The sequence below is a fragment of the Tursiops truncatus genome, chromosome 8, assembly GCF_011762595.2.
Source record: "Tursiops truncatus isolate mTurTru1 chromosome 8, mTurTru1.mat.Y, whole genome shotgun sequence".
Taxonomy (NCBI): Eukaryota; Metazoa; Chordata; class Mammalia; order Artiodactyla; family Delphinidae; genus Tursiops; species Tursiops truncatus.
In genome coordinates this window covers 107,676,594-107,737,541 of record NC_047041.1, presented here as the reverse complement: position 1 = coordinate 107,737,541, position 60,948 = coordinate 107,676,594, and the positions used below count along the sequence as shown (strand labels likewise).

Here is a 60,948-nt window from a genome sequence, read left to right as displayed (position 1 = left end):
CTTCAGTAGTTGTGGCTCGCGGGCTCTAGAGCACAGGCTCAGTAGTTGTGGCGCATGGGCTTAGTTGCTCCGCGACATGTGGGATCTTCCCAGACCAGGGATCAAACCTGTGTCCCCTGCATTGGCAGGCGGATTCTTAACCACTGAACCACCAGGGAAGCCCCAGAAGGAATATTTTCAACTCTTTCTATGTGGCCAGTATTACCCTGATGCCAAAACCACACAAAAACACCCCACGGGGGAAAAAAACTGTAGAGCATCTCCCCCATGAACATAGAGTCTAAACAAAATTTTAGCAAATCAAATCCAGCAACATATGAAAATCATGACTAAATTTTTTTCCCCCAGGAATACAGGGTGGGCTTACCATTCATGAATCACTATAATTCACAATATTACCAGACTAAAGAAGAAAAATTATAGGATCATCTCAATAGATGCAGAAAAAGGCATTTAACAGATTTCAACACCACTTCCAGATAAAATCTGTCAGCAAACTAAAAATAGAAGAGAACTTCCTCAACCTGATAAAGAGCATATCTACAAAAAGCCTACAGCTGGAGTCATACTTACAGACTTAACGCTGTTCCCTGGAATCAGAAACAAGATCAGGATATCTGCTCTTATCATAATCAACATTGTGCTGGGAATCATTACCAGTACAACCAGGAAGAGAAAGAAAAAAAAAAGAACTAGACTGGAAAGGAAGAAGTTTAGTTACAGGTAACATGATCTTCTATGTAGAAAACCTGAAATATACAAAAAAAGCTACTATAATTAGTGGGTGAGTTTATCAAGGTTGTAGGTACCACAAAAATCAACTGTATTTTTATATATTAGGAACAATCAGAGATTGACATAAAAAGACCATTTACCATATGATAAAAAACATGAAATGCTTAGACAAAAATCTGACAAAAGAAATGAAAGACCCGTACATTGAAAACTATAAAACACTGCTGATAGAAATGAAAGATCTAAATAAATGGAGAGATATACCTTGCTCATGGGTTGGAGGACCCAGTATTACTAAGATTTAATTCTTCCCAAACTGGTCTATATATTCAATGCAATCTCAGTCAAACTACTAGCAGACTTTTTCTTGGTAGAAATTGACAAATTGATTCTAAAATTCAGATGGAAATGTGGAGGACAGAGAATAGCTAAACAAAACAAAACAAAACAAAACCCACAATTCTGGAAAAGAAAAACAAAATCGGAGGGTGAGCATTAGGTGATATTAGAATTATTGCAAAGCTACAGTGATCAGAACAGTGTGATATTAACACAAAGATAGACAAATAGACCAATGTGACAGAAGAGAGAGTCCAGAAATAAATTCACAAGTATAAAAAACTAAATTTTTACACAGGAGCAACACAGGGAAGCAAGGATAGCCTTGTCCAGAAGGAGGTGGAACAATTGGGAAAGGAAAGGAAACTTCAGGCCATGCCTCACACCATATGCAAAAATAGTCTCAGAATGCATTGTGTAAAACCTAAAGGTATAATACTTCTAGAGGAAAATGCAGGAGAAAATATTTGTGACCTTGGGTTGGGCAAAGCCTTCTTACCTATACCCTATCATCCGGAAGGCACCATCCATAAAAGAGTAAATGGATGAACTGGGCCTCATCAAAATGAAAACCTTCTACTCTTCCAAAGACGCTGTTAAGAGACTGAACAAAACAAGCCACAGAGAGGAAGAATATTTGCAAAGAGTATCTCTAGTACCGAACTGCTATCTCGAATAGATAAACCACTCTTAGATCTCAGTTAAAAGTACCACCCAAATAACCCAATAAGTAATTGGCAAAAGATCTGAGCAGACACTTCAGCAAAGAAGATAGGTAGGTGGCAGATAAGCACACGGAAGTGTTCTCAACGTCATTAGTGAATAGAAATGCAAACTCGAACCAGGATGAGACACCACCATGCACCTATTAGAACAGCCAAAATGGAAAAGGCCAAAGGCATGGCTGGGACGGGGTCGGGGAGGTCTCATCCACCGATGAGGGGATGTGATGCACAACCCCTCTGGAAACAGCCTGGCCGTTTCAGAGAAATTGGAACACGCACATGCCGTGCGGTCCAGACACTCCGCTCCCAGGTCAGTGCAAAGACACCTGTGCACACGCTCATGGCAGTGTGATCTGTGATGGTCCCAAACTGGAAACAGCCCAAAGGCCATCAGCAGCTGAAGAAATAAACACTTTTATTTCCACCCAAAAGAAAGCCACTCAGTCATAAAAAAGAATGACCCATTCCTGCAAGCAACATGGTGGATGCATCTCAAAATAATTATGCTGATTCTGTGAAGAGCCAGCGGCAATAATGGCAAACAGAGGAAGTGGCCAGAGACCAGAAGCTGGAAAATCAGAATAAAAACCACTTGATGGGGACTTCCCTGGCGGTGCAGTGGTTAGGACTCCGCGCTTCAACTGCAGGGGGCCCGGGTTTGATTCCTGGTCGGGCAACTAAAATCCAGCAAGCCGTGCAGCGCGGCCAAAAAATAGGAAGAAAAAAAACCAGTTGATGATCCCCTGAGAAACTGACCACCCATGTCCAGAAAGCAGATCCCCACAAAGTAAGCTTTCTCTTCCCCCCCAACGTGTGTGAGGAATACGGGCTGACCCAGTGAGCAGAAATAAGAGGGAAAAATTCAAAGTTTAGACGAAAGTACAGAAGAGACCTCAGAATTTATAATAGTCAAAAGATATGGATATATCTGGAAAATAGGCCAGGGTTTCAAAGGCTTTTGCTCCACTGATTTGGAAGTGGTGCTTTCCTAAGGGTTGTCTGCTTCGATAATCTCTCCAAAATAAAAGTCACCTTTTTTTGGAAAAAAAAAATTATGCTGAGTGAAAGAAGCCAAACCAAAAACCAGTACCTGTGTATGGATCTATTTACATAAAATTCTAGAAAATGCAAGCTAACCCTTGGGGCCAGGAAGCGGTACGTGGGGAAGGGGTATGAGATTTCCTGGGCGACTGCTGTACACACGTTGACCGTCCTGATGGTGGCGATGGCTTCAGGTGTGTATTTATGTCAACACTGATCAAATCAACACTTTATTGTATATCAATTTCACCTCTGTAAAACTTCGAAAAAATATTTCAGATTGGTTCTGTTAGACAAAATTTTGTCCTGAGTTTTCCAGACCAGTGAATCCTAAGTGTTTTCCTTCTTGCAACAGAATATCATAGCCATAATTTATAATGGCTGCATGACGTTCTAGAATTAATTTAGCAGTTAGAGATCTAAAATTAATCATAAAAATATATTCAAGCCAAAACTATAGCGATGGTGGAAAAGATCAGTGCTTGCTGGGGTTTTGGTGGGGAGGGTTGAGGAGGTGAAAGGAGATTTGATACATAATGGGGGTGCATGACACTATGTATTTGTCAAAACCCATAGAACGTTGCAGCACAAATAGTGAACCTTAATGCATGCAAAATACAAGAGCTAATTAGGAGGTTGAGGGATCCCAGGATGGCGTGCAGAAATGTGACAAAGCAATCTAACTGTATTGCAAATGGATGAATCAGCTTCACTGGTGGGGGGGTGCAGGAAAAGCGGGGGATGGGGGGAGGTGCTCTGTCCTTGGGGAACCACTCCAGGAAGGCAGGAGAAGCAGATTCCTCCCCTGGGGCTATGACACCACCCAGGAACCTGATTTTCTGTTACTCATACTGGTTTCCGCAAAGAGCAACAGTCAACCTTCTTGAAAAATGGTCACACAATTGCCAAGTGGTGGACAGCGTGGGCTGGGGGCAGAGAGGACCACTGTGAGTGGCCTCTGGCTGGGCGAGCTCAGGGAGCTCTTTCACTTTCTCCGATCATTGGTTTCCTTGTCTCTAGAATGAAGTAGTGTGAGCACTTGCCTCCCAAGGTTGTGGAGGACTTTAATGATAAGGGGGGGTGATTGAGTACCTGGCCATCGCCCAAACACAATGAACCCTCATGAGGTGGGAGCCCTGTGGAGCTACTACAAAAGGCACACCCCACCCCTCCTAGAGATTTTGTTTGTTTGTCCACTCATTCACCCATCGATCTAGCCATCCATCCATCCATGCACCCATCCACTCATCCATCCATCCATCTACCCATCCACCCACCCATCCATCCATCTACCCATCCACCCACCCATCCACCCATCTACCCACCCATCCATCCATCCATCCACCCATCCATCCATCCACCCATCCATCCACTCACCCATCCATCCATCCGTCCATCCATCCATCCATCCATCCATCCATCCACCCATCCATCCATCCATCCATCCATCCACCCATCTACCCATCCACCCACCCATCCACCCATCTACTCACCCATCCATCCATCCACCCATCCACCCATCCATCCATCCATCCATCCACCCACCCATCCATCCATCCATCCATCCATCCATCCATCTATCCATCATCCATCCATCATTTACCCACCTATGCATCCACTCATTCACCCATCTACCCACCCATCCATCCACCCACCCATCCATCCATCCACCCACCCATCCATCCACCCATCTACCCATCCACCCACCCATCCACCCATCTACTCACCCATCCATCCATCCACCCATCCATCCCTCCATCCACCCATCCATCCACCCACCCATCCATCCATCCATCCATCCATCCATCCATCCATCCATCTACCCATCCACCCACCCATCCACCCATATACCCATCCATCCACTCACCCATCCATCCATCCACCCATCCATCCATCTACCCATCCACCCACCCATCCATCCACTCACCCATCCATCCATCCATCCATCCACCCATCCACCCATCCACACACCCATCCATCCATCCATCCATCCACCCACCCATCTACCCATCCACCCACCCATCCACCCATCTACCCACCCATCCATCCATCCATCCACGCATCCATCCATCTACCCATCCATCCACTCACCCATCCATCCATCCATCCATCCATCCATCCATCCATCCACCCATCTACCTATCCACCCACCCACCCACCCACCCATCTACTCACCCATCCATCCATCCACCCATCCACCCATCCATCCATCCATCCATCCATCCACCCATCTACCTATCCACCCACCCACCCACCCACCCATCTACTCACCCATCCATCCATCCACCCATCCACCCATCCATCCATCCATCCATCCATCCATCTATCCATCATCCATCCATCATTTACCCACCTATGCATCCACTCATTCACCCATCTACCCACCCATCCGTCCACCCACCCATCCATCCATCCACCCATCCATCATTTACCCACAGATGCATCCACTCATTCACTCATCTAGTCACCCATCCACCTAGCCACATACCTACCCAGAAGCAAAGTTATTGAGTGACTACTGTGACGCTAGCCCACAGAGGAGCCCACATAGGCTGCTGCCCTCAAGGTGCTCACAGCCTGAAGGCCACAGGGGTCACACAGTGCAGCCAGGTTGGTGAGGAAAATGGTCAGTGTAAGGACCAGGTCTCGAGGCGGGGATGACTGCTGGAAGGTGACCGGTCTCCTGAGGTGCAGTGGCCCTTTACCCCCAAGGAGGCCGGGCCTGTGCCTGCCTGCCCTGCGGAGCAGAGCCCGCTGACCTGGCCCCGCCCCACTTGCTCGGGAGCAAACACCTTTGTGTGTTAACCCACCTACTCTTCAAGCATGGCAGGGGCAGATACGTCATGTCCTACTGTAAACCCTTGCAGGCCAGGGGAGGTGGTATGAGGCCTGGGCCTGCACACCCCCAGGTCTTTCAGATCCTCTGAGGGTGCCGGCCAGGTCTGAGTTACCCTTTCCACTGCCTCAGGGAGCACATGGGGAGGCGGTGGGCATGGCTGGTGTTCTCTTTGCCTGCCTCCGAGTCCTCAGACACTTACCTACCGGGGACTCTGTCCGGTGTCTGGCTGGGGCTGTGGGCTCCCTTGGGTGTCCCGAGGGCTAGGAACCCACGGCTTCCCTGGGCACACCCTCCATCTGCCCACCGAGGCCGGACCACCGGAGCCGTCGGCCTGGGATTGGGCCCAGGGTCTGAGAAGGGTCTACACATATGGATCCTTGTTCTTTTACAGACCCCCTCCGCCCTTCCTCCCTCCCACTGCCTGATGAGTCGCCCTCCCCCGCTGCCCCCGTTCCCCGCCCTCCCACTTCCTGATGAGGCAGGGTTTGTGGACAGATCGCCGTGGCCAGTTGTTTTAGGCTGCGTTTCGTGACGTCTCTGTGGCCTCCTCCCTGTGGTCAAGACTGTGATTTCCGAGACTGTAGTCCTGGGAACAGTGTCCTGTTGGGGTAAACACTGCTGGGTGTGGGCCCTGGCGGGGGGAGGCCCGGGGCTGCCCAGGCCGGTGTGCGTGTGTGTGTGTGGGTCTGTGCCCCGGGGGGGTCCACCTGACTGGTGGGCAGGCAGTCAGCCCCCTCAGCAGCCCCCGACTGTGGCTGGCCAGAGTGGTGTCCTGGTGGCCTTTGGGCGTCACAGCCTTGTCACAGAGGGACGCTGGGCAGTTTCCTCAACTCTGCCTCAGTGAAGGGTGGGGGTCCCGGTAGGGCGGGAACGGGGCTCCAGCGCACTGAGTGGAGTGTCACAGGCCGAGGGGCCTCCTCCTGCATCCACAAGAATTAAAGTGATGGATGGATGGACATGTCTAAGAACCCAGGTGTCCTAGTCAGGTACTTTCCAGGGACTTACCTGCTAGGGACCCGCCATGACTGAGTTTGCCCAGCGGCCGGGAGACTGACCAGAGGTCGCATGGGGGCCCCAAGCCCTCCCCATCTCCTCCCGCCAGCCCCATCCCTCCTGCCCTCTCGTGCCCACCCCAGTCTGAGCGCCTAATGGCACTGCTCACGAGTCCCACCCGAGAACCTGCGTCTGTGCCAAGAGGGGTGTGGGCCTTGGGACACTGGCTTCCCCACCCAGAGGGTCCATGGGGCTGACCTTCTCAGACCCAGGGGGGACCCAACCCCACCTTCTCAGACCCCAGGGAGGACCCCACCTTCTTAGACTCGGGGCTGTGCTGCGCGTCCTGTCTTTGGCCAGGAATCTCTGATTCCCACCAGGGCAGAGGGAGCCTGGCATGGAAAATCACTGCCCCTGGGGGCCGCAGAGGGGGCCCTGTCCTTGGGTTTCCCCAGGGCGCAGTGCCAGCCCATGCAAGCCCCACGGGAAGTGGCACGATGGGCCTGCTGGGCCAGCTGCTCTGGTTGCCTGATCCCTGCTCCTCCTGGCTCGAGCCGAACGCTGTCCCCCACGTGCCTGGGTCCCTGGGCCCCTGGGCCTGGGGCTGGCAGCACAGCAGGACAGGATGAGGGGCTTTACCTCAGGCCCCCAGGAGGGTCAGGCCTGGGGACCATGGCTCCCAGTCACTCTCTTTGACCCTGGGGGTACCCGTCCTTTGATGTCTTGGCTCCGCGGGGACCCCGGGAATCGTCAGGTGCTGTGAGCAGAGCTCGTGGCCCTGGGTGCTGTTGCAGTGGTGTGGAGGGCCTGTCTGCAGAGGAAGGGCCCCCGGGAGGTGCCAGGCCAAGGCCCCAGCTTCTGGTCACTGCCTCTGCAGGGGCGCCGGACTCAGGGTCCCATGGCCCCCACCACTGGGCAGCCCCCTTGTCCAGAGTAACAGTTGAGATGAACCTCTCCCACTTGCCCCTGAAACTCAGGGGCCCCGAGGTTGGAGACCGAGGCCCCCCGACCATCAGAGCTGTTCTCCACAATTGCGCTGGCCAAAGTCAAAAGTCGAATTCAAGATGCACGTTTGTTTTCAGAAGGGAGGAATGCAGGGAGGGGAGGCCCCGACCTCGGTTTACCCACCAGCGACATGGGTGCCCACCCAGAGGTTGCTAAGGCTTGGGGCCAGCGCAGCTCAAATGCCACGTCCTCAAGGCATGTCCAGACATGCTCGGGCTCACTTGGAGGGTCTGAGATGCCCTGGAGGCCATAGTTCCTCTCTGGGGCAGGACCCTCTTCCCACCAGAGGCCCGGCCCGGGAGCACCTGCGTGGCTGCCCCACCCTCTTCCCTGGTTCTCCCCACCGTCCTGGGGAGGCTGCAGGGCCGGGCCTGTGCCTGCCAGGCCGTGCTCGTGTCCGGCCCCGGCCCCACTCCCCTTGGGGACGGCTACTCTCAGCCTCAAGCCTGGTGCCCTGTGTCCCAGAGGATGTGATTCTGTTACAGCATCCCCTGGCTGGGCTCCCCAAGTCCCAATTACATGTAATTCCAGAGGCTGGCTTGGCCTGGGAAAGGAGGGGATTAGAGGGTGGGCCGGAGCCGGGGGCCCCTGACCGAGCTCAACGAGGTATGGGAAGGAATTGGTGTGGAAATGGGGCACCCCCTGGACCCCACAGGAGCCCATGCCCTCCCTGCCTCGGCAGCGGGGTTCAGGGAGAGCAGGGGCCCCCTTACCCTGACCCGGAGCTCGGGCCCCTGGCTGGGGAGGCTGAGGTCCAGGAGGTCTCCGACAGGCCCCCAGAGTGGGAGCCCACACCAGGCAGTAGTTCGTCGGGGCCCCTTGGGAGGCACCCCATTTGACGTTCGCCGTGCCAGAGATGCTGAATGGGTGGGGTGGGGTTCGGGGAGCCTGTTGGCTGCCAGGACGTGCTTCCGGACGGCCCTCGTGGCGCAGTGGTTGAGAGTCCGCCTGCCAATGCAGGGGACACGGGTTCGAGCCCTGGTCTGGGAAGATCCCACATGACGCGGAGCAATTAAGCCCGCGCGCCACAACTACTGAGCCTGCGCCCTAGAGCCCGTGAGCCACAACTACTGAAGCCTGCGCGCCTAGAGCCCGTGCTCCGCAACGAGAGAGGCCACAGCAATGAGAAACTTGAGCACCACAACCAAGAGCAGCCTCCGCTCATCGCAATTAGAGAAAGCCCGCGTGCAGGAACAAAGACCCAACGCGGCCAAAAAAAAAAAAAAAAATTAGATTCCACATTAAAAAAATGGGGGGCCAGGTCCTCCCTGTCCCGGGCCTGGTTCCGCTAGTGGCTGGGAGGGACGGAGGTCCGCCTTGGGTGTGTGTTGGAATCGGGTAATTGGGGCTGCCACATTCTGGGCAGAGCCAGCTCTAACCCGGGAGCAATAAAAAATAAACCTCAGATAACCTGAATCAATATTTCCCCACCAGGGCCCTTGGAGCCCCCGCAGCTGCTTTCCTGACAATCTGGCAGTGCCCCACCCACACCTCGCCCCTCCCCTGCCCTCCCCACCCTCCGACTGCTCTGCGGGGCCATATAAGGCCCAGACCCCTGCCCCGGTCGCTCTCCCACACCAGGTTTCTGGCCACCATGGGGCTGCCACTAGCCCTCCTGGTGGCCCTCTGCCTGACTCTGACCTGGGCTGGGGGCTCAGAACTCCGGAGAGGTGAGAGGGTGCGGGCAGGAAGACCGGGCGGCCCAGGGCACATGGTCCTGCCTGGGGTAGAGGTGTTTCCCTCGGCCCGGGCTTTGGGGTGGACAGCGTGGGCCAGGCCTCCTGCAGCCCCACCCCTGCTGACTTTGGGTGGAGGGATGGAAGGAAGGAAGGAAGGAAGGAAGGGAGGGAGGAAAGAAGGAAGGAAGGGAGGGAGGGAGGGAGGGATGGAGGGAGGGAGGAAGGGGGTCTTGGGTTCCCACCATGCTTCTGAAGGTGATTGCCTGGCCAGAGTGTGTATCCAGGGGACAGTCCCAGGCGGACGCACCGGTCTGGGTGGCTGCCTGTGGGCCTAGGGGAGGCAGGGGCCTGCCAGGAGGGGCCGGGCCAGGGGAGGCCCCCAGTCCCGGTATCAGTACCGGGACTGGGGGTCAAGACCAAGCTGGGCCCTTCAGCAGAGCCAGCTGTTTGGGTCTCTGCTCAAGGGGTGGCTTCAGCCAGAGAAGACCATGCAGATGTAGGATGGGGACATCTCTGTCCCAGCAGGGCACTTGGGGACAGGGTGGTGGCGGGGCTGGGGGAAGGGGGAGCTGGCCCCATACGGATGAACATGACGCAGGTTCCCTCTGAGGGGTCTGGCACAGATCTTCTGCGGGATGAGGGGCGGCTGGAGCGGGGCTGGGGTGCTGGCTGGGGTGTCGATGGACGGAGTGTGGTGGAGACCGGGGTGGGGAGCTGGGCCAGGCTGACAGGGCGCCAGGGAGCCCGACAGCCCCTCTGGCCCTGCTCCCCGCTCAGCACACAGCCGCATCCCCCGCAGGGTCAGGGTGGGAGGGCGCGGCGGCTGGAGACGCCCTTTCAGGGGGCTGAGACTGCGTGGATGGGGTGGCCAGTGTCCAGCAGAGGACCCCCGCAGGACGACCCTCCCTGGGGCCTGGGCCGAGACCCCGACGGGCTCTGAGCTGCTGCGGGGCGCCTCTGGAGGGTCCTCAGAGGGCCGCTGCCAGGCCAGAGCCTCGGACGGACGGGCTTCCTGGCGACATGGGCTGCTCACGTGCCCACCCGCTGCGCCCCAGCAGGCAGGACCCGGAACCACGGCCAGAGCGTCTGCAGCACGTGGGGCAACTCCCACTACAAGACCTTCGACGGAGACGTCTTCCGCTTCCCCGGGCTGTGCGACTACAACTTCGCCTCTGACTGCCGGGACACCTACCAGGAGTTCGCTGTGCACCTGAAACGGGCCCCCGGCCACAGTGGGGGCCACCCCCAGGTCAAGTACATCCTGCTGACCGTCAAGGGTGATGCCATCTACCTCACCAGCCAGCTCGCTGTGGTGAACGGCGCCGTGTGAGTGGCCAGGCAGTGTCCCTTCCCACGTCCTGTGAGCCAGTGCCCCCGCTTGCCCTCCCTTCCCCCCACCTCCCCCCACTGCCCCGCCGGCTAAGAAGGAGAGTGTTGGGGAGAGAGCTTTATTACCAGTGAGTCTCCTCCAGCCCCGCTGCTGGCAGCCCACCAGGCTCTGGGCTGGACCGTGCTGGGCAGGGTGGCCTGGCAGCCCAAGCTAGGGTTACAGGAGCCCACGGGAGGCCCGTTCCTCCTTCCCCCACGTTGTCCCGCGTTGTCTCAGGAACAAAGGGGCCCTGAGCTCATTCCTGCCCCGGGTGGGCGGGGGTTGGGGTGCAGGGGGCGTCCCCACCTGCAGGGTTTGCCCTTCCCCTGCTGCAAGGGATTTCGATTCCCCGAAGCCCAGGCTCAGAGCAGGGGGTGGGAACAGGGCCCACAGGGGCAGCGTGGGGTGGGTGCGGCGCCTGCCCTGGGCGATGGGGTGGGTGGGGCTTCTCCAGCCTGGCCCCCCTCCTCCCAGGGCTTTACGGGCTCCCTGGGGGCCCTGCCCAGAGCAGAGCCCAGGGAGGGGGTGTGGAGAGGGCGTTGGGCCGGCGGGTGTGGCTCGGCCCGGAGGACCTAGCCAGGCAGGTGGACAGGGGCTGGGCCACGGCTCGAGTGCCCCCAGAGGGTGGCCACACTGCTTGTGGCTCCGGATGGGAGCCGGCCACCCCACCCACGCCCCCAGCCTCAGCCCCTCTGCCACGTGGGTGCTGCGTGGGCCGGCGTGACCCCGGTGCCCATCCCCCAGGGTCAGCAGCCCGCACTACAGCCCGGGGCTGCTCATCGAGCAGAATGACGCCTACACCAAGGTCTATTCCCGTGCCGGCCTCATGCTCATGTGGAACCGGGAGGACTCGGTCATGGTGTGTCACGGGCCTCGGGGACCCCAGGGGACCAAGAGGGGGTCTGGGCGGGCTGGGGCGCTGTGTGGCCTTTGGGCGGGTGGAGAGGCTGGAGGCAGAGCGGGGGTCAGGCGGCCCACCCCGTGAGGGGACCCTCTGGCCCGGGGTGGTGCTGGCCCTGCCCCTTCCCCCGCCCCCTCCCCCCAGCTAACCCCAGCTCTCCCACCACGGCTGACACCCGTTCAGGCAGGGTTCTGAGGCTGACCTGGCTGCCCCACGGCCTGCTCACTTGTCTCCCTTCCCCGGACAGCTGGAGCTGGACAGTAAGTTCCGGAACCACACGTGCGGCCTCTGCGGTGACTACAACGGCCTGCAGACCTACTCTGAGTTCCTCTCCGATGGTGAGGGCCTCCTCGGGCCTTGGCGGCTGGGCTGCGGGCAGGCTCCCCGCCCGGCCCCGCTGAACGGCTGTGCCCCCCAGGCGTGCTCTTCAGTCCCGTCGAATTTGGGAACATGCAGAAGGTGAACAAGCCTGAGGAGGTGTGCGAGGGCCCCCAGGAGGTGCCGACCCCCGCGTCCTGCTCTGAGCATGTGAGTCGCTGGCCATTCGGGGGGGAGGGGGCCGTGGGAGCAGAGCCTGCACCTCCCCCCAGAGCCGTGCCTGCTGGCCTCTGTTGGGGACCCCGCGCCCGCCCCGGTGGCGCGGAGGGGAGAGGAGGCCATGAGCAGCCCCACCCACTGCCCGCCAGCGCGCCGAGTGCGAGAGGCTGCTGACAAACACGGTCTTCGAGGACTGCCGGAACCTGGTGCCGCTGGAGCTGTACGTGCAGGCCTGCGTGCAGGACCGCTGCCAGTGCCCGCATGGCACCTCCTGCGTCTGCAGCACCATCGCCGAGTTCTCCCGCCAGTGCTCGCACGCTGGTGGCAGGCCGCGGAACTGGAGGACCGCCTCGCTCTGCCGTAAGTGCCGCGCGGGCAGGAACCGGGGGCACGTGGGGCATGATCCGCGGGGAGCGCGGTGCCCTTTGCGCCCTGGACTGGGAGCCATGCTGTGCCCAGCTCAGCCGGGGCGCGAGGCCGGCACGGACCCTTCGTGGCACCCGCTGCGCCCTGCCCTCGGCTCAGGGGCCTGCCTCTGCCTGTCCAGCTAAGAGCTGCCCCAGGACCATGGTTTACCTGGAGAGCGGCTCGCCCTGCATGGACACCTGCTCACACCTGGAGGTCAGCAGCCTGTGTGAGGAACATCGCATGGACGGCTGTTTCTGCCCGGAAGGTGAGTGCTGGGGACGCACGCAGGCAGCGGAGTGGAGAGCGTTGCCCTGAAGCACCGCCCGCCGCCTGTGCCTGGCGGGACGGCCGCCTCGCTGCCTGGGCCTCGGCTCTCAGCCATGCTGAGGGAGAGCGACAGCTCGGGGCCCTGCAGGGACATTGGGGACAAGGTCCAGATAGAAGGGCTACAAGGGCTGCAGACCCCCCAACATACACACAGCAGTGTCACCTTCCTGCTCATCACACCCGTGGACAGACCTCCTCCTGCCTGGCCTGTGGCTCTGAGCCTGGAAGCAGGTCCCTCTGATACAGTGTGGGGACCACAGTTGTCCCCAAAGGACCATAGGTGTCTGTGGCTGGGAGGCCTGGCTGGCAGCACCCCTTCAGGGAGGCCGGCCCTGGCTGTGGCCCTGGAAGCGGCAGCCCCGCCAGGGGGGACGCTGGCGCTGTTCGGGCCGGCTGAATGGAACATGTCCCGCGCTGTCCCAGGCACTGTGTACGATGACATCAAGGGTGACGGCTGCATCCCTGTGAACCAGTGTCACTGCAAGCTGCATGGACACCTGTACGCGCCTGGCCAACAGATCACCAACAGCTGCGAGCAGTGGTGGGTCCCGGAGCTGGGGTCCCGAAGGGCTGGGGTCCAGCGGGAGGGGAGTCCAGCGGGAGGGGAGTCCAGGTGGGCTGGTGTCCCGACGGGCTGGGGTCCAGGTGGGCTGGCATCCCGACGGGCTGGGGTCCAGGTGGGCTGGTGTCCCGACGGGCTGGGGTCCCAATGGGCTGGGGTCCCAACGGGCTGGGGTCCAGGTGGGCTGGGGTCCCGACGGGCTGGGGTCCTGACGGTTTGGGGTCCAGGTGGGCTGGCGTCGCGATGGGCTGGGGTCGCGATGGGCTGGGGCCCAGGTGGGCTGGGGTCCCGACGGGCTGGGTCCGGGTGGGCTGGGGTCCCGACGGGCTGGGGTTCAGGGGTCCAGATGGGCTGGGGTCCCGACGGGCTGGGGTCCCGATGGGCTGGGGCCCAGGCGGGCTGGGGTCCCGACGGGCTGGGGTCCAGGTGGTCTGGGGTCCCGACGGGCTGGGGTCCCAACGGGCTGGGGTCCGGGTGGGCTGGCGTCCCGATGGGCTGGGGTCTCGATGGGCTGGGGTCCAGGTGGGCTGGGGTCCTGATGGGCTGGGGCCCAGGTGGGCTGGGGTCCCGACGGGCTGGGGTCCCAACGGGCTGGGGTCCAGGTGGGCTGGCGTCCCGATGGGCTGGGGTCCAGCGGGAGGGGAGTCCAGCGGGAGGGGAGTCCAGGTGGGCTGAGGGTCCCAGCGGGAGGGTTTCCAGGTGGGCTGGGGGTCCCGAGGGCAGGGGTGGCGGTCGAGCCTGACCCTGGCCCTGTTGCCCTGCAGTGTTTGCAACGCCGGCCGCTGGGTGTGCCAGGACCTGCAGTGTCCCGGGACATGCGCCCTGGAGGGCGGCGCCCATATCACCACCTTCGACGAGAGGAAGTACACGTTCCACGGGGACTGCTACTACGTGCTGACCAAGGTGGCTGGCACCCGGGTGGGCATGTGGGTGGAGCTGGACCCCTGCCCCACCCGCTGCGTGGCTGCAACGCCCTCTGCCCTCCCCGCAGGACACCCATGACTCCTACGCCGTCCTGGGCGAGCTGACCCCCTGTGGCTCCACCGACAAGCAGACCTGCCTGAAGACGGTGGTGCTGCTGGCTGACAACAAGAAGAATGTGGGTGCCCCTGCCCCCTGCCCTCCCAGCACCCCCGGGGGCCCCAAGACCCTTCTCAGCCCCCGTGTACACTCGGCCTTGCCCACAGGTGGTGGCCTTCAAGTTGGACGGCAGCGTCCTGCTGAATGAGCTTAAGGTGAACCTGCCCCACGTGACGGGTGAGTCCAGCTCCAGGGCGCCCATGCCGGGGAGGGGGCGGGGCAGGGGGAGGGAGACGGGGGAGGGGGATGGGAAAGGAGGGGAGCCCTCCCCACGAGCCCTCCACGGCCCTTCCCCTCCCCTGCCTTGCAGCGAGCTTCTCCATCCTTCAACCGTCCTCCTACCACATCGTCGTGACCACCGCCTTCGGCCTCAGGCTGCAGGTCCAGCTGGTGCCGGTCATGCAGCTCTTCCTGACGCTGGACCATGCCGCCCAGGGGCTGGTGCAGGGTGAGCGGCCCCACCCAGCGCCCCCCACGCAGGCCACCCTCGGGCCTGCGCACTCTGACCCCCGACCCTTCCCAACCCTGTCCTGGCCCCTCAGGCCTCTGCGGGAACTTCAACGGCCTTGAAGGTGACGACTTCAGGACGCCCGGTGGGCTGGTGGAGGCCACGGGCGCCGGCTTCGCCAACTCCTGGAAGGCCCAGTCGAGCTGCCGCAACAAGCTGGACTGGCTGGATGACCCCTGCTCCCTCAGCATCGAGAGCGGTGAGGCCTGGCCGCTGGGGAGCTGGCCCGGCGCACACAGGGCTCCTGGTGGGACGCGGCGGGCGGGTGTCGTGTGGAGACAACAGAACCAGCCGTCCACCTGCTGCCGTCTGCCTTGCGGCTGGTTTATGGTGGCCCACGGTGGCAGCCTGCCCAGTGACATGGCAGAGGGGCCGGGGCTACTAATCGCAGGCTGGTGGCCCTCATCTGGGGGCTGGCCTGGTGCCTTGACAGGACACCCTAACACCTGCCAGGTCACCTGCCACGTCCACGAGGTGGAGAGAGGAGAGGGGTGGGAGCCCTTGCCCTACAAAGGGGCACCGTCCTGTGCTGACCTGCCCTGAAGGGAGGGGCCTGGGCTCGGTCCACCGAGGGGACAGTGTCTGCTCCAGCCTGGGCGGCTGGGCAGCCTGACCTGGGGGCTTGCTGGAGGGCCGTCCGCACTGACGGGCTGAACCCTCTCCAGCCAACTACGCCGAGCATTGGTGCTCCCTGCTGAAGAAGACAGAGAGCCCGTTCAGCAAGTGCCACTCTGCCGTGGACCCAGCCGAGTACTACAAGGTGGGGGCCCCCGGCACTGCCCTCCCCGCTGCCTGCGCGGCTCCTGTGCGAAACGGCTGGGTGTGAGCACAGCACATGTGTATAGCTGGGTGTGTGTGTGCACGTGCGTAAATGCTGCGTGTCTGTGTGCTCACACGGGTGTGATGTCCCCCAGCCAGCTCTCCCCGTTCACTGCCCTGTTTGCCCCCACAGAGGTGCAAATACGACACGTGCAACTGTCAGAGCATGGAGGACTGCATGTGCGCGGCCCTGTCCTCCTACGCCCGCGCCTGCACCATCAAGGGCGTCACGCTGTGGGGCTGGCGGGAGCGCGTCTGCAGTGAGTGCCAGGTGTCCTGGGCCCGGGCCGGCCTCCAGGCCCTGCTGTCCCAGGTGGCAGCTCACCCTGGCCGTCGAGGGTTGAGGGTGCAGGGGGCCGACCTCACTCCCAGCTTCCCCGGCTAGGAAGCAGCAGGAAACCAGCCCTGGGCCCCTCTGCTTGCAGGGAGGGGCCTGGAACTGTGGCCACGATGCCTTAGCTCAGAGGGGAGGTGCGTGCGGGGGGCTGGGGCACCTGTGTGGCCAGGGGTCCCGGGGTGACTGCCCTCGTTGGCCCCCTGGCTGGGTGGGTGTCCTGGCCAGATGTGGGGCTCAGGGCTGGCTTTCGGGGAAGGGAGCTGCGGGCTGTCCTCCCGCCCCTCAGGCCGGCCCCTCCCCTCTGCAGACAAGGACGTGGGCTCCTGCCCCAGGTCGCAGGTCTTCCTGTACAACCTGACCACCTGCCAGCCGACCTGCCGCTCGCTGTCTGAGCCTGACACCCACTGTGTCAAGGGCTTCGCACCCGTGGACGGCTGCGGCTGCCCCGACCACACCTTCCTGGACGAGAAGGGCCGCTGCGTGGTCCTGGCCAAGTGTTCCTGCTACCACGATGGCCTCTACCTGGAGGCAGGGAAGACCATCCTGAGGCAGGAGAAGCGATGGTGTGTGGCCTGGGGTCAGGGAGGGAGGGCCGGCTCTGCTGGGGGCGCCCACACCCCCGCCCAGTCCCACAGAGCCACTGGGCCCGCCCCCGAAGGGCCCCATTCACCCCCCACCTCTCCCTCACAGCGTTTGCCAGAACGGGAGGCTGCACTGCCTGCAGGTCAAGCAGCCCTACCAGCGTAAGTGGCTGCTGCCCTGTGCATGGCCTGCCGCCCCCCAACCTGCTCCCCCTCCATCGCCTGCGCGAGCCCCGCACCCAACTTCACCTGAGCTGATGTGGCCCCTTCCGTCCCGCAGGCTGCCCGGCCCCGAAGATCCATGTCGACTGCAACAACCGGACGGCGCTGGCCACCCGGAACCCCAGGCCCGTCAGCTGCCAGACGCTGGCTGCCGGCTATGTGCGTGCTGGGCGGGGGCGCTGTGGACGGGGGTGCAGGCGGGCTCCCGTACGGCCGGTCCTGCGGCTCTGGGCCCTAGGTCCTCTGGACACATGCGCTTCGCCGGCCCTCCCCGTTCCTCGTGGGAGGTGACCACCTGTGGGTCCCCACCCAGACCGCTGAGGGCACAGGGACCAGTGTAGGGGCCCCTGGCAGGCTGCTCTCCCCCATCTCCCAGCCCAGTGGTGAGCCCGGGGGCAGGGCTCCAGAGGCTGGACCAGGGAGAGGCGTCAAGCGTCAGAGGGTGGGGGGGCGGGGCAAGAGGGGTGTCTGCAGCAACAGAAGAGGGGTCAGCCACCCTGGGCCCGGCACCTGATCCCCGAACCCCGCTCTCCAACCGCCCGCCAGTACCAGATGGAGTGCAGCAGCGGCTGCGTGTGCCCTGAGGGGCTGATTGACGATGGCCGGGGTGGCTGCGTGGTGGAGGAGGCGTGCCCGTGTGTGCACAACAAGGACCTGTACTCCCCCGGGGACAAGATCAGGGTGGACTGCAACACCTGGTAAGCACCCTGGCCCCCGACCCCCAAGCACTCCGTGGGGAGCCGGCCCTGGACCACAGGCCTCCTCCACGGGGGTCTCCTCCGCGGGGCTGGCCGGGGTCTGCAGGGCCCTGGCCTGGGTGGGCGCTGGGATAGGAGGGCCTGGAGGTGTGCTCTGTGAGCTGCTGGAGGGCTTTCCGCACAGCGCCAGGGTACACGCTGAGCAGGGGTGGGGGACCTGGGCCCCTGCAGCCCCTCCAGGCCCCCCATCTCGCTCTCCTCAGCACCTGCCAGAAAGGGCGCTGGGCATGCACCCAGTCCGTGTGCCACGGCACCTGTGCCATCTATGGGAACAGCCACTACATCACCTTCGATGGGAAGTACTATGACTTTGATGGACGCTGCTCCTACGTGGCCGTTCAGGTGAGGCCGAGGGCATGGCCAGAGCCTGCCGCTGCTTCGTGGCCCCTGCGCTGCTGGCCCTGGGCTGCTCCAGACCAGTGAGGAGGCTCCGAGTGGAGGGGTCTGGGGCGGGACGGGAGCCCTTCCGTGGCCCTCCCATTCCATGACCCTCCCGTGGGTTCCGGGGGTGTGGGGTGCAGAGGGGCGTGTGTGTTTGGGGGGTTAAGGCCCCTCTCAACAGATGAGGGGCTGAGGCTCGACCAGGTCCAGCTGGGGGGAGGTGCCCAGGACCCTCATGGCCGGGCTGGCCTGGCTCACGTGCCCGTGGGCCCCCAGGACTACTGTGGCCAGAACTCCTCACTGGGCTCCTTCAGTGTCATCACCGAGAATGTCCCCTGTGGCACCACGGGTGTCACCTGCTCCAAGGCCATCAAGATCTTCCTGGGGGTGAGTGCTGCCTTCCCCTGGGCACGCATGGTCCCTTGGGGACCCTCAGACCCGGCCAGTGACGGGGCCTCTCCCCTGGGCACAGAGGACGGAGCTAAAGCTGGAGGACAAACACTGCATGGTGATACAGCGTGACGTGGGCCACCATGTGGCCTACACCACGCGGGAAGTGGGCCAGTACCTGGTGGTGGAGGCTAGCGTCGGCATCCTCGTCATCTGGGACAAGAGGACCAGCGTCTTCATCAAGCTCGCCCCCTCCTACAAGGTGCGCAGCCGCCTGCCCGTCAGCCAGTCCGTGCCTGTGCTCCCCCCGGGCCCCCCAGGCTTGTGAGCGGCCAGCCCCTCCCGCCTGCGAGCCCCCGGCAAAGCCCCCGGCCGGCTTGTCTCTGCAGGGCACTGTGTGTGGCCTGTGTGGGAACTTTGACCAGCGATCCAGCAACGACTTCACCACGCGGGACCACATGGTGGTGGAGAGTGAGCTGGACTTCGGGAACAGCTGGAAGGAGGCCCCCACCTGTCCGGACGTGAGCGCCACCCCCGAGCCGTGCGTCCTGAGGCCGCACCGCCGCTCCTGGGCCGAGAAGCAGTGCAGCATCATCAAGGGCCCGGTCTTCGGGGTCTGCCACAGCAAGGTGGGTGGGGAGTGGGCGAGGGCGGGGCCGAGGGCGGGGCTGCGTCAGCCTGTGCCATCTGTTCTCCAGCTTCAGCTCCATCTTCTGTGTCCTTTGGACACGTGACCAGAGGTCCAGCCTTCCCTCTGAGACCCCTGGTTGGACCCCCGGCCTCTGGACCTTCCAGGGAGGGAGAAAGGACACAAGCCCCTGAGGCCCAGATGGCCCTTAGCTCCCGGCAGTGGTGGGGGGAGGTGGGCAGGGTTGGGCAACTGTTGCTGGACCTCCCCTGCCAGCCCCACTGGGGGGCTAGGGCTGGGTGACCACACCCTGTCCCGGGCGCAGAGTCGGCCTTGGGGTCCCGAGCTTCCTGGGCCACAGGGGAAGGCCTGTCCGCATGAGGGCGGTGTAGACACCGGGCACATGGAGGCTCCTCCCCTAGGTGGACCCCAAGCCCTTCTACGAAGCCTGTGTCCACGACTCGTGCTCCTGCGACACGGGCGGGGACTGTGAGTGTTTCTGCTCTGCTGTGGCCGCCTACGCCCAGGAGTGCACCAAGGAGGGGGCCTGCGTGTTCTGGAGGACGCCCGAGCTGTGCCGTGAGTGCCCGCCTGTCCTGGGCCTGGGGTGCCAGTGTGGCGGGCCGGAGGCTGCTGCGCCGGGGGATGGGGTGTTTGTGACCCCCCCCCGCCTCCCCCGCCCGGCCTCGGCCCTCCCCGAGCCTGACCCCCCTCCCCCCTCCCCCAGCCATATTCTGTGACTACTACAACCCCCCGAACGAGTGTCAGTGGCACTACGAACCCTGCGGGACCCACAGCTTTGAGACGTGCAGGACGATCAGCGGCGTTCACTCCAACATCTCCATGTCCCACCTGGAGGGTGAGGCGCCCTGTGGGGCCCGGGACCCTGCGTGCCAGGGTGGGCCAGGCTCGCCGCGCTGACAGGGGGCTGGGAGCCTGAGTCGAGACCCCGCCCTAGAGGAGAGAGGCAGAAAAGGGGCAGCTTAACACGCCACGTAAGGTCAGGAGACCGTGTGAGGTCGGGGGCGAAGCTGCTGTGGGGAAAGAGCAGAAGAGGGCGAGGTGGGGGCTAGGGAGTCCTCTGCAGCGTCTGTGAGCTGAGAACACGGAGATCTGGGGAGGGAGCAGTGGGCGTGCCCCCCAGGAGGCTGGGCGGGGCCTGGCTGTCCCTTTGGCCACAGGGCCGTGTCAGGGCCCCAGGAAGGGGGCGGTGTCCAGGCCCCTGCCTTCCCAGAGGACATCTGGAGAAGAGGACCTGCCAGGGTGGGGAAGATGGGTAGGGTCTGTGGATGTGGGGTCCTCTGTGCCGGTCCAAGCCCAGTGCCCTGTGCCCACCAGGCTGCTACCCCCGGTGCCCTAAGGACAGTCCCCTCTACGACGAGGACCTGAAGAAGTGTGTCACACGGGACCAATGCGGCTGCTATGTCAACGGCACTCACTACGCACCCGGAGAGCCTGTGCCCACGGAGCAGATCTGCCACTCTTGGTATCTAAGCTCACGCCGCAGGGGCCCCGGGGGAGATCAGTGCACACGCACACACGCACCCACATCCACGCACACACACCGGCACACAGTGCTGTTCATGTACACACATGTGGACACATGGCCGCTCGCACACAGGAAACACGGGGAGGGGAGAAGTGGGCCCTCCTTCCTTCTGCTCCCCTTGCCTTGTCCCCTCTCTGCCCACAGTGGGAACCCAGGCGGGGGCTCCTGGACTCAGCCTTTGGGGTAGCGCCCTGAGGCTTTGGGCCAGCGGCAGAGGCGGCTGGGAGAGGCCAGTGTTTCCTCGGGCCTGCAGCCTTGCTCTTGCTTTTCAGTGTGTGTGACAACTCCTCGCAAGTTGTCTGCTGGCCAGAAGTAGGTAAGCTGCCCGCCCCTGGACGGTCCTCCTGGCCCTCCCCCTCCCCCTTTTCTTCCGTGTGGCTTCCCTGGGGCTCCCAGCTCAGATGTGCCTCTGATTCACAGCAGCCCCTCGGGCTCACCTGCAATGTTTGTATTTCTCCTGATGGGGAGCAGATGCCCCATCTGTGGTGTAGCTTCTGTGTCCTGATGGGCACCGCTTAGGATTCTGGGAATGGGGTCCTGATGGGCACTGGTTTGCCAGTGGTTGGAGGTGGGGGAAACCAGTCTTCCCCTTATTGGGACAGACTGAGGGAGGCCTTGTGTGTCTCTGTCTTGTTCCTGACGTGTTGACGTCGGCCTCCCCCCAGGGAAGAATGTCACCTCTAAGAAGGACAGCCCCTTCTGCTACTGGGAGACCTGTGGCCCCAACGGGACGGTGGAGGAGCACTTCAGCATATGCGAGCCCACCCCACCACCCTCGTCCCCCTCAACACCCGCCACCACCACCTCTGTCTCCCTCATCACCCCCTCCACCACCACGAGCACCACTCTGACCGCCAGTACAGGTAAGGTCTTCCCCTGATCCCAGCAGGGCGGCCTTTCTAGGTAGATGGGTGTGATGCCGACATGCCTCTCAACTCAGGGAGTGTCCCCCGCCTCCCAGCATCTTGACCACACCCCTGAGCCCAGATTGCAGTGATGGCGACTCGGGGCCGTCTCCCCAGACCCGCAGGAAACTACCCCTAAGGGTTAGAGGAGGCAGAGAGACACCCTCTAGTCCCTGTGCATTTGCTCGGGCTGAAATTGCAGCTACTGCTGAACGAGCCGCCAGCCGCCAGCCACTGGGAAAAGAAACTGGTAAAATTAAAAGGTTTGAAAAACCTCAGAGCTATAGAATGACATTCTCTTTCCCCCCCATTTTACTGCAGTGCCATCTCCCTCTTCAACAACTCAGAGTAAGTCACGTTGACGGCGTTCCCAATGATACAGGGCGAGGACCTGCAGAAAACTGCTGGGCGCCTCCCTCGAGACCCAGACACGGGGCTGGGCTGGGTGGGCTGGACCAGCGGCTCGCGGACCGAAGATGCTGTATTTTGGTGACTTGATTCCCGATTTGCTGAGCCCAGGGACACGTGCAGGGGACCTGACCAGCTCAGGGTGAAAACATTGGTCAAGAGTCCAGACCAAGTCCCTGCCGGCGCGCTTCTTCGCTGGACTGGGTGGCCCTTTCCTTATTTATTGGTTTGACATAAGGATTTGAAGGTAGCTGAGGAATGGGTGCTAGGCTGGCACTCTGAGGCCTGGGTCCGTCACTGGCATGGCATTGGGGTCTTGGGTTTTTAGCTGCAGAAGGAGGGGAGAAGTGGAGGGTGGAAGTTAGGGCTCAGCTTAGAGCCTCAGAGCCAACACTGCGCCCTTTGGTGATGATGGGGACAGCTGGTCCCAGGGGTCTCGGTTCTCCGAGTCCCACAGATCTCCCGAAAGGCACACCCCAGCCTGGCTAACCAGCGCTGCGTCTTGCTCGCCTAGGGCTATGCTGCTCCTGGTCCGACTGGATCAACGATGACCATCCCAGAATCGGCAGTGATGGTGGAGACCGAGAGACATTCAACCATGTCTGCAGGGCCCCCAAGGATATCGAGTGCAGGGTGGCCATATCGCCGAACCTCAGATGGGAGGAGCTGGGCCAGGAGGCTCAGTGCAATGTCTCCTTCGGGTTCATCTGCAAGAACGAAGATCAGTTTGGAAAAGGACCTTTTGAAGTCTGCTATGACTACGAGATACGCGTCTATTGTTGCCTGGTGACGGATGAGTGTCGCATGGAAACGGTCACGACGCCCACCACAACTTCACCTGGGACTCCAACTCCGACCCCCAGCACCACCTCAACAGAGACTCCAATTCCGACCACTACAGAGACCACAACCGCAACACTCACTACCACCTCAACTGCGACTCCAACTCCGACCCCCACCACAACTGCAACAGAGACTCCAACTCCGACCACTACAGAGACCCCAACTACAACACCCACCACCACTTCCACCGGGACTCCAACTGCGACCCCCAGCACAACCACAACAGAGACTCCAACTCCGACCACTACAGGGACCCCGACCACAACACCCACCATCACTTCCACAGGGACTCCAACTCCAACCCCCACCACAACCTCAACAGAGACTCCAACTGCGACCACTCCAGAGACCCCAACCACAACACCCACCACCACTTCAACTGGGACTCCAACTCCAACCCTCACCACAACCACAATGGGGACTCCAAGCACTACAGAGACCCCAACCACAACACCCACCACCACTTCACCTGGGAGTGCAACTCCAACTCCCACCACAACCACAATAGGAACTCCAACTCCAACCACTAGTGAGACCCCAACCACAGCACCTACCACCACTTCAACTGGGACTCCAACTGCGACCCCCACTACAACCACAACAGAGACTCCAAGCACTACAGAGACCCGAACCACAACACCCACCACCACTTCACCTGGGACTCCGAGTCCAACCCCCACCACAACCACAACAGAGATTCCAACTCCAACCACAACAGAGATTCCAACTCCGACCACTACAGAGACCCCAACCACAACACCCACCACCACTTCAACTGGGACTCCAGCTCCGACCCCCACAACAGCCACAACAGAGATTCCAACTCCGACCACTACAGAGAGCCCAACCACAACACCCACCACCACTTCAGCTGGGACTCCAAGTCCGACCCCCATCACAACCACAATAGGGACTCCAACTGCAACCACTACAGAGAGCCCAACCACAACACCCACCACCACTTCAACTGGGACTCCAACTCCGACTCCCACCACAACCACAACAGAGATTCCAACTCCAACCACAACAGAGATTCCAACTCCGACCACTACAGAGACCCCAACCACAACACCCACCACCAGTTCAACTGGGACTCCAGCTCCGACCCCCACAACAGCCACAACAGAGATTCCAACTCCGACCACTACAGAGAGCCCAACCACAACACCCACCACCACTTCAACTGGGACTCCAACTCCGACCCTCAGCACAACCACAACAGAGACTCCAAGCACTACAGAGACCCTAACCACAACACCCACCACCACTTCAACTGGGACTGCAACTCCAACTCCCACCACAACCACAATAGGGACTCCAACTCCAACCACTAGTGAGACCCCAACCACAACACCCACCACCACTTCAACTGGGACTCCAACTCCGACTCCCACCACAACCACAACAGAGATTCCAACTCTGACCACTACAGAGACCCCAACTGGGACACCCACCACCACTTCAACTGGGACTCCAACTGCGACCCCCACCACAACCTTAACAGAGACTCCAACTCCGACCACTACAGAGATCCCACACACAACACCCACCACCACTTCAACTGGACCTCCAACTCCGACCCTCAGCACAACCACAACAGAGACTCCAAGCACTACAGAGACCCTAACCACAACACCCACCACCACTTCAACTGGGACTGCAACTCCAACTCCCATCACAACCACAATAGGGACTCCAACTCCAGCCACTAGTGAGACCCCAACCACAGCACCTACCACCACTTCAACTGGGATTCCAACTCCGACACCCAGCACAACCACAACAGAGATTCCAACCCCGACCACTACAGGGACCCTGACCACAGCACCCACCACTACTTCAACTGGGACTCCAACCACGACCCACAGAACAACCACAACAGAGATTCCAACCCCGACCACTACAGGGACCCTGACCACAGCACCCACCACTACTTCAACTGGGACTCCAACCACGACCCACAGCACAACCACAACAGAGATTCCAACTCCAACCACTACGGAGACCGCAACCACAACACCCACCACCACTTCAACTGGGACTCCAACTCCGACCCCCACGACAACCACAACAGAGATTCCAACCCCAACCAGTACGGAGACCCCAACCACAACACCCACCACCACTTCAACTGGGACTCCAACTCTGACACCCAGCACAACATCAACAGAGATTCCAACTCCACCCACTACAGAGACCGCAACCACAACACCCACCACCACTTCAACTGGGACTCCAACTCCAACCCCCATCACAACCACAACAGAGATTCCAACTCCGATCACTACAGAGACCCCAGCCACAACATCCATCACCACTTCAACTGGGACTCCAACTGCGACCCCCACCACAACCTTAACAGAGACTCCAACTCCGACCACTACAGAGATCCCACACACAACACCCACCACCACTTCAACTGGGACTCCAACTCCGACCCTCAGCACAACCACAACAGAGACTCCAAGCACTACAGAGACCCTAACCACAACACCCACCACCACTTCAATTGGGACTGCAACTCCAACTCCCACCATAACTACAATAGGGACTCCAACTCCAACCACTAGTGAGACCCCAACCACAGCACCTACCACCACTTCAACTGGGACTCCAACTGCGACCCCCACGACAACCACAACAGAGACTCCAAGCACTACAGAGACCCGAACCACAACACCCACCACCACTTCACCTGGGACTCCGAGTCCAACCCCCACCACAACCACAACAGAGATTCCAACTCCGACCACTACAGAGACCCCAACCACAACACCCACCACCAGTTCAACTGGGACTCCAGCTCCGACCCCCTCAACAGCCACAACAGAGATTCCAACTCCGACCACTACAGAGAGCCCAACCACAACACCCACCACCACTTCAGCTGGGACTCCAAGTCCGACCCCCAGCACAACCACAACAGTGACTCCAAGCACTACAGAGACCCCAACCACAACACCCACCACCACTTCAACTGGGACTGCAACTCCAACTCCCACCACAACCACAATAGGGACTCCAACTCCAACCACTAGTGAGACCCCAACCACAACACCCACCACCACTTCAACTGGGACTCCAACTACGACTCCCACCACAACCACAATAGGGACTCCAACTCCAACCACTAGTGAGACCCCAACCACAGCACCCACCACCAGTTCAACTGGGACTCCAGCTCCGACCCCCACAACAGCCACAACAGAGATTCCAACTCCAACTACTACAGAGACCCCAACCACAACACCCACCACCACTTCAGCTGGGACTCCAAGTCCGACCCCCAGCACAACCACAATAGGGACTCCAACTGCAACCACTACAGAAAGCCCAACCACAACACCCACCACCACTTCAACTGGGACTGCAACTCCAACTCCCATCACAACCACAATAGGGACTCCAACTCCAGCCACTAGTGAGACCCCAACCACAGCACCTACCACCACTTCAACTGGGACTCCAACTCCGACACCCAGCACAACCACAACAGAGATTCCAACCCCGACCACTACAGGGACCCTGACCACAGCACCCACCACTACTTCAACTGGGACTCCAACCACGACCCACAGCACAACCACAACAGAGATTCCAACTCCGACCACTACGGAGACCGCAACCACAACACCCACCACCACTTCAACTGGGACTCCAACTCCGACCCCCACGACAACCACAACAGAGATTCCAACCCCAACCAGTAGGGAGACCCCAACCACAACACCCACCACCACTTCAACTGGGTCTCCAACTCCGACACCCAGCACAACCACAACAGAGATTCCAACCCCGACCACTACAGGGACCCTGACCACAGCACCCACCACTACTTCAACTGGGACTCCAACCACGACCCACAGCACAACCACAACAGAGATTCTAACTCCGACCACTACGGAGACCGCAACCACAACACCCACCACCACTTCAACTGGGACTCCAACTCCGACCCCCACGACAACCACAACAGAGATTCCAACCCCAACCAGTACGGAGACCGCAACCACAACACCCACCACCACTTCAACTGGGACTCCAACTCCAACCCCCATCACAACCACAACAGAGATTCCAACTCCAATCACTACAGAGACCCCAGCCACAACATCCATCACCACTTCAACTGGGACTCCAACTGCGACCCCCACCACAACCTTAACAGAGACTCCAACTCCAACCACTACAGAGATCCCACACACAACACCCACCACCACTTCAACTGGACCTCCAACTCCGACCCTCAGCACAACCACAACAGAGACTCCAAGCACTACAGAGACCCTAACCACAACACCCACCACCACTTCAATTGGGACTGCAACTCCAACTCCCACCACAACTACAATAGGGACTCCAACTCCAACCACTAGTGAGACCCCAACCACAGCACCCACCACCACTTCAACTGGGACTCCAACTGCGACCCCTACCACAACCACAACAGAGACTCCAAGCACTACAGAGACCCGAACCACAACACCCACCACCACTTCACCTGGGACTCCGAGTCCAACCCCCATCACAACCACAACAGAGATTCCAACTCCGACCACTACAGAGACCCCAGCCACAACACCCACCACCAGTTCAACTGGGACTCCAGCTCCGACCCCCACAACAGCCACAACAGAGATTCCAACTCCGACCACTACAGAGAGCCCAACCACAACACCCACCACCACTTCAGCTGGGACTCCAAGTCCGACCCCCAGCACAACCACAACAGAGACTCCAAGCACTACAGAGAGCCCAACCACAACACCCACCACCACTTCAACTGGGACTGCAACTCCAACTCCCACCACAACCACAATAGGGACTCCAACTCCAACCACTAGTGAGACCCCAACCACAACACCCACCACCACTTCAACTGGGACTCCAACTCCGACTCCCACCACAACCACAATAGGGACTCCAACTCCAACCACTAGTGAGACCCCAACCACAGCACCCACCACCACTTCAACTGGGACTCCAACTCTGACCCCCAGCACCACCTCAACAGTGACTCCAACTCCAACCACTACGGAGACCGCAACCACAACACCCACCACCACAACAACAGGGACTCCAACTCCGACCCCCACCACAACTACAAGAGAGACTCCAACTCTGACCACTACAGAGACCCCAACCACAACACCGACCACCACTTCAACTGGGACTCCAACTCCCACCACAACCACTACAGAGATTCCAACTCTGACCACTACAGAGACCCCAACTGGGACACCCACCACCACTTCAACTGGGACTCCAACTCCGACTCCCACCACAACCACAACAGAGATTCCAACCCCGACCACTACAGGGACCCTGACCACAGCACCCACCACTACTTCAACTGGGACTCCAACCACGACCCACAGCACAACCACAACAGAGATTCCAACTCCGACCACTACGGAGACTGCAACCACAACACCCACCACCACTTCAACTGGGACTCCAACTCCGACCCCCACGACAACCACAACAGAGATTCCAACCCCAACCAGTACGGAGACCCCAACCACAACACCCACCACCACTTCAACTGGGTCTCCAACTCCGACACCCAGCACAACATCAACAGAGATTCCAACTCCACCCATTACAGAGACCGCAACCACAACACCCACCACCACTTCAACTGGGACTCCAACTGCGACCCCAACCACAACCTTAACAGAGACTCCAACTCCGACCACTACAGAGATCCCACCCATAACACCCACCACCACTTCAACTGGGACTCCAACTCCGACCCTCAGCACAACCACAACAGAGACTCCAAGCACTACAGAGACCCTAACCACAACACCCACCACCACTTCAACTGGGACTGCAACTCCAACTCCCACCACAACCACAATAGGGACTCCATCTCCAACCACTAGTGAGACCCCAACCACAGCACCTACCACCACTTCAACTGGGACTCCAACTCCGACCCCCAGCACAACCACAACAGAGATTCCAACTCCGACCACTACAGAGACCCCAAGCACAACACCCACCACCACTGCAACTGGGACTCCAACTCAGACTCCCAGCACCACCTCAACAGGGACTCCAACTCCAACCACTACAGAGATCCCAACCACAGCACCCACCACCACTTCAACTGGGACTCCAACTCCGACCACCACCACTACAGAGACAATCCCCACCACTATCACAACCACTGAGACCCCAACACCAATAACCACCACGACAGTGACCCCAACACCACCACTGACCACCAGGTCCACGGTGACTCCCACTCCGACCCTCACCATTAGCACCACCTCCACCGGGACTCCAACATCTACACCCACCATAACAGAGGCCCCAACTCCAGCATCCACCACCACAGAAATCCCCTCCCCGACCACTGCCACATCCACAGAGACTCCAACCCCACCTCCCAACATTAGCACTACCAGCAGCACATCAAAATCTCTTCCTACGTCTTCCCCTCCAACCTCCCAGTCCACCTATCCCTCTTCCATGGAATCTACCACGCTTGTGACCACTGCCCCAACAACTGTGGAGACATATAGCACACCACAGACCCCAGCGTCGACAGAATCAGCCATCACTACAACAGGAGGAACCACGCCCTCTCCATCTACACCTGGCCCCACCCCTCCAGGTACACAGAGACCATGGAACTTGTGTGGTTATTGGTGATGCGCTTACCGTTCCTTCTCCCGCCAGGGGAGCTTTACAACTCTTGGGACTTGAGACAGGTGCCCCCCACCCTACCCAGTGAGAGCGGTCCCCAAGAAGGCTCCAGGAGGGCTCGCCTGCCTCTCCTACCCCCCAAGTCCCGATGCTGAGTGTTCAGGAAGCTGCTGACCCCACAGTACGTCTCTCCTTGGGCATGGCTGCCTGTGGCCCACATCCCTCAGCCTATGGCTGTAAGATGGGCTACGTGGGCAAAGCCATCCTGAGGGGAGACCACCGAGGCATGTGTGGCCTCATGGGGAGTAGAGGCTGCCAGTCAGGTGCCATGGGAGACCCTCCCTCTGTCCCCCCTCTTCCAGCTGCACTTCTCCCTGGGGCTTTGCAGGGCAGCTGGTCAGCCTCTCTTGATGGACCAATGTCCTGTGGCTCTCGTGCTGCCTGGAGCTGGTGCCTCACCCCCGTGGCCCCCCTGTTACATACACCATAGACTGTGGGCCCTGACAGTCTGCTCAACCCTGAGACTGAGGGCTGGGGAAATGGATGTGAGGCCTCCCACGCCAGGTACCACGTCCTTCGAGTGAGCTGCCCACATGCACTTGCCACCAGGCCGCCTGTGCATCTACGATGGGTGGACGCCCTCAGCCCTGACTGCACCCTCCATTCTTACAGGCTCGCCAACCTCGGCTCCCACCTCCTCGAAGACCGCTCCCACCCATGGAACAACGACTGGGCCCCCTTCATCCACCACAGGCCCCCCTTCCACACCCACACCCACTCCCGCGACTGTGTCAACGACTTCCACGGGAGCTTCCACACCAATAGGACACTCGTCGACCATGCCACCCACGCCACAGACCACCAGCACCTTGACCTCCAGTGTGACCACCCCTACGGTGATCCCATTAACCTCGCCCCACATCACCACGAGCATCGTCTCAGTCACCACCGGCACTCAGAGGGAATGCTGCTATTTAAATGACACGTACTATGCCCCAGGTATCCAAGCTTTTCATTCTGACTCAGGCAATGCAGGCTGGCGGGACTTTGCGTTCCCAGTGCCCAGGGGTCAGTTGAAGGTCTAAACTGGGTGCTTGCTTGGGAAGCTGGATGCCAGCACGGGCGGATGTCTCCATGGCCAGCCCCGTGTGCTGCCACCACCAATCAGGGCTGAGTGAGGGTGGTGTGGGCTTCTCTCTCGTGGCCTCTGTGGGGACCCGCCTGGGTATTCTGGTGGCCAGCCCTGTGTGGATGGGGTAAGGACTGGGTCTTTCCCCTTGCAGGTGAGCTGGTGTACAACAGCACACATGGGGACACCTGCTATTACGTGAACTGCTCGCTGGACTGCACCCTTGAGATCTTCAACTGGTCCTGCCCATCCACACCCACCACCCAGCCATCCATGACATCCAGTGTGCCGCCCACCACCAAGCCCCCTGCGTGCCTGGACTTCGATCCTCCCAGACAGGTCTGTGTCTGTGGGTGGCTTTTGTCCCCTCGGGCACACCCCCCCACTATCTGGGCATCCAAAGCCCCAGGCTCTACCTTTCTGCTGGTCATGCCCCTGCCCCTATGCCCCACATCCCCAGTTGGGCGAAGGCTTTAGGCAGCTTGCTGGGCTCAGGGTCTGCTGTGGCCCTCCTACCTTGTCTCCCACATGCCCCTTGCTGTAGTGAGGTGGCTGGCTGCCCTCCTGGACGGGGTTGCCCTTCGCCTTCAGCCTCCTGGGCAGGGCTCTTAGGTGCTCACCTGGGGCCTCGCCTGCACGGCCCACCCCTCCTGTGTGAACCTGGGTGCCAGGCTGGTGCCGCTGACCCTGTGCCCTCCCCACCTGCAGGAGAACGAGACCTGGTGGCTGTGTAACTGCACCATGGCCATCTGCAAGTACAACAACACCGTGGAGCTCGTGGAGGTGAAGTGCGACCCCCCACCCATGCCCACCTGCTCCAACGGCCTCATGCCTGTGCGCGTCGAGGACCCCGACAAGTGCTGCTGGCACTGGGAGTGTGACTGTAAGCCCGACACTGCAGAGACCCACCCCACCTGCTCCCCACTGTGTGTGTGGGGGCTGCAGACCCCAGGCTGTCGTGATGGCTTTGATGGCTGAGCACCCGCGGAGAGCCAGGCCCACGTTTGGAGCAGTTTCTCACGCCTCCTGCTTATTCCCCATCTCAGGCCAGGGGTCCGGGGGGAAGAGAGGGGCTTGCCTGGTGGAGCATGGCCACCGCCGAGGGGCCTGGGGTGGGGGTGGGGCAGAGCTGGAGTTGGAACCGAGGCCTGGCCACTGCGGGCTGAGTGCGGAAGGCACTCTTGGGGCCCAGATGTCCCACGTGCCCCAGGAACCAGACTCCGGGGCTTCCCTCAGTTTCTGCTTGCCCTTCCCACCTGACCCTTGACCCTTGGTCCCTGTCCTTGACCCTGTCCCTGTCCCAGCCCCCAGCCCATGGCTCGGCACTGGCTCACCCCAGCTCCCTCTGCAGGCTACTGCACGGGCTGGGGGGACCCACACTACGTCACCTTCGATGGGCTCTACTACAGCTACAAGGGCAACTGCACGTACGTGCTGGTGGAGGAGATCACTCCCACCATGGGCAACTTCGGGGTCTACATCGACAACCAGCACTGCGACACTGACAGCCAAGTGTCCTGCCCCCGCACGCTCATCGTGCGCCATGAGACCCAGGAGGTGCTGATCAAGACCGTGCACACAATGCCCATGAGGGTGCAGGTACGTTGGCTGGGGAAGGGTGTCCACGGCGGGGCGCACTGATGTGGGCTCCCTTAGCCGGTGGGAGGCTGGGCTTCCTCCCCCAGAGCCAGGCTTGGAGAGGGCAGGGCGGCACTCAGCGGACACATTTCTGTGTCTGGCCCTCTGGAGGCATTCAGGGACCTCTTGACCTCCCCCTCTCATGCCCCTGCCACCCACCCTGGGCACAGGTCTCTGTGGCAGAAGCCCCCTCCCTGAGGACAGGGGTGAGTGGGGAGGGGCCCTGAACACACTGCACGGAGTTGTTGGTTCCCGTGGCCCGGGGAGTCCTACCCCCTGCACGGGGGCCCCCAGGTCTCCAGGGGACTCTGAGGACAGCGGCCCTGCCACCTTGCCCCTGAGACGAGTCAGGACAAGGATCAGAAGAGGGAAGGGGGAGAGGGACGGGCAGAGATCCCTGCACTGGGCACTCAGCCTGAGGACAGGCGGGGGAGGGTGACCCCAGGTGCCTCCGGAGGCACAGCTCGTCCCGCCCTGCTGGCCTTCCCTGACCCCAGATGTCTCGGCCACAGGTGCAGGTCAACAGGCAGGCCGTGGCGCTGCCCTATAGAAAGTACGGGCTGCAGGTGTACCAGTCAGGCATCAACTATGTGGTGGACATCCCTGAGCTGGGTGCCCTCATCTCCTACGACAGCCTTTCCTTCTCCATCCGGCTGCCCTACCACCGGTTCGGCAACAACACGAAGGGCCAGTGTGGTGAGCCTCTCGCCCCCCGTGCGCTGCCCCAGGGAGGGTGTCCGGGCTGCGGCTGGCTGCGGGCGCCTGCCCCCACGGCTGCGGTTCTCAGCGCCGTGCAGGCCCCCACTGCCTTATTTGGGCTGGGCTCCTGTGGGAAGCCAGTAGGAGCCTAGTCTAGTCTGTGCCCTTGGCCCCGGCCAGCCGGCCACCGGGGACCTGGGCTGGGAGGGGCTGGGTCCTGGGGGCTTTGCCCAGCCTGCTGGACGGCTGGGCTTGGCTCAGGGACACGTGGCCTTCCTGCCGACACAGGCACGTGCACCAACAGCACCTCGGATGACTGCATGCTGCCCGGTGGGGAGGCCGTTGCCAGCTGCGAGGTCGCGGCTGGCCACTGGGTGGTGAACGACCCCTCGGAGCCGCAGTGTCCCCACAGGGGCTTCACCACCAAGCGCCCGGCCGCCTGGCCGTCGGTGGGCAGCAGCACAACCACCGGGACACGCCCTCCGTCTCCGCTCTGCGAGCTCATCAAGGACAGGTGATCCCGGCCCGGGCCCAGCTGCACCCCTGCTGGTCTGCGGAGAAGAGGCCACAAGGGCTGAGCCTGGGGCTGGGGAGGCAGAAGGAGGTCACAGTGGGGCCCAGGACTCGGGCTCCTGATTTCCATGGGGCTGAGTGGCCCGTAAGGCATCCCTGTGCCCTTTGTGACCCCCCCATCTCTCCTGCCTCCTGGGCTGGTGCAGGGGCGGTTGGGCTTGAATCCTGGGTAGAGACTAGTTGACTCGGGACAGAGTTCGCATCCAGGACTGATGCTGGGGAGGGGTATTTGGGCTTAGACAGAGAGGGGGCGCTCCCAAAGCTGGCATCCCTGGGAGCGAGCAGCTTGTCCCCAGAGGTGGGCGAGGCGGGGCTGGGAGGTTCCCTGCTGGTGTTGCTGGAGGGGGGTCTTGGCACCCCGTGGCCGTTTAGACACGAAGCTTCCATCTCCGGCCCGAGCACAGCGCCTCATCCTCGGGCCACAGTGCTGGCCCCCCTACCCCAAGGCCAGCCCCGCCGCTCTGCTCCCACCCTCAGCCCACGGGCATCTGTCTGGTGGTGCAGGCTGAGCCGGGCCCCGGGGGACAGCCCGGGTGGAGGTGCTGGGCAGGGGGTATTGTGAGAGAGGCTGGGGCACCGGCCAGACCGTGACCTGCAGCCCTCCACCCGCAGCTTGTTCGCCCCGTGCCACGCTGTGGCATCCCCCAGGCACTACTACGAAGGCTGCACATCCGACAGCTTCGCCGCGCCCGGCTCAGGCCTGGAGTGTGCCAGCCTGCAGACCTACGCCGCCCTCTGTGCCCAGAAGGGCATCTGCGTCGACTGGCGGAGCCGCACCGGCGGGGCCTGCCGTGAGTGCCTGCCCGCCCCGTCCCGGGCTCTGCTGGGCGCTGTGCCGGGAGCCAGACTGGGGTGGGGGGACAGGCCACCAGAAGAGCTGCCTTGCTCAGCACCCGGCGGGCTGGGCCCCCTCCTCCTGGCTCGGGACAGCAGGGGGGGCTGAGGCCACGCTCAGCCCGTGCGGGTGTGTCGGGTCCTGTTTGGGAGGGGCTGGGCACGATGTCACTTGGGGGTTAGGGTGGGGGACACAGGCTTTCCCCCTCTGACTCTGGTTCCTGCTCCCTCCCCGCAGCGGTGACGTGCCCGGCGCACCGCGAGTACCGGGCCTGTGGTCCCGTGGAGGAGCCCACCTGCAGGTCCAGGTCAGTCGCCGTGGATGCGTCGGGGCGGTGGGCTGTCCCTCTGACCGTGCTCCCGGCCGGTGTCAGGGCTGGTCGTCCAGTCTGTCCCCTCGCCGTCTCATGATGCTCTCCCCCCCAGCCCCACCCAGGCAAACAGCCCACGCCTGGCGGAAGGCTGCTTCTGTCCCAAGGGCACCACCAGCTACGCGCCCGGCTTCGACGTCTGCGTGGACCTGTGCGGTAGGCTGCCTGCCAGAGGCCGCTACTCCTCCCTGGGGCTGAGGCCAGCTCCCACGTGCTGGGGCTGTGCTCACGGGGCTGTGCTCACGGGGCCTGTCTCCTTCCTTCCTAGGCTGCGTGGGGCCCGACAACGTGCCCAGAGAGGTAGGCCGACACCCTTGGTGCTGGGACTGGACACTCCCACGAGCCCTGCATTTTGGGAGGTGGGATGGGTTGGAATGAGAACCTGGGACCCTTGGAGGCTATAATGAGTAATGAGTGATTTAAGTCCTGGAAGGCTGAGCTAGCAGGGGGATCCACCCACTAGCCATTTCATGCTCTGTCTACACCTGCGGCGGCGTCTGCAGTGTTGAGCGTGTCTCCTGCGCGTGGTTGGCTCTTTAGCTCCACGCTGTGTGAGCCCCACAGAGGCACGTGGCGCGTCTGCCCCGCACCAGGCCTGTGTGTGCACACGCTGGTGAGCAGGTCTTGGTTGTGATGTGAGTGTCCTGGCCCAGGACCTGCCTTGTGCGCTCAGAGCGGGGAGGGCGCGGGCTTTCCCGCAGGCCGCCGGGTGCAGCGCTGCCTCGGGCTGACCGGCGCCCGCTCTCCCGCTGTTCGCCCCTCCTCCCTGCAGTTTGGGGAGCACTTTGAGTTCGACTGCAAGGACTGCATCTGCCTGGAGGGGGGCAGCGGCATCATCTGCAGGCCCAAGACATGCCACCCCAGGCCCCGCGTGGAGTGCAAGGAGAAAGGCACCTACACTGTCACAGAGGTCGACCCCGCCAACGTCTGCTGCAACATCACGTCTTGCAGTAAGGCGTCCGCGGGGCAGGGAGCGGGCCTGGCCCTGCTGTGATTTCTGGAGGTGGGGGCCTCAGGGCATGTCTGCAGGAGGGTGGGCGTCGGTGGGGCCATGGGGGTCCAGACCCCAGGTCCCTCTGCTGCAGGCCCCCGCCCTGTGCAGGGTGGCGTCGGGGCTCGACCAGCTAGCAGCCGTGCTCACTGGGGTGTCTCCCCCGTTTTCAGAATGCAACACCAGCCTGTGCAGGGAGAACCCCCCGCCGTGCCCGCTGGGCTTCGAGGTGAAGAGCAAAATGGTCCCTGGGAGGTGCTGCCCCTTCTACTCGTGTGGTAGGTGGGCCGGGGTGGGAGATGAAGGAGGTCTAGGCCGGGCAGCCGGGCTGGGGCTGGGCAGTGGTGTGATGGGGGTATGGGGAGGTGGGGGGGTGGGGCTGAAGTGGCCCCTGCCTGGGGGCTCAAGTTCTGCCCAGCGGATGCACCCAGCCCAGTCCGCTGGCTCTGCGTCCACGTGGGCTCAGGCAGGACAGTCTGACCTTCGTTCCTCTTCTTCCCCCCAAGTACCCAAGGGCGTGTGTGTTCTCCGGAACGCTGAGTACCAGGTGAGCCCTGACGGGCTGCGGGGAGTGGGGCCGGGTGCACAGAGGGCATGGGGTTTGGCAGGCTCTTGGCTGGCCCGGTGAGGGGCCCTGCTCTGGGGGCTCTCGGCCCCGGGGCGCCCAGCTCGCCTGCTGGTGATGGGGGGCGGTGCCCTGGAGGAGGGCAGGTGCCTCGGAGGCCCCGCCTCACCTTCCCTCCCCGTGCCCGAAGCCCGGTTCTCCAGTCTTCTCCTCCAAGTGCCAGAACTGCACGTGCACCGACCGCAGGGACAACGCCACGCAGCTCAACGTCATCTCCTGCACCCACGTGCCTTGCAACACCTCCTGCAACCGCGTAAGCACCCCGTGCCCAGACAAGTGCGGCCCGCCCACCGCCGTCCCCGCGCAGCCCTTCCTCTTTCGATGCCAGCCCGCCCGGGTGTCCTGCAGGGCTTTGAGCTGGTGGACGTCCCCGGCGAGTGTTGCAAGAAGTGTCAGCAGACCCAGTGCATCGTCATCAACCAGCCCGGCAGCCAGAGCGTGGTCCTGAAGGTGCACATGCCTGTCCTTCCCCGCCCGGGGCAAGGCTGAGTCTCCCCCGGGGCTGCAAGGCTGTCCACGTCCTGTCTCTTATCAGGACACCTGCCATGGGATTTTGGCCCCCTGTCCCTCCCCCACGCCCCGGGTAATCCAGGATGGTCTCACCTGGAGATCTTTAACTCAGCTCCCTCTGAAAGACACCCTTTCCAGGTCAGGTCACCTCTGCGGGATGTGCGGGTTAGGTTGTGGACCCGTCTGTGGACTACAGGCTGGTAGTCCCTGGGCCCCTCCTGGGTGCCACCGGCCTGGTGGCCCCGGGCCTGTGGGCTGCACTCGGCAGGGTGTTCGGGGTGTCTCCAGTTGCCTTTCTGGGTGGGACTCCTGCCAGGCCTCCCACAGACCCTCCTCTGCCCCACAGCCCGGGGACATGAAGAGAGACCCCCTGAACAACTGTACCTTCTTCAGCTGCATGAAGATACATGACCAGTTCATCTCATCCGTCTCCAGCATCACCTGCCCCGACTTTGACCCCAGCACCTGTCTCCCGGTGAGCGGGCCCATCACTGCTGGGAGTGGGGGTCCCCGATGTTCCTGAGCGGCTGGCCCGCCAGCACCAGGACAGCAGCCTCCAGCCTGGAGGGTCTGCTGTGGGCCCTTATGCAGGAACGGCCGCGTGCACCCCCGTGGCAAGCGGGGGGCTGTCACTGCTCGGGGAGGCCTGCGAGTCCCAGCTGCTTCTCCTTCCCGCCAGGGCTCCATCACGCTCATGCCCAATGGCTGCTGCAGGAAATGTGAGTTCCGGCGGGTGGCTCCTGGGGCGCGGGGCGCGGCGGCCTGGCAGCGGGCTCCACCCGGGCCCCTTGGAGGGAGGACAGCACGAGGGGATGGTGCCCCGGGAATCCCGTCCCCTCTGTGCCACTCTCAGCTGGACGCTGAGTTCGAAGGCATCACCTGGGCTGCCCAGGAAGCCTGAATCCCTTCCTGAGAAGCAGGACAGAGCTCAGCTTACTTGAGGGCGGCCGAGGTGGGGTGCTTGGGGAGGGGAGAGGAAGCAGTGAGGGGGAGTGAGAGGGCCCTGCATGGTGGAGACCCCCCGAACCTCTGCCCCCTCTCCCCAGGCCTCCCTCGCAATGAGACCAGGGTCCCCTGCTCCACTGTCCCTGTCGTCAGGGAAATTTCGCACAACGGCTGCACCAAGCTGGTCACCATGAACGACTGCTCCGGGTCCTGCGGGACCTTCGCCATGTGAGGCCCAGGCCGCGAGTGGCCCTGGTGGGGGCGGCGGGGGGGATCCTGCGGAACCTTCGCCATGTGAGGCCCAGGCCGTGAGTGGCCCTGGTGGGGGCGGCGGGGGGATCCTGCGGGACCTTCGCCATGTGAGGCCCAGGCCGCGAGTGGCCCTGGTGGGGGCCGTGGGGGGGGCGGGGGCTGCGTCCGCGCCAGCAGGCAGTGGCGCCTCACCCCGGCTGCTCTGCAGGTACTCGGCCGAGGCCCAGTCCCTGGACCACAGGTGCTCCTGTTGCAAGGAGCAGCGCACCAGCCAGCGGGAGGTGACGCTGCAGTGCCCGGACGGGCGCGGACTCAACCACACCTACACCCACATCGACAGCTGTCTGTGCCAGGACACCATGTGCGAACTGCCCCCCTGGCGCAGGGCCCGGCGCTCTGGCCTCAGGGACCTGGGCCCGGGGCGGGGGTGAGCGGGGAGCGCTCGGCCACCCAGGCCCCGCCTCCACCGTCCATACACCCCCTCTATTGACCCTCTGAGCTTCCTCGCCTCCTAATCTGACCTTCTCTCTGCAGATATTTATTCTCCAAAAGCCTTTGTTTGATTCTCTGCTTTTCCGAAATAAACTCAGGCAGACACTGCGCTGCTGTGTTTCAGTAGAGGCTGGGCGTCGGGTGGGCCACCGTGCACGGCCGAGGTCTGGCTGATTCCTGGGGAGCGAGTGGGCTCCGGCCACCAGGCTCTGCACACAGGATCGGGGGGACACAGCGCCCAGGGGCCTGGCCTGGCTTCGGCAAACCCCGGAAGGCACTGTCCTGCCCTCTCCTGCCCTTGGCATGCACGAAGCCCTGGCGGGGCCACCGAGATGCAGGTGGCCCCCCGCTGCAGGAAGCCCCCTGTGCCCGATTTTGTGAAGAAGGATGCAGTCCCTTTAGCAGCCATTATGCTGCCTGTGCACCTGTTTGCGTGCATGTGAGTGTGTGTTCGCGTATGTGACCTGTGTGTGAATGTGCACACGTTTGCATGTGTGTGTGAAATGCACCAACCCCTGGGGAAAATAGAGAAGGTCCTGGTCCACAGACGGGGGCAGCATGCCGACGCCTGCTGCAAAAACTGACAAAAAGTGACCTTATGGGTCCTTCCGGGCTGCCGTAACGCAGCTGGCCGCAGGGCCTCCGGCTGGCTCTGGGGACCAGGCCAGGAAGCGGCCCTGTGTGCGTGCGTGTGTCCACGTGTCCACACGCCCACGTGTGTCTGGGGACCTGCTCTGTGCGCTGGCTGAGATACCAGAATGGTAATTCTAGGGAAGGGACCCTCTGGTCCTTTTACCGTAGAGCGAGGCTGGCAGCCGTGGGGACCCACGGGGTTGGGAGGGGAGCAGTTGCTTCTCTCTGACCAGGTGGTGGGGGAGTGGGGGCCCTGGGTTCCTGGGCTGAGGACCCCCAGGTGTAGTAATCCAACCTGTGAGCATCCTTGGAGACCTAAGGGGAGGGCACTCTCCCCCCGGGGCCCAGGTACAGTCTGCTGTCACATTTACACCTGATACCTGTCGGCCACATTTACACCTGGCTCACGGGTGCTGGATGAAGCTGCCCAGGGCCTAGCCGTGCTTGCACAGGGCGGACCCAGGCCCCCTACCTCCCCTCCACCCACCGCCTCCTGCCACTGCCCTCCCCTCAGCCACCTGACCCCCTCCCCCACCTGACCCCCACCTGACACCAGGTCAGGACACCCCAGCACAGCAGTGCCACCCTGGATCCCGGGCTCCTGGTGACTTCAGGAGCTCAACTGCACCTGGCCCAGCCCGTGGACTCCTCGGTGGTCAGTTGGCCTGGGATGGACTTGGAGTCACCAAGTCCCCTCCTAAAGCAGATTTGTTAAGGGGACAGAGGGGTTGCCCACCCCTGCTTTGTGGCCACGTGGGGTCCTGGGTGCCTCAGAGCCAGCCCTGCTGGTAAGCGGTCACTGAGCCCACCCTAGGCTCTCAGCTGTTCCTCTGTCCCTCCTGGGCCATGAAGGCTGTGAGCTCCATTCACTCAGTGTGTGGCCTGTTGCCTGGACCTGGACCCGAGCCCCAGGCCCGGCAGCTCCAGCCCCGGCCGCGAGACCTGTAGGACAGGCCCGGGGGGAGGGCGCTGGGGCCGGCGCTGGGTCGGGGGGTGGTGTCAGGCTCTGGCCAGCAACCTCCTTGGCCTCCCAGGTCCCCACTGCTGCCCCACTAGCCCTGGCCTCACAGCTGTGAAACGGGGGTTCCCGGGTGACCAGGGGTGGGCAAAGGTGGGTTGTGCCCCCAGGCCCGCTGATTTAAGCAGAACAGCCCTGGCTTTTTTCTCTTGGACATGGAGTTTCCATGAAGTTTTGCTTGGAAAGAGGTTTTTGGCTTAAAAATAGTTTGACAGGGACTTCCCTGGTGGTCCAGTGGTGGCTAAGACTCTGCATTCCCAGGGCAGGGGGCCCGGGTCCCATCCCTGGTCAGGGAACTAGATCCCGCGCACCGCAGCTGAGTCCGAATGTTGCAACTAAGACCCGGTGCAGCCAAATAAATAAATAAATATTAAAAAAAATAGTTCGACAAAATCATCGGCAGATGGCGGGAGGCCGCGGCCCTGTCCCCCGAGAGGAACCCGCGGGCGCCTCCCGCCCACCCCGCACGTCGAGCGCTCACGGACGAATGAACCAGGGAGCGCGTGAGCAGAGGAACCATCCACACGCCAGCCTCTGCGCACGACCCCAGGCCCATGAAGACCCAGGCGGGGGCGGGGGGGGCCGGGGGGGTAGGTACCGATTCATTGTTTCGCTTCCGTCAGGCCAACGGTTCCTGCCCCACCCCCCTGTTTAGATGCGGGCTCTGAGGGCTCTGCTGTCTGCCGGACACCTGTACGGTGGGTGGCAACCCGGCCCTCTGCTCAGAGAGCAACCGCCTGGGCCCTGCCCCTCCCTCCGCGCTCCCAGCCCAGCCCTTCTCCCACTTCAGCCTTCCGATCCTGCGGAGACCCCAGGCCCTGGGGCTGCTCCACAGGTGCTCCCCGCCTGCCCCAGACCTGGTTTCTAGCTGGGGAGGGGTCCCCATGGAGACCCCAGGCCGGGCCCACACCGCCGATGGATGCAAAGCCCGGACGCCAGGTGGTTCCCTGCTCCCCAGTCCGCGGCCCCTCTCCTGGTCTGGGTCTCTGGGCTGAGCTCCCCTTTCCACTGACGCCTCTGGGGCCGATCTCTCCTCTGACCAGAGGCAGAGAGGCCTCCACCTGCCTCCACCGCCTCTGCCCCCCCAGGCTCTCAGGCACCGCTGTGCCAGGGCAGAGGCGGCAGATGTTCCCAACCACCTGGGTGGCCCGGGGGACACCTGTAAATGGGGACTTGGCAGAACAGGTGCGTCCCTGTCCGGACAGCCTGCCCCCTCCCCCTGCACACGGCCCACCCAGGTCACAGAGGCGTTGGAGGGTCAGGATGGGGGACAGGGAGGGAGGAGGGCGGGCAGCCTGCAGCCCCCTCCCCTCTCCAGCTGCTCTCTCTTCCTCCTCACCTGGCTCACCACCCGGAGCTGTGTCCTCCTAGGACTCCCTAGGGGTACGCCCCTGGAGCCACGGCCATCTGCTTCTCCCACGGCCCATGGTGGGCTGTCCCCTGTCTGGGGTGCCCCCAGGTCAGCCAGGTGGGCGGCCCTGCCCCGGGGACCTGGAAGCTGGGCTACAAGGTCTCCGCCACGGTCTTGGGTGCCGTGGGAACAGGGCCAGGCTTGGGACAAAGTAACTGCCCCTCTCCATGCTGCCCCACCCGCCCTGGGTCGTCACAGCTCCTCCCCGCTTCCCGCAGCCTGCCCACCTCTGCCCCTGGCCGGGAGGCTGTGTAAGAGTAAAACACCTCACTGTTGGCTAAGTGCCTGTTTCTCCTGCTGCCCCCGTGGACCCTCACGCTACAAGGGCCCTGACACAGGGTTCACTCCAACCCTGTTTTCAGTAGGAAAACAGGCCTGGAGGGCAAGGGGCTCCCAAGGCCACCAAGTGGACCCCGAGGCAGAGTTGACCAGGCCATGGGTCCTTCTGCTGCATGCTGCCTTCCCCCCCCGCCCCACCCCAGCAGGTGACCCCCCCACCCCCCGCCGTTCCCTCGAGCTCACTGATGCTGGACGGGCCCCAGGGCAGGGCCCACAGGTTCCCACCAGGCCTCACGGCACTGCAGCTCAGCTACGCTCGACCCCTGGATGCCGGCTGGCCCACGCTGTCTGGGGTGGCGGGCCTGCAGCGTGGCCTTCAGCGGTGCCCATGGCCATGGTGCCCACTCGGGCTCCAGCTGTGCAGGCCACTCTGTGCCTGCTGTGCCCCTTCAGGTCCTCACTTCACAGCGGGATTGTGACCATAACAACCGACAGGTAGTGCCTGGCTTGCTGCTACCCAGGCCTTCCAGAGGCTACGCTCGCCCCCAGACACTTGCCCCCCACCACAGGGGAAGGCCGCAGAGCCAAGACCCCTGCTGGGGCCCGGGAGGGATGGGGTCTCCTAGGCACCCTGCGGGATCGCAGGTTGTCAACCCTGGGGCAACACTTCTCGGGCTCTGTGGGGCTCCACCGGTGAGGGGAGCCCTGGGTCCACAGCCTGGCCCTCGATCGCAGGGCTGCGGTGGAGACCCCAGGGGTGAGAACACAGCCTCGTTCTGAGATGCTGCCCGGGCCTCCCATGGTGTGATAGCCCTGTGCACACCCAGAGCCTGGACATTAGATAAGGACCGGACTTAGGGTTTCCATCACGAGTTCCCACCTTGCTTTCCCCAGGGCACCTTTTATTTTATTTACTTATTTTTAAATATTTATGTATTTAATTAATTATTTGGGGGGTGCTGCATCGGGTCTTGGTTGAGGAATGCGGGATCTTTCGTTGTGATGCTCGGGCTTCTCTCTAGTTGTGGCATGCAGGGTTTTCTCTCTCTAGTTGTGGCGCGTGGGCTCTGTACTTGGCGGCACGCAGCCTCTCCCGTGGCACGCGGGCTTAGTTGTTCCACGGCATGTGGGATCTTAGTTCCCCAACCAGGGATCGAACCCACGTCCCCTGCATTGGAAGGCAGATTCTTTACCACTGGACCACCAGGGAAGTCCCTCCCGGGGCACCTTTTATTTATTTATTTATTTATCTCTCTAACATCACCTCTTTATCACAACGACGCTAGCTGAACCAAATATCACAAAGTAAACCCCAAAGGCCTCTCAAAAGTCGTATTTACAGAATATTTTACAATATAGGAAATGCTTGTTCTACAGTAAGTTTTTTTTTTTTTTTTTTTTTTTTTTGCGGTACGCGGGCCTCTCACTGTCGTGGCCTCTCCCGTTGTGGAGCACAGGCTCCGGACGCGCAGGCTCAGCGGCCATGGCTCACGGGCCCAGCCGCTCTGCGGCACGTGGGATCCTGCCAGACCGGGGCACAAACCCGCGTCCCCTGCATCGGCAGGCGGACTCTCAACCACTGCGCCACCAGGGAAGCCCTACAGTAAGTTTTTAAATACTAAATTTGATCCGATGTCATATGCAAAAAAGTATGCATAGAAAAAATTTTTTAACATATGTATATAGGTGCATGGACAAAAAACAGAAGAAAATACACCGAAATGCGAGCAGTGGCTGTCTGGGTGGTGGGATGCCGCCAGGCAGGCGGGGAGCCTCTATCTGGGAGCTGCGTGGAGGGGACCCTGTCACATCCTGCCCTGGATTTCTCTGCACAATCGGCGTGTTCTACCACGAGCACGCGTTCTAACAGCAGAAATTCTTTTCAGAAATCACTGAAGATGTGGGAATTCCCTGGTGGTCCAGCAGTTAGGACTGCTCTCTTTCACTGTCTGGGGCCCAGGTTCAGTCCCTGGTCGGGGAACTAGGATCCCGCAAGCTGCACAGTGCGACCAAAAAAAACCACTGAGGATAGAAATCTTTTATGTTCCCCTCTGCCTTGGCTGGGATGCTCACACGCGTGTGGACATGGTCACGACCCCTCAAACCACACGCTTAAAGCCTGTGCATTTGTTGTGTCAAGTATGCCTCAATGTTAAACCGTAGCAGGACAAAACCAGTCGCCGTGGAGCAGGGCTGCTCCACACCCACACACTTCTGGAGCAGAAGCCTTCCCCAGCCGTGCCTGTTTCCCCTCCATCCCAACTTCGGGAAGCATGCTTGTTCTGAATAGGATTCGGGGTAACTTAGGAAACTGCTCTCAATACAGTATTTTAAAGTTGAAGACATTAACAGGAAAGGAAATCAGTGGGAATATCGAGGTAGTAATGGGAAAAGTTAGCACACAAAGGAGGCACAGTCATGTCACCATGGCCAAAGTGGGGGCAGAGCGGGAACCTTGTGGCCACAGGCCGTCACAGGGCTGTGTGTCCCTTTTGGGCTCCAGGCACAGGGTCACAGTACCTTGGGGACGAGCGGCCCAGCCTTCTCTGTCCTCCCCGACAGGTGTCTGGGCTGCAGAGATTCTGGCCCCTGAGCTCTCCCGAGTTGGAAGTTCACTGGGCCCCTGGGTGGGCACGGGGGGGGGCAGTACTCGCAGGAGTGGGGTTTTCTTTAGACAAGGTTCATGGAATGAAGGAAGTGAACAAACGAACCAAGGCGCTTTGCCCCAGACACGTGGGCCTTGTCCCAGGCAGAGCCACTGCCTTTGAGAAACCAGCAAGGCCACCTGCCAGCAGCCAAGGGCTGAGTCTCCTGGCAGACTCGCCTGCCCCAGGCCTCCCTGCTCATCCGGGGCACTTTTAAAAAGACCACTCAGAGCTGAGCCTGTGAGAGTTAGTGACCTCTGCCCCAACAGCCTTGTGAGTACTAGCTGCTCAACTGTGACCTGGGACAGACGACCCTGCGCACCAGCCGCCCCTTGTTTCTGGGGCCCGTAGGTAATAAATCTTGTGACTTTACTTCCTTTGTGGGAGTGTGTTGAAACTGCGCCTGCAATCGAAATGGTCCTGGGGTTTTCCCTTCCCCAAAGCGGGACATCAATGCTGAGGGGCCGGGGTGGCCCCTCCTTCAACAGACAGTGCTCTGAATAGTCTTAATATACCAGTTCCTGGCTTTCCAGCTGGAACTCCAGAAAAGAACCTTCTCTGAGAAGCAGCTCTGGGCAAGTAGGGAGGGGGTCTGGGGAGGGCTGCTCCCTTCTCAGGGGACCCCAAGTCCCTCCATGGCTGTCTCTTCGCTTCTCTTTCCAGGGAAACACTTCCCGGTGTCTTAAACTGGAAACGAGCCTGATTGACATAGAATATTCCACCTGACACAGCAGAAAGCACGTTCTTTTTAAGTGCACGTGGACTGTTCACAAAGATGGGCCGTACTCCAGTCACAAAACAAAAGGAAACATGTTTAAAACAGTAAAAATCATACAAAGTATGTTACACACATGGGACACATGGAATTGAACTAAAAATCAACAACGGAGAGAGAGATATCTGGAAAATTCCAAATATTTAGAAATTAAGACATACTTCTAACTACCTCATGAATGACAGAGGAGGCCACAAGAAATCAGGAAATATTTAAAATAGAATACAGATGAAAACAAAACCTATCAAAAATTGTGAAATGTAGCTAAAGCATGTCTTAGATGGACTTTTATGCATTTAATGTTTGTATTAGTGAAAAGGAAGCTCAAAGCAAATAGAAAGAAGCAAATAAGAGAGAGCATAAATAAACAAAATTTAAAACAAAACAAACAACAAAACCAAAAATCCAATGGAGATTGTCAATGAAACAGAAAACTGGCTCTTTGAAGAGATTAAAAATAAAACTGACAAATCTCTAGTGGATCATGAAAAAAAGAGCAAAGACGTGAATGATTAATATCAAGATTAAGAAGGGACATAACTACAAATCCTACAGACATTAAAAGGATAGTAAGGGAGTATTATGAGCTGCTTTATGCTAATACATTTGATAATTTAGATTAAGTAGACAAATGTCTTGAAGGAAACAAGTTAACAAACTTTGTTCAAGAAGAAATTGAAAACTTGAACAGCCCTATGTTGATTCTAGAAAACTAAAACTCAAAAACTTTTCCACAAAGTTCAGGTTCAGGTGGTTTCACTGGTGAGTTCTATCAGGTATTTAAAGAAAAAACAATATGATCTTACATAAATTCTTTCAGGAAATAAAGAAGGAGGGGACACTTCTCCGCTCATTTTATGGGGCTAGTATTTATGTTGATTACAGAACCAAAGATATCATAAGTAAAGCAAATCACAGATCAATTCTTCTCATGAAAATAGGTGCAAAAATCCATAACAAAATATTAGCAAGTCAAATCCAACAATACGTACACAGGCTAATACCAAGTGAGGTTTACCCCAAGAATGCGAGATTGGTATAACATATGAACATCAATCAGTGTAATTCCCCATGTTCATAAAATAAAGGAGAAAAACAAATGATCACATTATATGCAGAAAAAGTGTTTGAAAAAAATCACAACACTTTAATGATAAAAACTCTCAGAGAGCTAAGAAAAAAAGAGAACATCTTCAACCTGATTGGGGACATTTACAAAAACCTGAAGCTAACATCACACTCAGAGATTAAAGCCTATTCCAAGATCATGTAGGAGAGTAGTCTGTGTGCTCTCACCACTTCTGTTTAGCATTGAACTAGAGGCCCTTGCCAGTGCAATAAGACAAGTAAAAGAAATGAAAGATGTTCAGGTTGGAAAGATCTGAATGGTATATTTTATAAAGATGTCTATATTTGCAGATGATATATTTATGTATGGCGATAACCCTAAGGAACCTACAAAATATCTACTAGAAAGAATAAGTGAATTTATCAACATTGCAGGATATAAGGCAATGTACAAAAACCAATGGCATTTCTATATAGTATAAATGCACAATTAGAAATGAAATTAAAGAAAACAGCTCAATTTACAATAGCATCATAAATAAAATACTTAGGAATAGATTTAACAAGAGTTGTATGAGATGTGCACAGTAAAAACTACAAAACAGTACAAAGCAAAACATAAAGGCTGAAGTAAATGGAAAACTATACCATGCTCATGGTGGAGGATTTAATATTGGGAGCATGGCTGCCCTTCCCAAATTTATCTAAAGATTCAATGCAATACCAATCAAATCCCCAACAGGCTTTGTTGAAGAAATTGACAAGATGATTTAAAATTCATATGGAAAGGCAATCTGGTATAGTCAAAACAATTCTGAAGAACAAAGTTGGAGGGCTAGCATTACCTGATTGCAGGAAAATGTTGTATAAATACAGTTTTATATTATTTATTATTTATATTATATTAATTATATTATTATAAAGATATAGCCTATATAATTAATAGTGTTCTATTGGCATAAAGATAGACATACAGATCAACGCAGCAAGACAGAGAGTCCAAGAATGGTGGCGCAGTGGTTGAGACTCCGCCTGCCGATGCAGGGGACATGGGTTCGTGCCCCGGTCCGGGAAGATCCCACACGCCACAGAGCGGCTGGGCCCGTGAGCCATGGCCGCTGAGCCTGTGAGTCCGGAGCCTGTGCTCCGCAACGGGAGAGGCCACGACAGTGAGACGCCCGCCTACCGCAAACAAAAACAAAAACAAAAACACAAAGGTAATTAATAGGATAAAGGTAGTCTTTTTTAACAAATAATGCCAAATGTCTATCTGTGTGGAAAAGAAATAAACCTTGACCCTTAGCCAACACCATATACAAATATAACCTAAGTGCAAGAGCAAGAACTATTAAATTTATAGAAGAAATACAGAAGAAAATATTTATGACATTGGAATAGGCAAAGATTTCTCAAACCAGACATAAAAAACACAAAGTATAGAAGAAAAAAACCAATAAAATAGACTTTATTAAGATTAAAATCTTTTGCTTTTTGAAAGACATGGTTACCAAATTTTTGCAAAACATATGTCTGAAAAGGAACTTACATACAGAATATATAAAAAAACTCTTACAACTCAATAAAAATAAGTTAACTCAATTAAAAATAGGCAAAAGATTTATAGGATCCATCACAAAATATGATATAGGATCGGCCAGTAGGACGTTCAGCATTACTGGTCCTCCAATCAATGCACAAACTACAAAGGTGTGTCAGTCTTCACACACGGACAATACAAAATGTTGGCAAGAACATGGAGTAACTGGAACTCTCAGATGTTGCTGGAAGGAATGTGAAATTGTACAGCCTTTTGGAAAACAAAACGTTACCAAGTTAAATGTATACTTACTATGTGACTCACCAGTTTCCCTCGTAGATGTTTACCCAGGACAAAAGAAACCACATGGTTGAAGAAGACGTATGTGAATGTTTGAGGCCCCATCATTCAAGATTTCTGAAAACGAGAAGTGATGTACTTGCCCGTCCACTGCTGAATGGATAGACAAATGGAAATATTGGCTTGGCCAAAAAGTTCGTTCGGGTTTTCTATAACATGAAAAACCCGAACGAACTTTTGGGCCAACCCAATATAGCCGTATGTTGAGATACTGCTCTCCAATAAAAATGGACAAGTATCGCTGTATGCAACTGGGGTAAGTATCAAAAGCACTGTGTTAATTGAAAGTAGTCAGGTGTAAAGGACTGCAGGATTCTGTACCACAGAATTCTAAAAGTGACAAAACTGGGGGGAATGGCGAGCACAGCGGTGGTTTCCTGGGACCAAGGATGTGGAAAGGGACCAGCTGCAAAACGGCACAAATAAGCTTTCTGAGTTCCTCCATCTTGGTTTTGGTGGTGAGTACATGACTGCACATAGTTACTAAAAGTTATCAGGCTGCTTGTCACGTGTCTGCTGTCAGCTGGTGGGTCTGCAGGACTGGACATGGTCGGAGTAGCTTGGGTCACTGGCGCCTGTATCCATGAGTCGCTCCTTCTCCAGAAGAAGGTGGCTATTCCCATGGCGGTCACCGTTCCCAAGAGGCACGAGAGACCCGAGGGCACAAGCTCTTTTCGTGCCTCCACATGTGTTGGATTTACTGCTGTTCCAGTGGCTATAACTACCATGGACACAGCAAGCCCAGATCGGTGAGGATGGGATACAGGGGTGTGAACAGCCGGGCCTTGGACCACATCGTGTCACACAGACTTTCGAAGAAGTGGGAGGCCGAGGCCTCTCATTTCTGAAACTAGGATAACAGTGATACAAAAATCTCTCAAAAGCAGCCCCAGGAAAGGAAGTTGCAGACACCCTGAAGCATGTGTTAGTCCTTGTGGGGCTTGCCTTTTCCTCTGCGGCCACATCTCTTTCCATGAGGAGCTGGTCCTTCTGTTCCTGCCCCTTTGTCCTTTACGTCCTCCATCTCAGAGAGAGCGCAGTGGCTTAAAGGCTTAATCCACACCCGAAAAGAGAAACAGGGCGTGGGCATCCCTCCTCTCTTCTCTTCCTTCCTCCCGGGCCTGACCTGCTCTCCCTTGCTTCTCCAAGGAGGGGGCTTGTCAGGGCCGGCCATTGGAGGGCTGTCTGTTTAATTCGAGGGGTCAGAGTAAGGAAGCCGACTTACCCGCAAGCGCGATCCGTGGTCTCCGGCCAAGACTTTATAATTTACGCAACTAGGCCTTGTCCTGCACACGCCAGCTCCCCTTCCTTCTTTTCAATTGGTTCAAGCCTTCAGGTGGGGAGGGCTGTGTATGAAGCTCCCCTAAGATCCCAGAAACCGTGAGCAAGGAGGCTTACCCAGCAAGTCAGGTATCGTTCAACAGCAGAAGATCTACTGACGTAACGTCTCAGTCAGGATAGCTCTGCTGTGCTGCAGGAACAAGAGCCCCCAGATCTTGGTGGCCTGTGACAGCAGAGGTTTCCAGGCACCCTGGACTGGTGCTCTGCTCCCATCTTCTCTCCAGGACCTCAAGTGATGGAGCAGCTGTCATCTCAGAGATCACGTCTGTCACACGGAGCCTCTTGCCCAGTGTCTAAACCCTCAGAACAGAGGGTCACCTGGGTCATCCCAGCTGCCAGGGCTGGGATGTGGGATGTGGCTTTGCCAACAGGAGGGGAGCCAGCAACGTTTGGCGATTTCCATGGACAGATTAAAGGAGAAAAACCATTAAGAGATGCAGAAAAAGCACCCCATGAAAGCAAACAGCTTGTCTTCATTTTTTTTTAAAGCAAACTAAGACTGGAAGGAAACATTCCTCATCTGTTAGTGGGTATCAGTCAAAAAGCGGCAGCAAACATCAGATATAGTGCTAGAGCTTTAGGTCATTCCATGAAAGTCAGGGGACGCGGAGGCTGTCTACAATGACTACTTTCTTTTTTTAAAAAAATTTATTGATGTATAGTTGATTTACAATGTTGTGTTAATTTATGCTATACAGTAAAGTGACCCAGTTATACATATATATTCTTTTTCATATTCTTTTACCATCAATCTATGGGGTCTAGAAGTTCTTGCCAAAGCAACAAAACAAGAAAAAAAAAAAGTATCAGGATTGGAAAAAAATAAAACTGTCCTGATTTAAAGATACTGTGATTATCAAGATGGAAAAGCCAATCAGAACTCAGTAACATTGTTGGATACAAGGTTAATGAAAACAAGTACACAAAACCAGTAGCATTTATTTATGCCAGTAAAAACCAAGTAGAAAAAATAATAATTAACACAGCCACAAACCCACGCAGATTCCTAAGAATAAATCAAACAGAATATGTCCCAGGCTATTAAGAGAAAATTACTATAGTTACTGGAAGGCAAATAGGAAGAACTTATTAAATGGAGAGAGATGCCCTGCTCACGAATGATAAGATTCAATTTTGAAAAATAAAACCGTTTCTTGGCAAGCAGCTGTATAAACCTAACAAAATGCCTTTCACGATCCCAGTAGAGTTTTTCATGGACTTGTCAGGCTGCTCAAACAGCCCACGTGAGACCAAAGAGCTAAGAAGAGCTGAGAGTTTTCAAAGAAGCACGAGGTGGGAAGGCTGGTCTCTTCTCACAGAGCCGAGTGGGCTTGCTCAGGGATAGGCAAGCGGGCAGGTGGAACAGACCACACGCCAGGACAGTGACTGCGGTGGGAGGGACTCCTCATATGCGGGGAGGGGCGACCTTCAGTAGAAGCTGCTGGGACAGCGTTCTCTCAGTGGGGAAGTAGGAATGAGGTCTCCACCTCACGCCCCAAACTAAGATCAGACACCAAGTGGCTTAAATAGCTAGATGTGAAAAGCAAAACTTTTAAACTTTCAGGAGAAATTAAAGGCGTGATGTTTATGACCTCAGGGGAGGGGAGGATTTCTTAACCAAGTCAGTAAAATCCCAAGCCGTCGATGTTGCAATGGAGACACTTGGTAATATCCTGTTTGCAAAGAGACAACCTAACAAAGTGAAAATACAGGCCAAAGAGGGAAGGAAGCTTCCGTGAGGATGACTCATGAGGACCAGTGTCCAAAGAGCTAAGGAATGCCCGTGATGTCCACCACCTGCTGGACCCTCATGGGGTGAGGGGAGGAGAAGGAAGGGGAAGGGGAGGACGGGGGAGGCTGAGCCCACCCACGGCCTAGACGGAGAGTCCAGGGCGCCCACCTGCTGCCTCGGGGCCGAGGGCAGCTCACCTCCTTCAGGCACGGATGACGAAAATAAGCAGCAAGCCAAGAAGCTTGGCCACGGGGATCCTGGAAACGCGAGAGAAGCCGCCCTTGGGACCCGCGTCAGCCCGCCGGCGCTTCTGCCTGGGCCGTCCCGCCGCTGGCCGAGCCGGGTGTCACAGCCCTCTCGCAGGAGTGAGACCCCCACCCTTCCCCAGAATGCAACACGGCCACTAAACCTGCAGGAACCGGAGCCACAGCAGGCTCGCGCAGACGCTGATCGCATCACTGGGGATTCACGCGTTATCCCTGCTTTATAACGTGCACATTTACAAACGTGGTGAAACTGTAAAAACTTTCGAGAACCATGGAATTCAGGATTGTGGCCACTTCTGGGGAGGGGTGGGTGGGGAGAGGCACCCGGTTCTGCCCGTAATATTTTATTTCTTGATGGAAAACATATCTGAAGCACAAAGGTCAAGGAGCTAATGTTAGTTGAAGCTGGACGGCGGGTACGTGGTGCCCACGTGTCCCTCTTCTCGATGGTACGTTTGAAATCTTTCCTGGTGGGAGGATGGGAGCTGGTGAGTGGGCCCTGCAACGTCCAGCGCAGCCCCTGGGGCCGCGGCAGGAGCACAGGGAACGTGCTGCGGTGGGGGGAGGGCGTCCCAGGTCTCAGGCTGCTGAGGGCGGTGTGGTCAGTCCCTCCCTGCCCAAGCCAGCCAGGCCGAGCCCGCAGCCTGCGACTAGGAGGCCGGAGCAGGGCCCCACGGACGTCACCGGGCTCTGAGAGCCTCATGGCGCCCTCGGACCCTCAGGAGAAGCTCCGCCAGGGTTTGCCGATGGCATCAAATCAGATCCTGTCTGTTTAGGGTTCTGCTGGCCGCTCCCTGAACCCCACCTGCCTGCCGGTCCCTGAAAGGAGCCGGGGATTTTCTCCCTGTGCAGTGAGTTTTGATCACTCTCTCTCCTTTTGTTCTTACAGGTTGTCGTGGGCTGAACTGTGTCCCCCAAATTCATACATAGGGGTCCTGACCCCCAGCACCCCAGAATGTGACTATTTGGAGATGAGGTCTTTAAAAAGGTGGAAAGTAAAATGAGGTCACGAGGGTGGGCCCTGCCCCAGTGTGACTGGTGTCCTTATAAGAGGAGGAGGTCAGGACACAGACACACACAGAGGGACGACCCCGTGAGGACACAGTGAGGAGATGGCCGTCTACACGCCGAGGAGAGAGGCCTCAGGAGGACCCAGCCCTGCCCACACCTGGATCTGGGATTCCAGCCTCAGGACTGAAGACAAAAAACAACGAACAATGTTGCTCCAGTCACCCCAGGAAACACACCCTGATCAACCCTGCGGCTACACGGAGGGAGGACCCAGGTGGACGGGATGGGCGCTCAGAGAGGACATAGGGCTTTCGGGCCATCACCTGTTGGCGTTCCCCCGGAGAGTCCACCCCCTGCCAAGCTCGGGGAGTGACAGGGGAGGTGTCATTGGCTCAGTGATCCCGGCCGAGGGTGAAGCAGCTTCCTCTAGGGGACAATCTTGGTGTTGGGGGGGGGGTTGACTATCACTTCATTTAACAGACGGCAAAACCTGCCAAGGTGGGCCAGCAACCCGGGGGGTCACGCAGCTGGGGTAGGCAGCACCTCACCACGCTGATCCCCCGGAGACCCTGGTTGGGCTGGGCGAGGGAGGGGGCCCTGGGGACAAGGCCAGGGCCTCCCCAGCTCCCCTCCCAGCCGGGTCATGCCACAGAAAACGCCTGCTCTGTCCTGGCTGGAAGTGCTTCCGAGCCCTGATTTCCCGCTCTTCCCGTGGTTGGGATGCCACCCGCCCGCCGCAGAGCTGGGACCCGCGGCCGTCCTTGCACCACGTGGCTGAGAAACGGGTACCCAGGCCTTGCAGCCAGGCCACCTCCTCCTGTGCTATGGGCTGGCGGGGGGTAGCTGGGCATTTTCCATCCCCAACATCCTCGGCGTCAGCAGGCCTGTTAACAAGGCCCCAGGGAGATCGGGGATGTTGCCACCTGGCATTGGAGGCCTGCCCCCCACCGGTGGCACGGGGCCAGCGGTGTCCTCTCTTCTCGGCTGTCCCTGGGCTGCCCCGAGGACCAGGAAGCGGCCGTTCCCCAGCATCTCCAGGGCAGTGAGCGAGCCGGTCATCTTCCCACTTCTGCTCGGGGGACAGTGGCTCTGGGCCAGGCTGCAGGGCAGGCCGTGCCTCTAGTGCCCAGCCAGACCGCCCCCCAGCACTGCCTGGGCTGCCCTCTACCGCCTCTGCCTGAGGATGGGGCCCCACACGGAGAACTTGCAGGGGGAACCCCACAAAGTGGGCCCCGGGTGCTCCCTACTTAGTGTCAGCTTTCAGGACTCTTCCTGCGAACGACGCCTGGACAGGGGTCTCGGGGGAGGCGTCCTGTAAGGACACCAGTGTTCACAGCGGCCTCCCGTCTGCGAAATCAGGGCTCACACAAACCCAGCCCCCAAGCAGCAGCTCTTGGCCGAACCGCAGGCATTTCTTGGCCGAACCCTTTGGCCTGTTGGTCAGAGATGGGCCAAGCGCCAGACCACGGAAGTTTACCCCGGGGCGGGGTCTTCTGCCCGTCCTTCTGGCGCTGAGGTGTTGCCGTATTTTCCTGAGAGGCCCGACAGAGGCTCGCCGGGAGGGCCAGTGCCGACTGCATCTTTGAGCCTGAGGGCCGGCGCTCGGTGGGGTGGGGGACGGCTGCCTCCTCTGTCGCTTCCCCTGGGTGGCTGTGCCGGGGGCATCTCCAGCCACTGCCCAGAGCCCGTCAGGTGTCCGGGGGTGGTGATGGGTGAGGGCCCCTAGGGCAGCACAGCCCGGCCACGGGTGGAGGTGCCCCAAGCGGCCCGCTGGCCGCGATGCTCAAGGGTCTGGAGTTCCAATTGCAGCTCACGTGAGTCTAGCTCTTCCTTGCATTTGGCTGCGGTGTCCAGGATGGTGGTGAGTGCTTCCGGGGCGTCACAACCCCCACCCCTCACGCGGGCTCTCAGCACCCACACGTCTGCGGCGAGCTCTCCCAGGACCCCCGACCCCGAGGGCCCTTTAATGCCCTCGACTTGGAGCAACAATTGGCTCAAATATCAAATAAAGTTCAGAGTTCTTTTCTTTCAGCTTTTAAACATATCACTCCTTGGTCCCGTAACCAGCGCGCATGGAGAAGTTCAAGGTCGACCCCATCTCTTTCAGAATCCTACCGTCTTCTACCCCCGCACCCTGGTAGCTGAGGTGTGATGGAGGCTTGGTAGCAAGAGGCCCGAGGAATTTGCCGTCCCCCGGCCCGGGACCCGGAGCCCCTCGGGTGCCTTGCAGGGTCCTTCTGGTTTCTCTCACCGTCTCCCCTGTTCTTATGATTCACGCCCACAGAACTGGAAGTAGGTACCCTTTGTCCGTGAGATTTGGGCGTGCTGTGAGTAGCAGAAGTTCATTCTTTTTATTTCTGAGTGGAACTGTGTTGCAGCTTTGCCGCAATTATTTATCCACCCTACTACTGGTGGACGTCTGGTTCCTCCCAGTGCCGTGGGGTGAACTGTATCCCCCCCAAGTCACATGTCAACGTCCAAACACCAAGTACCTTGGAATGGACTTGTTGGAAATAGCGTCTTTCTGGAGGTGATTGAGTTAAAATGAGGTCACTTGGCTGGACCCTAATCCTGTATGTTGGTGTTTATTAAAAGGGGAGATTTGTAGACAGACACACACCAGGGAGGATGGATGCCACGTGAAGATGAAGGTGGAGATCGGGGTGATGCTTCCAGACGCCAAGCACACCAAAGACTGGAGCAAACACCCCAGAGCTGAGGGGGAGCACTCGACAGAAACCCTCAGAGCCTCGGGGCGGGGCACAGCCCCGCACTCCCCTTGATCTGGGACTCCCCACCCCCAGGACGGAGTGAATGAACTTCTGTTGATCAGGCCACTTGTGCCCGGTGCCCTGTCCTCGGGCAGTCAGGGCTCACGGCCGTGCCCAGTGTTTGGCTACTGTTAATAAAGTTGCAATGATCATTGGCACAGTGTTTCGGGTGGTGCAGCCACCGTCTCTCTTGGAAACGCTTCGTCCCACGTCAGGCAAACGGTTTCCCGAGTGGTCCTGGTGATGGGCATGTCCTCTCAGCCGGGACGGGGGCTCCACCAGCTCGGTGCTGGGCCAGCACCTGGAACGGTCCGTCTCCGCCAGCAGCCCTCCTGACGTTTCACTGGGTCGTGTCCAGGGGCTGTTTTCCGTTTCTCTCTTGTTGGGCTGCCTTTGAGTCCCTTCCTTCTGAGGCCTTTTGTTTTCCACTGTGGGAAAAACGTTCCATTATTACTTTAACACTTTTCCTCTGCATAAAAATTTTTTTTAAAAATTATTTATTTATGGCTGCATTGGGCCTTCGTTGCTGCACGCGGACTTTCTCCAGTTGCGGCGAGCGGGGGCTGCTCTTCGTTGCGGTGCGCGGGCTTCTCATTGCGGTGGCTTCTCTTGTTGCGGCGCACGGGCTGTAGGCGCTTGGGCCTCAGTAGTTGTGGCACGCGGGCTCTAGAGCGCAGGCTCAGTAGTTGTGGCGCATGGGCTTAGTTGCTCCGCGGCACGTGGGATCTTCCCAGACCAGGGCTCGAACTCGTGTCCCCTGCATTGGCAGGCGGATTCTTAACCACTGGGCCCCCAGGGAAGCCACCTCCATTGAAATTTAAAATATTTTTCTTTGTGGTACGAAACATATAATATAGAATTTACCATCTCGCTATGCCTAAGTGCACAGCCCAGGGGCATTAAGCACGCTCGCATTGCTGCGCACCCTTCACCACCATCCACGTCCAGAAGTTGTTCATCCTCCCAAACCGAAACCCTGTCCCCATGAAACACTCACCCCCTCCCCTCGCCCAGCCCCGAGCCCACCGTCCACTTTCTGTCTCTATGGGTGTGACTCCTCCAGGGACCTCATGTGGGTGGAATCAGATGGGATTTGTCCTTCTGTGTCTGGCTTAGCTCACCGAGCATCGTGTCCTCAGGGTTCACCCAGGATGTAGCCTGTGGCAGGATGTCCTTCCTTTTTAAGGCTGACATCCATTTATGGATGGACCACATTTTGTGCATCTATCCACGCACCCTTCGACGGGCACCTGGGCTGCCTCTGTCTCTGGGCTGCTGTGAACATGGCGTATGAGTGCCTGCGAGCCTGCTGTCAGTCGCTCTGGGATTCTCCAGGGTCTTCCTGAGGAGAGAGTGGGGATGGGCCCAGACCCTCAGACGCACCTTGACGCATTCCCCGTGACCAGACCCCTCCTGCTCAGACCCTCACCTGAACCCTCTGGGGGAGGAGCCATTACAGGCTTGACCGGCCAGCCCAGGTGCTTGGAGGAGAGGGAAGGAGGAGAGATGCTGGGTGGGCTGGTCCACAGGCCTGCCTGCCATTGCCATTACCCTAGGCTGACTGGGACACTGCTGCCAGCCTCTGACTCCGACCTCATGGCCCAGGGGCCTGCTGAGGGCTGAGACCAGAGACGGCCAGAAGGCCTTCATCCCGTCCGCCTCCCACGGCCTCCCACTGTCCCCTCCCTACCCGCCCAGCCCCCCACCTCGCAAGGCAGCCTCGAGCTCTCTCCCTCTCAGCATCTCTGTGTCTCTGCCTCTCTCTCCCTGTCTCTCTCTGTGTCTCTCTCACTCTGTCTCCCACTCTGGGTGCTGACCAGTGACTGCGTCATTAGATAGGGCTTAGTTAAAACCCCATAAATCTCAAAGCTAAATAAGGCAGCTGGGCCAGCCCTGTGTGCAAACAAGAAGCACCTGTGTGGCCTCTGCCCCACTGCTGAGGAGGGCGGGACAGACCCCGTTGTCCTGACACTTTCCCTCCAAGCCTGCCGCCACCTCCTGGCTCAGAGGCCTTGCGAAGCAGAAGGGGCAGCGGCTGTGCGGTGATTCACAGAGAGGAGGGGCCGACCCTGGGCTGGGGAGTCCTGGGGAGTCACGAGGGTCACGTGCTGGAGGCAGAGTGGCCGGGCTCTCAGGGGCAGCCTCTGCATCACCGCCCCGGGTTCTGAGTCAGTTTTGAACCTGGGCCCTGGCCACCCTGATCCTGCCGGGCTGTGCAGCGCCTGCTCGGGGCGCCGGCTGGTGGTTGTAGCGGAGTCGCCGCGCGGCAGCTGCGTGGGTCACGCACGAGCAGGACGAGGACCAGATGCCTGGGAATCACCCCCACACGCCCAGCACCCACGTGGGATTCCAAGCCCAGGGGCTCGCGTGCAGCGGGGTTGCTGGTCAAGCGCTCAGCCACCTTCCTCCCCCAGAAGGGCCACGAGGCCTGTCCCGCCGGCCGGCCCCTGGCATGGCCGGGTGTGGAGACTTGGGGGACGGTGGCCTCGTGGCCCACGCTGACCCTCAGGGAGCACGTCCTTGAGGTTTCCGAGCTTCCCTTTATGATGGTGCCTTTTTCAGAAAAGCACAGACACTTATCAGAGCCAGGGAGCTACCGCACTTCTGTCCATGAGCTGCCAGCTGCCCAGCGGGGTGTCCGTCCATGTCCACCCTCCATCCTTGACACTTGGGCGGGAACGTGTTCAGCGCCGCTGGGGACAACGTGCCTTGTCCTGACCTTGATCTGTCCCCGCACGTCTCCTTGCCTCCCGGAGACGGGCCGGGCAGGGCAAAGCCCACCACGTTCCAGGGGCCTCTCAGTCTCACGGCTTGCTGGGAAGGGCCGGGTGCCAGGAGGAAGGGTCACAGTGCCACGTCACCCCGTCGGCTGACCCGTGGAGCCCTCCTGCAAGGCCGCAAGGCGGGGAGGGTGCAGACAGGAGGAGCCATTCCTCTGAGAGGACCTCCCGGCCTCGGCAGGCCTGCTCGCACGCCCTTCCCCTGGGACCCTGAGGAGGTGACCTGACCTTAGAGGGCACGCAGCTTTCGGACCTGCCGTGACCCGCGGTGCTCCCAGTGGGGCGCAGGCACAGCCGGCTGGGCGTACAAACCCTTCCCTCAGCCCTCTTGCAAACCGCACACCCCGATCTTGCAAGCTCCGGCCTCCCTGCCTCCGGCTGTCCTGCCGATGCTGCATCCTTGAGGGTGATGGGGGGCCGGAGAGGTCCTGCCCGCTGAGGCCCTACCTGTGGGCCTTGTCATAGGAGGCCCTGAGAGGGCAGGCATGTTGCCTGCGGGGGGGAACGGACGGCCACGCTCCTGCCCCACAGGTGCCTTGAAGGCAAAGAGGGAGCAAAGCCGTGGGGGGCCGATCCCCCATTCACAGACACCCACTCCGGGTGGGCCAGCCAGGCGGCTGTTGGAAGTGCTTGGGGACTGCAGGACCACTACCCTGAGCCCAGCGTCCCACCGGCACTGGGCGGCTGTAATCTGAGACTCTGTGCTGACCGCTCTGGTCACCACCTGTTTGCCGTGAGGTCTGGGAGGGCAGACCGTGCCCATCTCATGGCCCTCGAGCCCTACCCGCAGACATGTACTGTGGAACAAGAAGAAGGTGTCCCCATGGGGCAGCGGGCCAGGCACAGGGTCTCCGAGGCCCTCAGAAGTGGGGGCCTCAGGCAGCTGGAGGAGGCCGCGTCCCCAGCTTGCAGGTGGCTGCCACCCTGTCCTCTGGTGCCTGGGCCGGCGTCGCTAGTTGATAGGGCTTCCCCCTGCCCACACAGGCCTGGAAGTGGCCTTGGAACCCTGATGAACGCCCTGCGCCGGGTAGCCCTGCGCCCAGGGCTGGTGTGTAAGGAGAACCCCTACCATCTGGGAAGCCTGGCCTCCTCGCTTTACGCGGGAGCTGCTGCCAGAGAGCCTGGTTTGCCAGGAGGGATCTTTAAGAGTGGGGCACCTAGAGGCCCCCAACCCCGTTGTTCCTCCCCCGCTGCCACCAGCACCCCCTTGCAGGGCCGGAGCAGTGGCTGCAGAGACGTCCGGTTGACCCGCAGGCGGCCTGGTGCTGGGCTGCATTCTGAGCCGCGTTTCCCTCCTTCCGCTCCTTCCTGGGGCCTTTGATTTACCCGGGAGGAGGGGACCCTAATGGATCTCTTCCTTTCCTGTGAATTGACGGGCCTTTCACTGCCGCCGAGCCAGTGCATGGCTCCCTGGCCCGCGAACCCCATGGGAGGCTGCGTGACTCAGGCTCCCCGACGGGAACTGCCGCCCCTGCGCTGAGAGATCCTGGATTAGTCCCAGAGGGCAGGCAGCTGCCTTTGTCAGGGCTGTTCTGAAATCCTCCTTCAGGGAAGCAACACCCCACTAATCCCCGGGGGAAGGTCCTCTCCTCCCGGAGTGCCCGCCTGGGCCCCTCCCTGTGCGGCCCTGGGTTGCTTAGCAGGTTTCTGGGAGACAGCGGTGTCCTGCACGCAGTGGGACTTGATAAATGTTTGCTGCAGGAGAAAAGGAAAGGACGGTTCCACCCCCCGTCAGCTGGACCTGTGTCCACTGCAGCCCCCAGGAAGGCTTCAGTCCTCCCGGTCTAGAGCCACACGGTCGAGTCCTTCGGTGTGGACGGGGCAAGGTCTGTGCCAGGAGCAGGGTGCCGGGACACAGTTCCTTCCTTCCCTCCCTCCCTCCCTCCCTTGCGGGATATTAGTTCCCGGGCCAGGGACTGAATCGGGCTACCGCAGTGAAAGCGCGGAGTCCTAACCACTGGGCCGCCAGGGGAGCCCCTGCTTCCTATAGGTTATGCTGCTTGGGGGGGGGTTGATTTATTTTTAAAATTATTTTTTTGAATTGTGGCAAAATACACGCAACATAAACTTACCTCCTTAACCGCTTGTAAGTGAGACGTCAGCAGCGCTAACACGTTCTCGTTGTGTGACCGTCACCCCCATCCACCTCCAGAGCTTCTCCATCCTCCCACACGGACACTCTGTCCCCGTGAAACACTCCCCTCCCCTCCCCCAGCCCCGGGTCCCACCGTCTACTTCCCGTCTCTATGGATGTGACTCCTCTAGGGACCTCCTGGGAGTGGAATCAGACAGGACTTGTCCTTCTGTGTCTGGCTTATTTCGTTGAGTGTAGTGTCCCCAGGGGCCATCCTGTCGTAGCCTGTGTCAGGATCTCCTTCCTTCTTAAGGCCGAGTAATGTTCTACGATGTGGACGGACCACACTTTGTGACGCACTCACCCACGGACGGACACTGAGCTGCCTCCACCTCTTGGTGACGGTAGCACTGCCGCGAACACAGGTGTGCAAGGGGCCGACGTTCTGTAACGAGCAGGCTGGCGTGATCTAAGGTCACGCGAGAAACACGGAGGGTCCCAGCAGCAGGCTTGCAGCCCCCAGTGTGGGCCCAGCTGGATGTGCTCAGCCCTGCTGGAAGCGCCTTGCCAGGTGTTGCTAGGCACCCCAGGGAAGTGGGAGCACAGCCACTGGCAGAGGGTCAGGTCCCTCAGGCGGGGCCACGGCCTGCGACGTCTTGCCA

The 60,948-nt window shown here is 59.3% G+C and overlaps 2 protein-coding genes and 1 long non-coding RNA gene across 3 annotated transcripts; all 3 read left to right on the top strand.

Moving 5' to 3' along the window:
• The first annotated feature begins 9,271 nt into the window (after positions 1-9,271).
• On the top strand, positions 9,272-38,693 carry MUC2 (mucin 2, oligomeric mucus/gel-forming). The gene is made up of 49 exons (XM_033861450.1): positions 9,272-9,347; positions 10,412-10,682; positions 11,470-11,584; positions 11,874-11,970; positions 12,045-12,154; positions 12,313-12,523; positions 12,711-12,836; positions 13,322-13,439; positions 14,225-14,363; positions 14,452-14,559; positions 14,648-14,717; positions 14,851-14,988; positions 15,083-15,247; positions 15,714-15,808; positions 16,001-16,127; positions 16,512-16,767; positions 16,895-16,947; positions 17,066-17,166; positions 17,554-17,705; positions 17,969-18,107; positions 18,423-18,533; positions 18,619-18,798; positions 18,926-19,165; positions 19,587-19,743; positions 20,503-20,650; positions 20,986-21,029; positions 21,379-21,576; positions 22,520-22,716; positions 22,906-23,119; positions 29,273-29,494; positions 30,199-30,525; positions 30,810-30,994; positions 31,364-31,538; positions 32,007-32,254; positions 32,806-32,989; positions 33,281-33,506; positions 34,178-34,356; positions 34,638-34,707; positions 34,826-34,926; positions 35,039-35,070; positions 35,543-35,720; positions 35,935-36,039; positions 36,268-36,308; positions 36,517-36,639; positions 36,735-36,836; positions 37,243-37,371; positions 37,576-37,615; positions 37,943-38,069; positions 38,302-38,693. The coding sequence occupies exons 1-49, from the start codon at positions 9,272-9,274 to the stop codon at positions 38,522-38,524; spliced, it is 7,173 nt and encodes a 2,390-aa protein (XP_033717341.1). The 3' UTR covers positions 38,525-38,693.
• On the top strand, positions 23,284-29,190 carry LOC141279292 (uncharacterized; the record flags this gene model as incomplete). Its single annotated transcript, XM_073807947.1, has 2 exons — positions 23,284-23,296; positions 23,675-29,190. Coding segments are annotated over exons 1-2 (5,529 nt in total), but the record flags the coding sequence as incomplete, so codon positions are not given.
• A 12,772-nt stretch (positions 38,694-51,465) lies between the features above and the next one.
• On the top strand, positions 51,466-54,692 carry LOC117313255 (uncharacterized). Its single transcript, XR_004527731.2, has 2 exons — positions 51,466-52,099; positions 52,540-54,692. It is a non-coding gene; the product is annotated as an uncharacterized lncRNA (long non-coding RNA).
• Positions 54,693-60,948: the final 6,256 nt, after the last annotated feature.

What these genes read in the sequence shown, in the direction of transcription:
- MUC2 (XM_033861450.1), top strand. Translation starts at nt 9,272, where the DNA reads ATGGGGCTGCCACTAGCCCTCCTGGTGGCCCTCTGCCTGACTCTGACC. An exon ending in GTTCCTCTCCGATGGTGAGG is followed by an intron (nt 11,971 to 12,044) that starts GCCTCCTCGGGC and finishes TGTGCCCCCCAG; the next exon opens with GCGTGCTCTTCAGTCCCGTC. An exon ending in GCAACACCTCCTGCAACCGC is followed by an intron (nt 36,640 to 36,734) that starts GTAAGCACCCCG and finishes GGTGTCCTGCAG; the next exon opens with GGCTTTGAGCTGGTGGACGT.